The following is a 70,599-nucleotide window of genomic DNA, read 5'->3' as shown; positions in this document are numbered from 1 at the left end:
TTGAATATTTAGATTACTGGAATGGTTATGTCATGGTTCTGAGCAAGAAGCTATGCATTTTCTTTATGTTTTTATGACCTAAGCAGTTTCTCGTCAACACACGGGTCTCATCATTGTAGGGTTCATGGACTTAACCAGTCATGTTCTGGTTTGAGACTTATTGAAAATAGAAGCTTATAATCTTATTTTAGGAGGACCTAATTCAGTGGATGGCAACTGGAACACTGGTTGTAAGGCCAGTGAAGTTTTCACCCAACTGGAATTTAAAAGAAAGAACGTTTGTGAGTATTTAAGAAGCCATGGGCATTGCAGAACCCCCTCTGTGGGCAGTATGCACTCGGCTGAAATAGTCAAGATATAAACTAAGAAATTTTAATGCAAATACAGACATTCCTGAAAGACAGAGAATTAAGTAACTTTTTTTTTAATGATGACAGTGGGTCCCAGAACTTAGAAGAGTCGCAGGGATTTCTAAACTCAGACAGATTCGCAAACGCTGTGCGTTTGTCAGGCCACCAGACCAGGGTCAACCAATCAGAAGGCAACTTACTGTATAAATTATGCAGAGTTATTTTCCTATATCTCACAGTATTGAAGTAAATAATTAAAAAATTAAAAAGAATAAATAAACGAGTTGACCTCGGTCACAAATGCAATTTTACTATCAGATCAGTCGTTGTTATTTTTTTAAATGTAATTTGTACATCTTTTGTCAATCTGTACATTTGGGCTGTTTGTACGTTTTTATAGCTGGTTTTTAAAAAGCATAATGTGACTATTGCTGAAAAGAAAACAGGGCGTTTAAGTCACTGACTTACGAGAAAGAGAAGCACTGGTACAGTTATTTAACAGGCGTGCATAAGCAAGGAAAGGCAAACCATTTAAATCTTCAATGCTTTGGAAATGTTTGTAAATAAAAGTACTGCAATAATCATAACTCTGAAAAGAAAAGAACCAAACTTTCCCTTGTGGAGATGAGGGATTTTCCTGCTCTATATATGCAATATATTTTTTAGACATTAAAATATATATAATTTTGCAGGTAATCGTTGACTTTTTTAACTATATGAAGTGTTAAGCTGACAACTGTCAATGAAGACTATGTTGTAAAATAATTTGACTAAATAAATTGTGCCTTCTTCTCTTAGAACTGAGGACGTTTCTTATTTACCCCGCGTTAAGTCAAAGGATTTTCCCAGGGGAAGTTTTCTATTTATCTCTTGCACCATCAAGAAGTTTTCAAATGTACATACTGCAGCACAGCGGAAGGTACAAAATCAATGTGGTTTTTCATTGTTGTTGACGATGTTTGCAGTGATTTTTTTAATGTTATTTAAACCTTCCTCCAGCCTAAAAGGGTTTTATAAAATGACAGCCAAGGCCACAATCTCTGTCCAAGGATCACAACAAAACAAACGGTCCATCCAGACTTGGCCACGAGACTTAACCCTGGTGCCTCCCCCAAGCACTTCAGACCTAGGTGGCCGACCTTCTGATACTCCGACAGAGAATGAGAGCCCTGCTGCCTTCGGGTCCCAGGCCAGGATTTTATGGCCCATGCAGACTTTAAGGTCTTTTTTTCTTCCCAAGGAAGAAACTTGCCTCAAATTGCTTCACTGTTAGGTAGCTTGTTTTCATTTCCTCTATTTTACAATGAAAAAGAATGAGACCTGGGAAGTCCTTGATGTTTGTTGCAAGGAATTAGACTCACAGCGCTGCTAACCCTATAACCTTCCCAGGGTAACACTAAGGACCTTTAGACAACATGTCTACCTAAATAAAATGAGATGTGTTCCAGAACATTGGTCTCCAATTTTTTTTGATCTTACACCCTACCATTAAAAAAATGTGTTAAGCACATATTCTCGATATATGCACATTGATTTATAAATCGTATACACAAACTGTTACATCATTATTTATATTATAAAACAAGCAAAAATAGGAAAATTTAAAGGGTGACATAAAACTAAACTGAAACTGAAATTTTAATGTTTTTTTTCTCCTATTTTCTTTATGTTGTATATCCCTTGCCATTAACACTCAAAACAAAACAGTTATTCTTTAGTAAAATAAGTGTGTGTATATATATCCATGTGTGGGTTTTCTAGTGACTTCTAAGAGAGGAGAAAATAAAAGCGTGGTATTAATGGACCAAGCATAGAAGGAGGAATGAGGAAGGCCAGGAGTGTTTAAGAGCAGTCCAGCTGGTTTCCAGCTAGCTGCAAGTCTCTGTCTCAGCCACGCACTTCTCACATCGGTTCCGAGATCCGCGGAGCACTCGCAGGGAAAACGGGGGCGCACCTTCCTGACGGCTGCGGGGGCTCAGCCACCGGCGCTCGCGCTCTGAGAGGTTTCCTGTACGTGTCACATTCAAACCCTGGCCTAGGTTCTTCACCTCTACCGTCTCAGGACTTCAGCCAAACATGCCCCAGAATGTGTTCCCCACGATTTATTCTGGTCTCAGAAGCTGGTCCGCTCGCCAACAGGGCCGGGACCCCATTTCCTCCTCAGCAGCATTTGCACGAGGGGAGGACCGGCATTTAGGCCCCTGCGATGCCCAGATTGAAAGTGGACTCGCTGGCCCAAGGGCACCGGCTGACGAGCCGCAGAGGACAAACCAGGTCTTCCCCCAGCTGGCTGCTAGCCCAGCGCCCCCCTCGCCCACCCGGGCCTGCGCCGCAAGTTCGCGCCGTCTAGCAGGCAGCGCAGGCCCGGGAGCAACTCGGACGGAAACCGCTCCTGGGAAGACCGGGTGGCTGATAAAAACAAATTCATTTCTCACGGTTCTGGATGCTGGAAGTCCAAGATCAGGATGCCAGCAGATCTGGTGTCTGGTAAGGGCCGGCTTCCTGGTTGACAGATGGCGCCTTTCCACTGTGTCCTCACATGGTGAAAGGAGCCAGGCGTTCTCCGGGTCTCCCGCGTAAAAGCAGCGATCCCATTCAAGAGGGCCCTGCCCGTGTGACTAATGGCATCCCAAAGGCCCCACCTCAAACGCCCTCCATTGGAGGTGAGGTTTCAACGTATGTGCTTCTGGGAGGGGGACAGACACAAACGTTCAGTCTGTGGCAGAGGTCACCTTTTCTTCAGTGTCAAAAATACTGTTGAGTCCTACATGAAGGAAGTCACGCTTTCAGTATCTGTTGTTTTGAAACATTTTTAATGGCCAAAACAATCACTAGAAATTTAATAACACTTAAAATGATTATTATTTTACTTAACCAACAATATCTGCATGCAAGTGAACAATGAATGTGCACAATGTTTATTTAGTCCCTGGGTAATACATGAAGTGTGAGTCCTCAGATGGGGTATAGTAGTGTAGGTCAAATGAGATCAGGAGATTGCAGAACACCACAGAGGAAAGGAGCATCTCTGTCCACTCCAAGCCAAGGTGCTGCCAGGCCACGGCAACGGCTAGTGAGGAAATAAAAAACAAAATAAAGCGCAGTGCTTTCTGTAAGAGGTCTGTGAGCTTGGTTTCTCATCCTATTTACTCTTATACTCATTAACGACCACCATATAAATATGTTGCCTTAAAAACTATTGAAAAAGGTGGGACTGCAAATTATTATAACTTCTATGGAAAACAGTATGGAGATTCCTCAAAGAACAAAAATTAGACCTCCCGTTTGATCCAGCAATCCCACTACTGGGTATCTACCCAAAGGAAAAGAAGTCTTTTTATCAAAAAGACACCTGGGCCGGGTGCGGTGGCTCACGCCTGTAATCCTAGCGTTCTGGGAGGCCGAGGCGGGTGGATTATTTGAGCTCAAGAGTTCAAGACCAGCCTGAGCAAGAGCGAGACCCCGTCTCTACTAAAAATAGAAAGAAATTAATCGGACAACTAAAAATATATAGAAAAAATTAGCCGGGCGTGGTGGTGCATGCCTGTAGTCCCAGCTACTTGGGAGGCTGAGGCAGAAGGATTGCTTGAGCCCAGGAGTCTGAGGTTGCTGTGAGCTAGGCTGACGCCACAGCACTCTAGCCCGGGCAACACAGTGAGACTCTGTCTCAAAAAAAAAAAAAAAGGCACCTGCACTCTAATGTTTATTGCAGCACAATTCACAATTGTAAAGATGTGGAATCAGCCCAAGTGCCCATCGATTCATGGCTGAATTAATAAGATGTGGTATATGTATACCATGGAGTACTATTCAGCCATAAAAAAGGATGAATTAATGCCTTTTGCAACAATTTGGATGGAACCGGATGGAGACCATTCTCTTAAGTGAAGTATCTCAAGAATGGACAAACAAATGCCACATGTACTCACTATTAAATTGGAACTAAGCGATGAGCACACATGTGCACCGAGGGAAGTAAAACTCAGTGGAAATGAAGCAGGGAGGAGGGGGGAGTAGGGGAGGGGGAAAACCTACCTAATGGGTACAATGAACACTATTTGGGTGATGAGCACACTTATAGCCATGACTTGAGCATTACAAAAGTGTTCCATATAACCAAAAACATTTGTACACCCTTAATATTTTGAAATAAAAAACATGTTAAAAAACACTATTGAAAAGGTACCCTTTGGGGAAGCAGTCCTTGAGCCTGGCGTTTGTCCCACGCCTCGCTGGGGGTCTGCCTCTCAGAGGTTCCTGCGCCATCAACAGCTCTGCTGGGCTTATGCCCAGAACACACGCAGGAGGCGGCCGTTGAGACGATGCTTGTGTCCAGGGAACCGGGGGAGGAGAGGCAGTGAGGAACGAACGGGTGGGGACTAGGTTGTGGCGAGCATGCACAGGCTTTACTCTTATCCAGGAAGGAACGTGTGTTCTGCAAAAGCACACAGGGCATTTCATCACGTAGACAGCTACCGAAATTGACACTGCGCGCCTTCAGCCAGGGAGTCCCGCGAAGGGATTATGAAAGGCCGGCTGATTTCAGGACTACAAATCCCAGCCTCCCTCGGGGGACAGACACTTCTGAGAGGAAGTGGGTTAGCCAGGCGAACCTCTAGGGTTTCAGCCAGTTGAGAAAGGATGTGGAGGGAAGCTTTTAAAAGGAATGTCGGCCCGCAAGCCCGGGGTCTGTCTCCCTCTCTCACTGTTACTTGGCCTCCTGTCTAATTGTTTCAGTCTGTCTGAGCTGGTAAATTCCTGAGCACATAGTCAATTTACACTTAGCTTAAAAGCTCTAGGGGGAAACAGAAAAATTTCCAGTGAGACCACTCACGTACCTACAATTGCTAGATTAACCTTCTGGATTTTAACTGAGTTAACTCATATGTTTTCTTAGTGGAGGAGAAAGGCAATTTGAGTAGATAAATGAGAATGAATAACGCCAGCCACAGAGCCTGGGTTCAAATTCTGGCCCTTCCGCCTACTGGGCAACTTGTCCGCACCTATTCCCCAGCAGCTGAGAAATATCTCCTGCAGACTTCCTGTGAGGTGTTAGATGACAATGAGGAAAACCCATGTAGAGTGCGGTATAGGAAGTGTCTATATAATCAGTGATCTGCTGGTATTCGCTAGGTTTTTCCAAGAAGTCCTCAGCAATTGGTGAGCACTCTGTCCGGGGAGTTCAGTGCAGTGTAGTTTGTGTTTTGTGGTCAGAAGGACATTTTCCAAATGGGTGAAAAGTGGAGTAAATTGGATTTTCCAGAGAGCATTTGCATTTTCCCCGTGCACGGTCCTCGGGTGCCCCAGTTGGGCTTTGGCCCTTCCCTGGCTCCGTGTGTGAACCTAAAGCCAGTGGAGCATGCAGCCAAGCTGCAGGATGCTGCACATAAAATGAGATTGTTACAAAGGAATGCTAAAAATGCACTTTGACAGAATTGTTGCATGGGATTTTTCAATTGGCTAAGAAATAGAGGTTGGGAGCTGGGATTTTATGCCTAGCAAACCTGGATTCAGACTTTTCGCAGACCTAAAGCCATCTGTACCCTCCATGGGAGAAGGCACTATGTCTACCTTGTGTGCCACGGTGGCAGCAGCATTCACTAATTGGTCAGAAAATGTATAAAAAGTGAATACATAAAGAACAGGACTAGAGTCAGAAAGACCTGGTTTTGAAGCCTAGCGTCTCCATGGCTTGAATTGTAACTCATTGTCTCTGAGCTTGGTTTTCCCATCTGTAAAATGAGGATGAAGGTAATAGTCACCCGAGGTTGTCACAGGAGTTAGGTAAGATGACGTAGGTAAAAATGTTTCGTGTGTTGAGAAGAACTACAGAAATGCGAGACATTACTGTCTAGGTTGGTAGGCAGCTCCTCTGCATCCTCCAAAACTCTGCACTGATCCCAGCTCCTCTCTGATATGAGACAGAGTTAAACCATACTACTTTATTCCATTGCATGCTATGAATATATATTTTAAATTTAAAAATACTGTAAAAGCTTGAAACAGTCATAAAACTTAGAGAAACGTTGGAACAGTACAAAGAGCATTTTCTAGTGAATCATTTGAGAGAAAGTGTCCAACCATGGTCCATCACCCCCAAACGCCTGAGTGTGTGGATTGCCTTCAAACGACAAGATCCCCCTACGTACTCCAGGACAGTCTGAGAATCGAAGAATTAAAGCAAACAGATGACGACCAGGTGATCCTCACGCACCATTCACTCTTGGCTCACTGTCCCCACTATTGTCCTCTGTAGCAAAAGGGTCCCATTCAGAATCACAGATTGCATTTAGGTGTCACGTACTGTCAGTCCGGAACACTCCCTCAGTCTTTCTTTGACCTTTAGGACTTTGGCAATTTTGAATATTATAGGTCAGTTATTCTGTGGAATGTTACTCAGTTTGGGGTTGTCTTGCATCTCTTCATGATTAGACTCAGCCTAGGCTTCTCCGAGGGACGAGCACGGACACCGTGCTGCATGCGTCTCCTTGCACCCTGCCGGGTGGCACGTAATTTCAATTTATCCCCTTGTTGATGGAGTTCCCTCTGCTGATTTATTTAAGGTGGTAGCTCCTGGGCTTCCCCTTTGAAAAGTTATTCTTTTACTCTTTGTAACTAGTAAGTATTTTGTGTGGGTATGGTTTGAAATTATGTAAGTATCCCAATCACCATCATATTTCAATGTATTCATTCATTTATTTATATCTCTGAAGACTCACGGTTTCTTATTTTATTGACTGGATATGATTGCTCTTACCATTATTAATTTCATGATCACACTGTCTCGGTGGGAGGCCACCCAAGCTGGCTCTGTCTTCTTTGACATGTTCCCATCAATCTTTGAGCACTTCCTTACTTTCTCCTACAACAACATATTTTGAACTCTATACCCCAGCCCTGGACTCAGTCATTTCTCCATGGATTCCTGGTTCTCTTTAGTGGAAAATGCTATTTAGAAGCCAATATCTGGGTGCTAGGGGTGCTAATTGCTAATGTGATCCCTGCTCCGAGGTCCACTCAGTGGACAGAGGTCGGCAGTATATGTAATACATACATACGCATCATATATGTGCGTGCCTACATACGCTCACGTATACACACACATACACACACATTTTTATATATATACAGTCATAAGTCACTTAATGATGGGGATACATTCTGAGAAATGCGTTATTATGTGATTTCATGGTTGTGTGAAGTACACGAAGTGTAGTTCACAAACCTAGACGGTACGGCCTGCTACACGCCTAGGCTATGTGGTGTAGCCCGCTGTTCCTAGGCTACAGACCTGCACAGCGTGTTCCTGTACTGAGTACTGTAGGCAACGAGAACACGGTGGTAAATATTTGTGTATCTAAACATATCTAAACATAAAAAAGTTACAGTAAAAATACTATATAAAAGATTTAAAAAATGGTACATTTGTATAGAGCACTTACCATGAACGGAACTTGCGGGATTGCAAATGACTCTGGGTGAGCCGGTGAGTGACTGTGAAGGTTTAGGACGTTACTGGACACTACCATAGACTTTATAAACGCTACACTAAATTTATTTTTAAAATTTTTCTTTTTTCAATGGTAAATTAACCTTAGCTTACTCAACTTTTTTATTTTATAAACTTTTCCACTTTTTAACTTTTTGACTCTTTTGTAATAATAATTTAAAACAAAATACATTGTACAGCTGTACAGAAATATTTTCTTTCTTCATATCTTTATTCTATAAGCTTTTTCTTTTTTAAAGTTTTTATTTATTTTTGCTTTTTCAACCCTTTTGTTAAAAACGAAGACGCAAACGCACACATTAGCCCAGGCCGACACAGGGTCAGGATCATCGATACCACTGTCTCCCACCTCCACGTCTTGTCCCACTGGAAGGTGTTCAGAGACAACAACACACGTCTCCTAGGGTAGCAATGACTTCTGGAACACCTCCTGCAGGACCTGCCTGGGGCTATTCTACAGTTAATTTTTATTTTATAAGTGGAAGGAGCATACTCTAAAATAATGATACAAAATATAGTGTGGTAAATACATAAAGCAGTAACATAGCCATGTATTATCATTATCAAGTATCATGTGCCGTACACAGCAGTGCACGCCAGACTTTCATACAGCTGGCGGTGCGGCAGGAGGTTTGCACGCACCAGCGTCACCACAAGCACGCTGGTACTGCGTTTTGCTGCAACATTGGCGCAGCTGCCACGTCATTGGGCGATAGGAAGTTTCCAGCTCCGTTATGATCTTGTGGCACCGCTGTCCTATGTGTGGTCTGTTGTGGACTGAAACATGGTTAGGCGGCACGACTCTACGTGCATATGCATTTATATCTGTGTTTATTTCTATATCTATCTATATTGAAAACCCTGAGTTTACTCAGAAGCATTTATTTCTAATCCAACTCCACAGGGTTCACCCTAGTTGTAATTCCCTTATTTGACAATAGGAAACAGGTTTCCATTAAGCATGTTATATGCACTTCCTTATCAATTCTTCCACATGTGACCAGTCTTCTACCTCTGCTGCACTCCAGCCGCCATGCAACGTTTTCCTCTCCCTGCTTTGACCCTAAATTCCCATCCTGGTTGCCCTATGGCGTGGGTATTCTCCTCATCCCACCCCGGGCAGTGTCTCCCTACAGATGTCATTCTCACCCCAAGCCAGGCGGCCCCTCCACAGGGACACCCTCCTCAACCTGCTCCAGCCATGACTCCCATGACAGGCTGCACGGGCCCCACCTCCCCGATGCTCTCTTCACTCTCCCCCCCAGGGAGGTTTGGCTAATTCTGGGAGGGATAACATGAGCATTTGTAGAGGCTCCAAAAAACTCCAAAGCACCATAAAATCACATTTGCATAGATCATGCATTTAAGTTACTTTTCAAGAAATATCTTCAAGGGAGCAGTTATTCAGTTTGTTGAGAGTTAATTACAAATGGTCCCCTGTCTTTGCACAGGCAACTGGCCAAAAGGCAACGGAGGAGGACACTGGAGGTGAGACCACTGCAGTCTGTCCCTGGAGGGAGCCTGCTCCAACTCCAGCATTCTGGTAATCAGAGCAGATGGACAGGTGTCCTATGCCTGAGGCCTGCTGGTGTTCCTGGGAGGAAATACGACAAAAGATGGGGCAGGGGGGGAATGATACTGGGTTTCCGGAACATCACTTTAATGATCTTAATGCAAAAATGTAGTTTACTCAGAGTCACAGCTTCTCTAGAAAGTGAAAACCATCCCTCACTAAATCCTCAACCATCTTGATCTGAGAAAAATGGGAAGACTGGCCTAACCATGGAATTTCCTGGTCTTGGTGGATTTACGACTGAAGATCCAGCGGGTGACCCGAGTCGTAACTGCTGGCTGCACAGCAAATTCAATTATCCCAAATTCCAACACACCACCCTGCTTCCTGCCCCTCCCCTCTTTCTTATCATTATCTTCCCTGGGCCATCAACCCCCTCTGGGTTGTCTGAGCCCAAGTTTAATCTCTCGGCAAGCTCAGAGCTAAGAGTCGATGCTGAGGACATCTCATCAGAGGGAGAAAGCCACATTCTTGATGAAGAGCAGTGACATAAATTCATCTCCAGCCTGGCCTAACCAGCACAAAAAGTACATCAGTCCTGTCCCTTCCTTCCAGCCATCAAGGACAAAGAACACAGCATTAGGACATGAGAAGTTGCTTTTCTAGCAGCGTGGAGGCCCTTACTAACTGACAAAGAAGGGACACTTGCAACAGTTTTATCTGCTGGGGTTTTAACCGCCATTGTGCGTGCTACATACCTGTCATTGGTCTCCCCTCCCACCTGGCCACAGGTGGTTAAAGAACATATCTTCGTTATTTAGACAGACTTCCTAAAGGTGGGTTCTCTGCGTTGTAGAGGACAGGCATTCGCCTACGCTCCGGGCTTCCTGGACTACTAGGAATTTACTGTGAAACGCCCACAGCAATGAGGGAGACGGGAACCTCCAGACAACCGGAACTCTTAGAGGGACAGCCTGCTGGAGCCTGAACGAGAAAGCCACCAGAGCCCAGGGGACTAAGGAGGGGCTCCCACCTTTCCATGACTGAGACCCCTTGTCACATCTTCCCACTGGCCATTCAGCCCCCTACCTTCTGCCTCGGTCTCTCCATATTTACCAGTTCAAATGTTTGAGAGAGAAGGTCTGGTTTCCTAGACAATTCCTGTTAGTCAGGCACCCCGACTGGCCAGCCTAGGCCGCCCCTGCTGCCAAAGGCAGGACAGCAGCATGTGCGAAACGACCCAGGGCAGTGTCTCTAATGAGTGGCATCCCAAACCTCCGTTTCTAGGACTTGTTTGGTCTCCATGCTTCACGCAGAAATCTTCAGTTTCGTCATGGAGAGTCTCTATGTGCCATGTTACAAGGGATGCTGTATCACCGCCGGCCTAGACTGGCAGGTGGCATTTAGGGAGAAAGGAACTAACATTGAGTGCTGACGTTTTCATTAGTAACCCTCGCCACAGCCCAGTGAGGTGGGCGTTCCTGATCCCAGTTCACAGCCGGCGTTCTGAGGCTCTGAAGTCACATTAGTAGGTGGACTTGGGCTCCGGCCGCGGCTCCACCAGCCGAAATGTCTGGAGCCAGCAGCGCCTTCTGCCTCTTCTCGGCTTTTCCACGGGCTCCACAGCAGACACACTGCCCCGGGGGGAGGGCTGTTTGCACCTCAGAGCTGAAACACAAAGCACTTCACAGTTTGGAAGCCTTCTTTTTTCCTGTAACCTGCATCACTGTTTACGTGCCCTGTCTCTTGTCCTCTGTCCCCGCTGGAGTGCAAGCTGCAAGAAGGCAGGGTTTGGTCTGTGTTCTTCCCCGCTGCGTCCCAGCAGCTAGAGCCTGGCCAGCCGGAGCAGGCGCTCACACACGTCCACTGGCCCGTGAGACAGGCACGTCTGACCCTCGGGCCAAGTGAGGGACCGGAGCCCGCTCCTCTCCTCCGAGGGACTCCAGTGCCAGGTGCGCTCCGCTCTGTGTCCTCCGCAACGCGGATGCGCTTTGGGAGGGAAGCGGCAGCCGCTTCGGGGTTCCTAGGAGTCTACCCCTGAAGCAACGTTTGGCCCTCCCAAGCAAGAGCTTTAATTTGTTTTACTTTGAGAAAGGTTCCTGGAAACCCCCGCCGCGCCCAGGGCGGAGACGTCCACCTGGCAGCCTGGGCCCGGCCGCCTGACCACCCGGGAACCCGGGCGCACCCCCGCCCCTGCGGCCGCGGTGAATCCGGCCCGTGTGAAGGTCCCTTTGAAAAGGCCTCTGTGTGGGTGAGTCTGCGGGCTCTGCCTGGAGAGCGGCGGATTATCTGAAAATAGGTGTCATTGATCGCGACCAGGTGGTCTTCGTGGAGCGGGGTCGCTTGAACCAAAGTAAATATTTGCCGGCGCAGAGAACAAGCGAGCCTTTGCGGGCGGGGCGGCGGGCGGCGGCCCGGATTGTGTTTCCCCCACTAGGGCCGGGCCGCGGGGGGCGCAGCGCCCACAAAGGCCGCTCCCGCGCCAAGGGCTCGGGGCCTGCCTGGGGCTGGGACTGTGTTTTCTTTGGCCTTCTGGCGCGCTCCTTATTATTTATTTCTTTTCCCTCTGTTTTATTTTTATTTTCAAGTTGCCGGCCGGGCTGGATGCCGTCCATTCACCCCGCTGCCTTGGAGCGCGGCGCAGACAGCCGGAGCCGCCGGGCTCAGTCCCGCAGCCGCCCGGCCGCCGCCGGCGCCCCGTGGGGGGAGCGAGGGCCGGGCGGGCGCGTGGGGGACGCGGGGGCGCAGCAGAGGGCGCGGGGAGCGGGGAGGGGACGCAGGGCCACCTCGAGTGGGCTGGCGCGCGGGGAGCGGGGAGGGGACGCAGGGCCGTGTCCTTGCCTGGCTGGGGTGGCAGGAGTCCAGCTAACCAGTGGGTCCCTCTGCAGGGAGGCTGGGACCCGGCGGTAGTAATGTGGTTTTCTGGAAAACATGATGGTGACTGGGGGTAAGATCTGTGGGTCAGTTCAGGAGGAAGCTGGAACTTTGGCCCTGGCTGGGGTCCCCTTTCGTCCATCCCACTGTGCTCTCCCTGCCACCGGCCCAGAGTGAGCCCACGCAGCCGGCTCAGGGGCCCTCCCCGAGTTTCCACTTCCCGCCAGGCTCTGAGCAGCCCCCTGGTGCCTCTGGAGATCCCAGCCTCCCCTGTCAAGAGTGGGCTGTGGGTGGGTGGGAGGGAGACCTACAGAGAGAAAGGAGGGGTCCCCTTCTCTGTTAGTGTGGGATGCCAGAGGCCTTGGGGAGCCACCCCCACCCCCAGCCCCCAGCCAGAGGGGACTGTCCCACGCCAAGCGGGGGAGAGAGCTAAAGGCCGAGGTGTAGGGGCAGGAAAGCCTAACTGGAAGTGATTCTGGAGGGTAGTTAGGAAAAGCTGGGGTCAGACAGAAGAGAGACAAGGAAACGAAAGAAAGAAAGACGAGTAAACCATTCTTCTGTCGAGCGAGATCACAGCCCAGCAGGGCGGCTGGGCTGATGCAGGCAGAAGAGAGATGGAGAAAGATTTCCGCAGCTACTAAGACCTTGTAGGACAGACCGGGCTTCTCCTGTTCACCCCCACATCACAAACCCCTCCCTGCCTCGGCTTCCCCTCTGTGGCTGGAGAAGGCCTTCCCGGTGTCTGCGCTGACCCCTTTGCTGGCAGCATGCTGAGTGTTGTCAAGTAGATTTCAGGACAATGACGCCTGCTACAAACCCTCTCCTCTCCTCTCCAGATCACGGCAAGATCTGCTGTGTCTGATGTGGCCCCTCAGCGTCATGCCCCGGGCCAGCGCCTGTAGAGCCAAGTGACTTTCCGACGGCCAGAAGGGAACCCAAGCCCTGGGAAGACACCCGTAGGCTCCTGGCACAGGTGCTCTTCAGCTTTCCCCTGGGAAGTCACCTCTGAAAGGAAAACTTGGCCACTTTGCCTCTGTTTCCTCCGAGCCACGGCACCACTCGCGAGCAATGGCTGGTGCCGGCGCCCTCCCATCCCAGGAAGAGGGTGATTAAGACTCGAGGAAGCAGGAAGTATCCTGTCCAGGTGGAAGCATGTCAGTGGATTTGCAAGGAAGAGATGGCTTAGTAGTAGATGACTGCTGTTTGCACAGTTACGGCAGTCCCTGTACCAACCTGTGAACGTATTGGGTGGCAACCCAGAACAGATATATTTAGATCCAGAAAAGACCTTTAAGGACACATAATCTATTGGTTCCACTAACTCACTAGAAAATGAGTGGCCGGGTGCAGGATTTTGGAATTCCCTAGGGCACCTGAAAATCTGATTCCAGAGGTGTGCAGAGGGGCCCAGGGATTCCGTATCTACAACTAGTGCTCTCGGGACTGCAGACACCGCCGGGCCTAACACAGACTGGCAGATGTCAACAACTGGCTCCTGGGGGGGGAAGAGTGGGGGCTGAGTGATGACAGTTACTGATGTCCAGGGTGTAAATATCCCACCACGGCCAACTTCAGGCTACCAACGTGCCTCTGCAGGTAGCACTGGGAGAAGGTGCGCACGGTCTGCCCCTGCGCGCTGCTCTGCCCTCGTCAGAGGCCACAGAACCGAAGCGGCGTGGTTCCTTCCGGACAGGGCTGGGAGAGGAGGCTGGATTCAGAGTTCTGCCCACCGCACTGCACGGCTTCCTGGTCAGTCTCTGTCCTCTTATTTAGCAGAAATCGATGACCAAGTAGTCGGGGGATGGCGCTGCCTTAGACCAGGGCTGGAACGAAGTCAGGAGGCAGAACCAGTAACAAAAACATAGTGGGTCTGTCCTTCCTCTCCATGTGCAAGCGAGGCCTTGAGAACCGGGGCAGGCGGAGGAGCGAGCGTGCCCAACTGCCGGGGTTCGTGGTCTTTGAGGGGAAAGCGGAAGAGGCAAGAGAATGATTTTGGGAAATGGAGGTAGAATCTTGGCAAAAGTAGGAGGCCAAATATACAGCATCCTTGCCAGCAGGCCTTGGACGATTCTACACGGGCCTCAGAGACTACGGCAGTGTTGTGCCGGGCACAGGGACCCGGGGGGTCACAAAGAGAGAAATGGGACAAGGAGAAGGTTGTGGCTCACCTTTTTGTGTTTCAGTCAGAACCTTCATAAAAAAATAGCAGAAATTGAGTTCTCATGAAAACTAGTTTAAAAACAAAAGATTAGATCCTGCAAAACTCTGAAGTTTATAGATGTCTGTTATTTGGAGACCTCCCTTGCATGGAATTAGGTTGCTAATTGTTCAAGCAGCTCCAAGTCATAGAATCACAGAATTACAGAGTTCATTTTAGAGATGAGAGAAACCGAGACCCAGAGAGACAACGTAATCTACCCAAGATTGCACGGCTATTTATTGGAATTCAAATTTACTACACCTAATCCAGGCCCAGATCTTAATCTAGATCCCTAGATGCTACAATGTACAGTTTCTCAATCATTTTTTGTTAAAAATTGTTATAAACCGAATGTATGGCCATGATAGAAAATCTGTAAAATTCAGATTAAAAACTGGACCAAAACAGACCATTGTGCCACCACCCCGAGTCGATTGGATAATCACTGTGAGTCCTGTCAGTTGCTTCCACCTGGGCTGATGGTTCTCAAGCTCCTTGTAGGTTAGAGTTACCAGGAGAGCTTCTGAACGTTCCTGTGGCATTGCTACGCCCAGGTTGTGCCCTAAACAATTGAATCTGGGGTTAAGGGCAGCAAGAATCAGCATTGTTTTGAAGCTCCCAGATGATGCCAGTGTGTGTCCAAAGTTGAGGGCCACCGGCCTAGAACATTCTCCTCCCCTATCGCGTGGCTGCTCCTTCCCCTCGCCTGGTTCTCAGTGTCAGCTCCTCAGAGAGGCCTCCCCTCACCACTGGATAGGAGACAGCGCCCTTCTGTTGAGTCATTCTCTGGCTCACACCCTTTTAAAGTTTTCTTTATGGCCTGTGTCACTATTCGAAATGATCTGAAATGTGGGCATGCGTTTGCCTACTTTCTGTCTCACCCTCTGATCCTTGCCTCCGCACCCCCGTCCTCTGACTGACTCTTCCTATTGTCGTCTCCCATGACGCTGGGGCGCAGACTGTCTTCTTCAGCGCTGTATCCCGCTGGCCTTAGTAGGCCCCAAAATGGTAGGCACCCAAAACACATTTGATGAATGAATGAATGAATAAATGAATGAATGCATTTGTGGTGACTTCTGAGTCTTTTTTGTACACATATGTACACATACATAGGCAACATAATTTATACGTTCACACTTAAATTTTTTTTAATTAAAAAGTATTTATAATTTTTGGCTCACAACTCTTTCATTTGATGTTTTGAGGACCTTGTTTTTAACATACGGTTTGTGATGTGCTGTGGTCAGAGCCTGGACTTCGGGCACTTGTTTCCTCTTCCTGGAGCACCCCCTCTTGATCCTGGCCTCCTCACCTGACCCCCATCATCTGATCGACTCTTCCTTTGGCTTCAGGTTTCACCCTGGCATCTTGTCTTAGGGAGGCGCTTCCTCCTTGGTGCCCCAGACGAGGTGAGGATGGCTTGTGCTGTCTCTCCCCTTTGACAACTGTATTCCCTGTCACCTGCCCCTAGGATAGGAACTCCATGGAGTGTCTAGTGTATTTTGTTTCCTAATGTGTTTCCAGAACTTTGCTCAGTGCCCACGTATTTGTTCAAAATAGCATAGCATTTCCCCCTGCATTTTGGTCCACACTGCATAGCTCATTTCCCTATTGCGGTACACTTAGGTTTTTTCACCACTGCAAATAATCCTGTAACAAACATCCTTACGTATGTCTTTATGTGAATTAAGCTATTAGGTGTCTGCAATAAAAATAATCCCTTAACATAGAACTTGCTTTATAATTAACACTGTGTTTGCACATGTGTTTTCCCAGTTGATCTTCTCAACAACTGTATGTGGTTGGTTTCATTATCATCATCTCACAGATGAGAAAGCTACAACTCAGAGAGTTTAAGTGACTTGCCACATTGATATGAAAACAACGGGAAAAGTCAGGATTTGAACTCAGGTCTCTAGGAGACAGGAACTGCCCTATTATTGGGGAAGCCCATGAATTTTGAACCAGCCTGACCCATGCTTGCACCAGTGGGTTGTTCTGCCTCCTACAGCTGTTATGAGGATTACATGAGTAAATATTTGTAAAGCATTTAAAACAACATCTGCCCATAATAAATTCTCTGCAAGTGTTTAATGTGTAGATACATACCTGCTCTGCCCTGACTAGCCACGTATGGGCTGTGGGCAAGTATCTCAACCGCTCTGGGACTCAGTCTTTTCGTCTGTAAGATGGGGATAATAATATTATTTCAGCTTTATGTAGAGAAAATGTAAAGTATGTGGAATCTCAGACATTTACCATATGGTAATAACTTTCTCTTCGGGCCACGCCAATCTCTCTAGAGAGATTCTACATTTATATCACAGTTTAGTTTTTCAGTCTTTCACAGACAGTTTGTCAGCCCAGCAATGATCGGATGGCCCAAGACTTTATGTCTCTCTGTTAGGTATTCTGAACATCATCATGGCTACCGAGGAGCTTTCCGGTTGTGGCCAAGCCCTCTCGGGGACTAAACCCCTTTCCTGCCAGGTCCGAGTCGGGCCCTGATCCGGCAGCGCACGGCGCCACCTGCCGGCCAAGAGCGCGCCTCACGCCCAAGGGCGGCTGGTTTAGGGTCACCCGCCGCTCCGCGGGCCCCTCGCCCAGCCTCCCCTGGGGAGTTCAGCCGCATCACCCTGTCTGCCCTCCTAGACACCTGGGCGCGTCCGAGCACGGAGGCGTGAGCGCTCGGCGCTTTCCGAAGCCCGGTGAGGCACAGTGCTCGTCCGGCCCCGGCCGCGCCTGCTGGGCCTTGGTCATCCCGTGCCAAGGACAGGATGACCCGGCAGGGCGCGCTGTGTGCGCCCCCCGCTGAGCTCCGGGGACTCCGGGCACCTGCAGGGCAAGCGGAAGCGGTGATGGCAGGACGGCGAGCTAGGCTGTCGCAGGTGAAGACCAAGGCTGGGGTGGAAAGCGAGGCGAGGAGGCTGGGCGGGCAAGGGGAGGCTCGGGCAGGGGACAGGGCGCCGCGCGGGACGCACCTCATCAGTTGGGCCACACCCGGTCTCCAAAACCCTCATCATTTTCATTAGGTGTCGTTTGACACCGCCGCCCTCGCAGCCCTTTGAGGCAGGCAGTATTGTTATGCGCTGCTGGAAACAAATCTTCAGGACCTCAGAACCGCCAAGAACTTGCTGGAGATACGACGGCCAGCAGACAGGAAAGCTGGGGTTGACCAAGTCCATCTGTCTGCAAAGCCCTTGAACTTCGCGCTGTATGTCCTGCCTTCATCTCTCCTCCTCTCTCGCCCATGTCTCTTTCTTGCTTGCTTCATCAGGATGTGTTTTCAGGCACCATCACAGGTTCGGGTTATATCTGGCCGTGGCCATTGGTGTGGGGCGCTGAGACAGCCCTGTGGTCATTACGGTCTCTAACCGCCACTTTCAGTCCCACCGAAACCAACTTTGCTGGTGGCCTCCACAGTCGGCTAGTCAGCGAATCGCCTCCTCTCACTCGGTTGGTATCTCTGCGACCTCGTCCCCTGTGAGGGCTTCCCGGGCTCCTGGGATGCCAAGTGCAAAGGTAGATTTCCCCAAGGAAGCAGTGCCAGGGCGTGGTGACTTCTCCGATCCCAGACGCACCTGCCCCTCGGCCCCGGCTGCCACCTTCCAGGTGAGTGCTCCCTCAGGAACAGGGACCCCGAGGCACAAAGTTTGCGGACAGCCCCAGGCAGGGGAGAGGTGCAGAAAAGAGCCCTGAGCTAACTAGCAGGCAGCTCCCTGGGCTCCGCCCGCCTCCCCACTTCACAGCTGCGTGACCTGAGCAAGTCCTACGGCTTCTGAGACTCCGCTTCCCCTCCTGAAAAATGAAAATGGCAACACTTTCTCTTCCTCCCTAGAAAGCTAGTTTCTGCCTCTAACTTCTTCTCCATTCCGTCCTTCGCGCCAACACCAGAGATTCCTGCAATACTCATTTCATCCTGTCGTTGCCCTCTCAAAGCCTCTAGTTTGTTGATTGAGCCCGGACTCAAACTCAGGTCTGTCTGGCACCAAACCTCCGACTCTTGACCATGTGACAAAGCCGTACATCGTACCATGTGCCCGTGCTGTGGCCATGCAAACCTGCACATCACTTCCAGAACCTCCGTGCCCATCTACACTCCTGTCGCTCTGTCTGGACATGTGCCCACCTGGCTGTCCACCTCTCTACCCCTCACCTTTCCCTATTTCAAATCTTACCCACCCTTCAAGCCCAGATCAGCTACCACCTCCTCCAAGAAGCCTTCCCCACCTCTAACTCCCTCAGCACTTTTTTCATACTTCATTTGTAGGCTTTATCCATTTTATTATCTGAATTATTTTTGGTTTTGTATCTGTGCACAAAATTTTGCATGTAATGGTGGGCTCCATGACCCCCAACCTCCAAAGGGTCCACGGACCCTAATCAAAAGGTGGTCATCCAGAATGCCCTCTCTGCAGCCAAGCTCCAGACCATGTACTGGAGTGGGATGCTTCTCTGGAGGACGCCTCTGCTGGCTTTCTAACCAGCCAAAATTCCAGGAGGGTTTGATCCTTGAAGAGCCATTAGTCCTGGGCAGATTGTCTCCCACTGGGAGCCCTGGTTCTGAGAGCCCAGCTCATCCCCAGGCTGGGTAGGCACGGCAAGCCCTGCAGGCACCCTGCAGAGGGAGGCAGGCTTTTAGGAATGCAAAACAGCCCACAATCTCTCAGACTCCAGACAGCAGGGCAGGGGCCTCTGGAGCAAGATTCCAGCAACTACTGCAAAAGCACCAGGAAGGAGTGGGGAGGAGCCCACAGATGTTGGCATTATCAGCAATTATCCCTACACAGTGATCTGCGGGATATACTGTTAAGTGAAGAAAACGCTGTAGAACAGTGTTTCTAGAATGCTACCATTTTTGTAAGAATGGGGGGAATGTAAATATTATGTATTGCTTATGTTTTTCAGAAAGAAACAGCAGCAGGACAAAACAAATAAGAAGGGTTAGCCTTGCATAGGGGAAGGGAGTAGAGCATAGAGGAATGGAAGTAAGTTTTCTAAACCCTGTTCTATGGTTTTGAAATCATATAAATTCCTTGCATAATTAATAAAACAGAGAAATCAAAAAAAAGAAAAACAACAGACTCTAACCCTCGGATATAAACTGAAACAAATGAACCTAACTCTGTCAAGTTAGAGCATAATCACACCGGAAAGAACTACCTCAGGTGACTGTAAACTTTTGTTGTTGCGTATTCCTTCGTTAGAAAGAAAATAAAGGGTAGATTACAAAAAAAATTTTTAAGCCCAAATAATTTTAACACTATAATCAATAATCTTACTATTAGCAGTAGTTTTTTTTCAAAACTATTATAAGCATGTTGCATAAGACAAAAACGATGACTTTCTCCACAATCAGCAGTCCTCCAGTTTAGTTCCAGCCCACTGGACGGGCTGAAGCCCTGGATCTACTGCCGTGGGCAGGACACCGGCTTCCTCGTCTCTGCACGCCCGGCGCCCGGCTCACAGTGGCCCAAAGGAGCACCTGTCGGGTTGAACTGAAACCCAAGGCACCAGGATTCTACTCAAATTCCCCCAGCTCATAGCCTGTCCCATCGCTGCCGTCCCATCTCTGAAGGCTGTCCTCATTCCTCCTGGCCTCCCCAAGGGCTGTCAGCGCCTGCCCGGTGCTCCGCTTCCTCTGCCCGAGAAGCGTCAGGGTCTATGCTGGGGCCGGTGCCTGCCCCCTCGTTCCCCGCCTTCAGACCCGTTGCCCTACGCTGCGTCGCCGTACCCATGGCCATTTACTTCCTACAGAGGGATTTTTACATCTATTGTTTCACTGAGTCCTCTCCTCAGCCCTGTGTCAAAACTCCATTTTACAAATAAGGCCCCTTGGCAAATGCCTAGGGTGCAAATCCACTATTAGCCCTGTAGACCTTGACCAAGTCATTCATTCATTCATTCATTCACTCAAAAACCATTTATTCACTGTGTAAAGAACTATGTTGGTGCTAGAAACACAGAGGTGCGTAGAGGACACAGACGCCGTCCTCCAGGGAGGACTGAGGCTTCGTATCCCATCTATCAAAATGGAGACAACGTTTGTCTCTACCTTGAAGACCGAAATAGGAATATATATGTATTTATGTATATGCACACATGTATGTGGTTTTAAATTAGTATGTATATTTAGTGTATGTGTATATTTGGAGACATACACTATTATATATAGTACTATATAATACAAGGAGGAGCGTTTGCACCAACAGGCTACACAAGCCCTCAGGATGCCCGTGACACTTCCAGACACAGACCAGAGTGTGCAGAGCCCGTAGAAAAACACTGCCTCTTCCTAGGACCTGTACGTCCGGAGGTGTTTGTCAGGCCCTGGCCCAGGGCTCTGTGCTGCGCTGAGCAGTGAGTGGTTTCTCCCAGAGCGCAGGGCAGGGCAAGAGCCGGCGCCAGGCATCCGTGGGTTCTGGCTGCCCCGGGAGCCCTCCTGGGGGGGATCCCTCTTAGCACGGACACCTGAGCAACTTGAAACTCCCCGGCTTTCAGGACACGCCAACCTGGGTTTGCATTCCAGCCCTGCCATTCACCAGCGGGTGACTCTGGACAAGTTCTTTACCCCAGATGCCTTGAGTGAAAAAAGGTGTAACAATAGTACTGACCTTGTAGTATTGCTGGGAAAATTAAATGAACGAATATGTATAAAACGCTCAAAACAGAACCTGAGACACAGTAAAAACTTAGCAAATAGCCCCTGTACCAAGCTTTCTCTATCACAGCACAAACTTGGGGCTGCTCGCTGGCCTGAAGACACTTCTGTCTTCTAGAACGCCCCCTCTGTCAAGGATGTCACCGGACAGAGACAGTGCAGTCCCCAGCCCCTGCGCGGGTCGTGCGCAGCTCCCTCTCCACGGGGCTCAGCTCCAAGGAGTCCAGCTGGGTGCATCTGGCTGGGGAGATTAAATTATTTTTGAATTCCTAACTGAATGTTCTTTTAATGGAAACTTAATGACAGCATTGAAATAGATTTCCTCCGCACCCGCCTCCCGCCGCCCTCACGGCCGCTCTGTGTCGCGCAGTTCCCGATAACCTTTATTCCCTACCCCTGGACTTTTATCTCCCCAGTGACACGCAGCCCTTGCAGGACAGAAAGAGGAAATTCCACTCATTGTTCTCCAACTTGTGGCTTCCAAAATAAAATGCTCTATCTGCCCTGTCAAGCTTTGATTGACACAGGCTTCCTGCCATGCAGCGGGGTGGGGCGGGCGGGCTTATTTGCGTTCTGTCCCTCCCAGGGTGTCCTAACCTCACTCTGGCCGGAAGATCCCCGAGCCATTCACAGGAGCCTTGTGCTGAGGGCCCATCTTCCGTTTTATGGAGAGTCTCCAAGGAAGACGCCCCTCAGCCGTCCACCTGGGAGGCGCCTCTCTGCGCCCTGGCTGCGCCCCTGTCGGCAGGACACGGACCTTCTGACCGTCTCGCTTCTCGCATTTGGCGACTGAGAGAGCCTCTTTCCTCCCGCCCTTTCTCACTTAAGGAATAAGTGATTTTTAGACATTTAGCCCTTTCCATTAAAGACAGCCTCCCAATTCTTAGCCGCAGACATGGGAACTGGAGACCGCCTGAGTCCAGGAAGGCCGCACCAGGCGCAGGCGCTCAAGTCAGACTCCCTGCGGCAACAGAGGAGAGTTGGGAAACGCGAGGGCAACCGACACCAAGGAAAATTCAAACGTGGGAAAGCGTCAGGGGATGCGGTTATTCTCAAGGAGAATAAGAAATGTTGAATTGCCTTTAAAATGGATAAATCAATAAATATGAAAACTTTCGTGCCTGTAGCAACAGCAGTGCTGATGTGATCAGATCCTACTGGGAAAACGTGTTACCATGTTGGAATAGAAAGACCACCTTTAGCATTGACCTTAACCTGTAGGCAATGCGGCCTTTGGGGTTTCTGTTTCCCACTTACTGTCTTGACTCCCTGAGCTCCTGTGCCCTTGTTAACCCCTCTCTCCAAATGCCAAGGGTTTTATGTCACCTTTGGGTTTCAGCCACCCCTTAGAACTATCCAAAGTTTCTTGTCCAGGGCCTCATTTCCAAAGGGTTCTAGTGGACGTAACTACATTGATGGTTGCAGAGTGCCTTGATCCTAATAAAGGAATATTTGGAAGCAGGCTCCACCGGATTACCCAGAAACAAACACCGATCAGAAAGACCCCAGTTGTTCAGCTCTCTAAACAATCAAAGAGAATGGACTGCTTATGACAATGTCACTTCCAGGGACCCCCAGCAGGCCACCAACAAGCAGGGGACGCACCAGAAGCAGTGTGTTCTGATGTGAATGGCCCCGTGTCAATACATTTTCCCTCCAGCTTATGAAGGGGCCACAGAGTCATAAAACCTCATGACAGCAGGGAGTTCCAGCTACCTCAAGATTGTGATACCTGATTTCTTTTAGCTTTGTCAGCAAGCTAAACTGTGGTGCCAAAGCACGCACAGGCACAGAGCAAGTTCCGTGTGGGCCAGTTGTGCTCCCTGCTATGGCCACTGGCAAGGCGTGAGAACCTTAACCCATCAGACGTCCCACTGGTCTTGGTCAGAAGGACCAGAGTATGCACATGGGTCTGTGCAAACTCAACCCTAGGCCTGGAAAGACAAAGCCATCCCTACCGACAACTGCTGGCAGCTGCCCCTCTATGTGCCAAGACTCACACTGGAGGGATTGGATGGAGCAGTACAGGAGGGGTGTGTCTGCAGCCAAGGTAACTTCCTCCTGGGGAGTCAAGACAACAAATGTGTCCTATGTGCCACCTCCCCACCTGTCCCACCCCTTCCAGGAGAAAGTTCACCCTCAGCAAGAGGATTTTCACTAGCTGGTCTGTCTCAATTAGTGCACAATGACTGACACTTCTGAGTAATGTATGCACAGCTTCAGAAATTTAATATATTAATTAACACACTGAAAACATTTTGATTTCCAAGCAGCTTTAAGTACCATTTTTTCCAAGACACGTTCAAAATAATGCAGGTGGGGAACTGAACAAGACATTCACAGTAAAACCTTCCCCTAAATCCTTCCCTTTTAGGAAGATGAGGTGTTGGCTGTCAGTGAAAGAAAGACTTAGCAATGTTCTACCTGTGGGGCCACATCCCATTTCTTTCTCTTTCCCCTTTTTGCTTTAGAAATAGCGTTTCAGTACAAACCCTAGGCACGGAAACACAAGAATTTTTTTCTTCTCGGAAGCATTAGCAGTATGTTTATTTTTAGACTGATTCTGCACCTTCAACTTCCTCATTGCCCTCTTGGAAAAGCAGGAAATACCCTTTTAACAGATTTGTAGCCCTTTAACCCATTCAATACAGGTGCAAAGAAATATCACCACCACTTTCAGCTCGAGCACTCTGTCTGGCTGGAAGGTGTTCATCAAGAATCTAGAGTGTGGATTCAGCCTCTACCTGTTCCACATGAGGTTAGAGACTCAAACTGTTCTTTGTGTAACAGCCTTTTCTTATTGTCATTGATAGGTTAGTTCATCTCCCCTAACTCAGGAGACAAATTTTCCATTGATAAAAGTCAGAATTAAAATAACAGTGGAATCTTTCTTATCAGTAGAATCAAAATGTTACTATCATTATTCCTTGATCCTATCTAAGGCTCATAATTTCTCTAAGGAGACTTTTAAAAACATCTTGTTTGGCTTGTCCATGAGACTTTTGATGACTTTGTCTGTTCCTACCAACATTGAGTGATCTCAAATAATCATATTTGAGATTCCAAGTGAGCTTCTTTGGCTTCCATTCTATAAATGCATTGCATGTCCCCATACAGCAGCCCTGTAGAGCTATGTGTCCTGTAGGATCACGGCGATGGGCTCAGGGGTCTTGGCGCTGGCAGACTTTGGAAGTTCTCACTCTACTTTCACACCTCCAGATCGTCAGTTGTTTCATAATGCTTCTAGTCACGAGGTGCCTCAGAGACTTTGCTTTACTTGGGATGAAAAGCCGCTGTTACATTTTGGTGTCATCTGTTTCATTGATTTCTGACAAGATGAAGCTGGGGTTGTCGTAGCCTCGCTTCATCCGGGCTCTGGCATCTTTCTCATTATAAAGGCACATGGCACAGTGTGGGGTCTCCACCTCCACTGTCTTGCTGAAGTTGTGGAAATCCACTCGGTATTTCCCTTCCTTGGTCTTGGATACTATGGGAGCAAAGCGGTAGCCCCAAAGCACCTCCTCTGGGACATAGGATGTCCGGACTTGGCAGGTAGCACTGGTTGATTCCACTGTGCCGTCTAAAAACACCACTAACTCAAAGTCCTGCTGGAGAAGGTTTTCTGCTGCCATGTGGAAGAAGGGGCTGTGGTGATCAATGACATGGTAAATTGTCAGTGGAGAGATGAAGAATAAATTTTCATTCCCAGCGTCAACCACAAAGTTGATATTGATCTGATCCAAAATAATGGTCTCTCCTTCAGGAGTGACTGTGGTCTTCAGAAGCTTCCCATATATGTGACTGCCAATAAGAAGGCTCTTCCTTAGATTAGCCACTCGGATCAGGAGACAAAGCTTCCCACCTCGCTTGCTGATCACCGCATTCTTGCTGAACGTAATGGTCTTGGCACGTTTTTTGGGCCTGGAGATCTTGGCTAAGATGGCGCCACACATGAAAGAGTTGATGATAACGCCAAGGATAGACTGGAAGATAAGTAGAAAAATGGCAGTGGCACACTGCTCTGTCACACACCTGAATCCATATCCGATGGTCACCTGAGTTTCCAGAGAAAACAGAAAAGCTGCGGTCAAGCCATTAATATTCTCCACACAGGGAGTGTGATTGGCAGAAGGATGGAACTCGGGGAGGTCTTTGTGAATGTAGGCTACCACGTACCACAGGAGACCGAAGAAAAACCAACTCCCCAGGAAAGCTGTGATGAAGATGGTCATTTTGTACCTCCATTTGAGGTCAAGCACAGCCGTCCAGATGTCCACAAAGAATATAAATCTTGACTGTGCCTCCACATTGCCGAACTCTATGTTGCACCTTCCATCTTTGGAGACTAGCCTCGCTCTTTGCCGAGAACGCCCCCAAAATCGAGTGACAAACCATTTCCGAAGATGTTTGAACATCCTTTCCGTCAAAACCCTGATCTGAAAACACATCAAAGAAAATCGAAAAAAGATTATGTTTATAGCAGTAATGAGTTAGGAGACTCACATGAAGACCTAACTACATGTAAAAAGATCATTCCAAACTATCTGGCTTACTGAGCATTGGGGCAGGCCGACAAGTTTATTCTGGACACCACAGTACTATTTCCAGTAGAAACTTTCCATGGAGGACCATATTACTCAAATGTAAAAAGGGAAAATCATTACAGAGAGACAGAAATGGAAGAAAACTAAGAGATCATATATTCATGGGTCTCCTGACCTCAATCAATCACATACAACCTTAAAAATGTCCATGATAACCAATTATGGTCTGTACTTTTATTTGATATTATTCTTTAAATTGCTTTCCCTTTTTTCTGTAATAAATTGAGCCTTATGCTAAGTAATAATTTCTGCGAAGTCACGAGCTTGAAGCACTGTGTTTTTTGAGATATATAAAAATAATAATATAATTTAAATACATTTAAATTTAAATAATATAAAACCAGTCATCGATATACTACCTAAATCATCTTGTCTGCTGCTGTTGGTACTCATATAGCTAGAGAAATCCTAATATGATTCAGTGCTCTCATTTACCAAATGAGGGAACTGAGACTCAGAAAATTTAAATGACTTGTCCAAAGTCCTGTACCTAACCAGTGGCAGGATGACAACTAGAACATGAGGCTCCTGCCTCCAGTCTAGGGGAACTTCTACCACACTGTGTGTCAGTTACCAAATTTTATATTCTAAAGTTAAATTTCCCTAAAATATTTTAAAACAAGCATGAGTCAAATTTATTTATGTTTTTAATGCTCAAAACTATTTGGACAGAGCTCACATCCTGCCGGATGATCTCAGAAGCTTTCTCAGCGGATCTACAAGCCTGTTCCTACTCTCTCTCTGCGGTTGGCCAAGATTCCCAAAAGGAATAGCATGAGGGTCTCCATCAACATCTCACACTTCCTTCCCTGCTCAAAGCTGAAGGCCTGGGGAGCACTGCCTTAAGCAATTCTCCATAAAGCAGAACCGTATTTCATTCACTCCTATATCCCAGCTGCTAGTGCAGTGTATGGGCGCTTACCATTTATTCAGTCAACATCAATGGAATAATTGAGTGAATGATTTAAGCTCTTCGAAATCCTGTCTGCTCAATGGTTCCTTATAGATGACACTATTGTGACTTCCATCTTACAGCAAAATAGAAAAGGGACTTTCCCCTAAACAGACAACAATGGTGACACCCAGGGGTCACAAACACCAGACCACCTCCTCCCCTATGCCCAAGAAAGTCAAGGTGTGCCCTCCACGGTTAGCAATGTCTTCGTGGTATTTTTCATTAAATGCAAATATGTTTTTAAAATAGATTTCAAAATCCCCCTGCAACAATATGTTTATTCATAAAAACTAGGAAGCGAAACCAACTTAGCGATAAACTTTAAACAAAAGTGATCTTCTACAGCATCTTGTTCATGGCCTTCCCCTTCGTGAAAACAAGCGAAGCAACATCAAGTGGAAGTGGTAAAGAGAGAACCACAGCTGTGGTGATTTGAAATGTTGAGGACAGGTTCTACAGATACAAAAAAAGAAAGTACTACCAAGAGAACAAACACACTCAGGAGGCCTTGCCCTCAACCCACCCAACCCTTGTTGACCTCAAGTCCCCAAAGAGGATGAGGGGATGGTCCCACACGAGGCACACTGAGGGGGAAGTGATTTTCCCCCCTCCACTCTGCTCCCCTTTTATGGCACACACCCTTCACCCTGGCCTACACCCATGGGACTGACCTCTCTCAGGTGCTGTTTACAGAGCTCTTCAGAGAGTGAGTATCACCTCAAATAATAAATTCTAAAACCAACATCCATCCATTGAATCCACATTCTATATGACACACACTGCAATTCCAGAGCTAGCTCCTAACACACGACGTCTGAGTTATTTTTCCCCACCACCCTTCTCCTCTAGCCTCCCTTGAATTCCTGCCCCTTTTGAAGGTAAAGAATACTTCTGCAGGGTGGAAAGTACCCCTGATTCAGCTCTTGGATACGTTTGGTTTCCATGACTGCATTAATGATAAAACACTATCTGCCTGGCCTAACACAGAGGGGAAGCAAAAGCAACCGGCCTGCGACACTTTTCCCAGTCTGCACTCACCAGCATCCTAGCCACGCTCTGACTGGAAGCACCCATGGCTGGAGAAAGCAAGGAAGTGGTATTGCGAGTTGGCCACTGTGTGCAGGCTGATTTCTTTTAGACTCAGCCTCATTTATTTCAGGCATCAGTCAGTGGACTGATGCTAATTTGATTTAGCTCGAAAACACTTAATGGTCGAGTCGTGTGGTTTAAACCAAGGCAATTGGTTGTTCTCAGACCAAGCCCCAAGCCGGGTATTTTTTTTTCCATCCTCACATGGCTTGAATACCGTCATGCTAAGACATGACGAACCGCCAGCTAAGGTCCCTGGGCAGCAGGCGTGGACCGGGTGCTGGCATTGCCCTGCCCTCCTTCGCCATGCTCCATTGCTCTCTTGCTGCTTCTCCTAAAAGCCGTGCCCCGTAACTTCTGGCTAGAAACAATGAGTTATCATCCACCTCCCGGCCTACTCTCTGAGACGCACTGAGACGCCGAGTTTTCCAAGTGTTCACAAAGGCTCCGGTGAATACACAGACGTGGACAAGTACATATTTGCAAGATGAAAGTAACACCACACCAGGAAGAAACAAGATACCATGTTAATCTCTCTATACAACAGTCACTGTTATATAAGAAACTGAGATTTAAAAGAAGCCTTTATTGTTGGATTTATTCTGGAAGAGCTAGCATTTACTGAAAGGTGCTTTTTACATGTACTGGGTTAGCCAATGCTGTTGATTTATTTGTTCAGAGTGAGAAGAATTATTCTTAGAGAATTCAAGGACACAAGACAAATTCATCCACTAACCAAACCCATCACTCACACCGCAGACCTATTATTGCACGAGTCCTGCTTTGCTTAGACAATGGCATTTACACTAACCACAAACAAAGGCAATATGTATTTTATGAACTATTAGGTGATTAGAGACTGTCCCCGTGTCTGGGTTATATAACATGCTGGATTTTAGGTTCCTTTCGACTGAAATCGGTAAATCTCAATAGCAAGCAAAGGGCTACACATCAGCTAATGTTTACCAAGTATTCTTAGTGCCTGGCAAAGCCAGTGCATGGCATTACCGTCCCCTTTTCTTTAGTGCTCCAAGTGGCATTCTTGTTCTGTAAAGAACCCATTCTCGGATAACAGACTTTTTGTACACTTCCCAGGCATTGATTTCCTGCTTATGCTGTGGATTTCAAAGGCAAACAGAACCCCTCCTGTTCTCAAGGGGCTCCCAGTCTAACGGGGCAGTGAGCTGAGGCATCCGCAATCACAACGCAAGCTGTGGTCTGCATGACACCCAAAGGAACAACTTTTTAAAAAGATCCCATTAGTGGGGATCCACCGTCTGCAAACACACTTCATCTGGCAGAAAACTCACTACATTTATGTATAAATTGACTTATTAATCTATCATTATTCAGTAATGACGTGTTGATAGCATTACGTGTGCCGGCCATTGTGCCGAACATCAGAGAAGCAATCGCTGGCCAAACAGACCAGCCCTTGCCATCGTGCAGCTCCAGCGGGGGGTGGAGTACAAACGAGGCAATAACGGTCAAGTGCAGAGCGATGCATGCCATGGGAGCACTCAGGGGAGCACCTATTTTGAGGGCCCAAGGCCTGAAAATGAGTTAGAGTCACACGTAGTAGGAACTCCATAAATATCTGTTGAAGAATGATACATTAATCAATGTGTATACGAAGGCAATGAGTTTGCTGCCACTTAGCTTGCTTAGTCGCCGGTGGCTCTCACTCTAATAGAGTCCTTTGGAAGAGGCGCTCCTGTGTGCAGTCGCGAACACACTGCAGCGTGACCGTGTGCGTGATTCAGGAGGGGCAAGAGAAGACAGCGAGCATGGGGGAGCCAAAAGAGGTTCCAGCTAAGCAGTAGCTGAGTGCAGAGAGCCGCAGCGAGACTCCGGGCTGGGAGGGCAGCAAGGGTCAAATCGCTCAGCGCCTGGTGCCCCTGGAGGTATTTTTGTTGTAGGCCCGAAGGAGAAACTGCTATAAACACCGTCACCTGGCTGTGCTTCAGAGACAACTCGTTATAATTCTAGACAAGTCCGAAGTCTCTTCCGCTTAACAGCCCTTCAACTTCCTGAAAACGAACACATTTTCCTCCTGGATCTCCTCTTCTCCATAAAAATGTATGCTCGTTTGCATGCAACGCCCACCTCACCCAACAGTTTGTGCTCATGCCGATATGTGAGGAACCCAAGTACGGGGACTGTTCTTTTGCAGGTACTTCGCAGGTTTCTCAAACCTGAGAACGGTCATCATGAATCGGGATTTCTTACAGCGCTGGGCACACGCCTCCTTCCCACCCGGCGAGCTCAGTGGCCAAACAGCCGCTGTGTGAGAGGGAGGGCGACAGGCAGTGCCGTCACTGCCTCTTACTCATAGCTTCTGCGCAGAGACCAACAGCAGTCTGCCTTTTAGCTGAACCTCTCACGGCTTACACACAACCTGTGTTAACTTCAGGACATTTCTGAGAGTCGAGATTTCATGTGAGAGGCAGAAACTCTGAGCAGAAATCAGATGATTTATTTTTCCCACTGTGGTAGGGAAGGAATTCACGTTTCTATGAAAATGTGCTGCTTTGTTTCAGACTAGCTGTCAATAGAATCAACGAGCATTTCTTGAGGACCTTCCATAGCGATGCTTCGAATGGAACTATGGGGCATAGCCTCTGCCTTCTTAATCAATATATTTGGACAAGCACTCTATTTATTGAACACCTATTATGTACCAGGTGCTGTGTTAGGAAACAAACAAGGTAACAGTCCCTGCTCTCAAGTTGTTCACAGGTAAATAATTCAAGAATTGTCAAGCAGCAGGTCTGTGCCCTGAAAGGACTGAGGACAGAGGGTTAAGGCAGCCGCCAGAGAGGAGACCCAACAGGCTGGGAGTCGGCTTAGACTCTTCAACACATCTTTGCTAAGGAGCTGAATCAAATGCATCTGACTGCTGCTGCAGAGGGCTTCCTGCTGTCCATGAACATGCTCACAAGCTGTTGGGGGACAGCCACCTAGCAAGATTTGCAAAAGTTCAGAGTCCGGAGAAGCATCCAGTCTTCTAGCTCCCCGGATTATTCCCATCAATCCAGAACCTCTGGCGGACAGGGGGTGGTAAAGCCTTTTGTTTGGTAAAGCCAGAGAGGTTGTCTCGGTCTTTAGTGCTACCAGGCAGCTCACGGGGGGTCCACACGGGCTCTTCTTAGACAGAACTTGGCACAGGTGGTGGAAACCATCTTTGCCGGCCTCGTGGGCATATAAAAGGGCGCCCGAGCCCAGGACTCTTCCAGGCTGGACCTGGGAATGCTCTTCAGGAATACCCTGCCTTTCCTCGGGGTGAGCCTACTCCCAGGTCCTCTCTGCTGTGAAGCCAGGAGTGTGCTCGTGTCCAGGGGCAAAGCAGCACAGGCCTTCCGGGGTTCCTTGCCCTTTCCAGAGACGAGAGCTTGGGAGCAAGCGCCGGGGAATCACGGGTCTGATAATGCTGGTGCTCTCGCAGGGCACACTGTGTTCCGCAGGCATCTCGGGGCCAGCTGGTCAGAGTAGCATTTTCTGAATAACTTGGTGTTATTTGTCCAATTTCTTTCCTCCATTGGGGTGTTGAGCATGGGGGATCAAGAAGAGACAGGAGATGTGGGCCAGGAATGTTCCCAGAACAGGTAACAGCCAGAGGCCCAGAGGCAGCGTGGCAGAGTGGAAGGAGCTCTAGCTTGGGTAAGCACAGACATGGATTTGAACCCCAGCTCTGCCACTCAACACTTAGGTGACCTGAGCAAACTACTTAGCCTTTCTGAGCCTCAGTTTCCTCACCTGTGAAATGGCTGCAATAATATACTTTCAAAGGTTGTTATATGATTTAAATGCAAGAGCATATATAAAGTTCCTAGAAAATAGCAATTATGCAATAAATAGTAGCGATTGTTATTGGTTCACAAATTTAAACTAGTGCAGCAGTTTAACCAGGCAGAGTCAGGTGGGCTGCGCTGGAGACTACAGCCAAGGAAGTCCACAGCCGAGGCTTCCAGCAGAGGGTGACAGAGGCTCCGACAGCACAGCTTGTCTGTGAGCTGCGCTGAGCAGAGCCCGTCCTCCCAACGTGGAACAGAAGACCTGGGAAATGTAAACAAACTTTATCAGCTTTGTCTATAATCAGGACAGAAGCCTTGTCTTGGAGAGATGGGAACACGACAGAGGGAGGGTATGGTCCTTGGCAAGGCTGAACAGAGGCGTGGTACCCACGCACGATGCCCCTTCTTTTACCATCGACAGTAGCGAGGATTGGACTAGAGGAAAGCAGGCCCTGGCACCCGGCAGCCGGCCCGGTACTATCGGCGAGGTCTTGGTGTTGCTGGGGGCTGTCCTGGTGCTTGCAACTGGGTCTTGCTGTTCTGTTGAGCACAGACAATGTCACAGAACGTCAACATCAGACAAGACCACGCTGATCATGATGGGTTGGAATAAAAACAAGCCCACTCTGCAACCGTGTCTGAATACCAGTAAAAACACGCCGGCCCGGCCGTTCTAGTGACTGCTGCTTCTTTCCCCGCCACAGCGCTAGGCTCACTGCAGTCTTCTCCCCTAGATAATAAGGTTTATCGACGTGTTCAGTCACAGAATTACCCACATTTCCTGACAGCACCTGATCCAGAGCAAAGCACTGCTTCCTTGAACCTTCCCCACACCACCCGAAACGCACCCAAATCCTATTCGAGTCTTTCCAACACCCTGTCGGTGAGACCCCGCGGCTGCTCCTGGTGCTTGTTCTCCCCAGCTGCAAAAAGCCCAGCTTGCCCAAATACAGGTGCGCTCCTCGTGCTTTTGGGCTGAAGGGCACTGATGCCACAAAAGGCCACGGAAGCTCACAGAATAAGAGGTGCGACTAAGAGGTGACAAAAGCCTCTTTACGAGCCACTTGGTGAAAACCAATTCCATCCTGTGGCTTCCAGAAGCCACACATGCATGTGTACACTTTGTGCGTACAATTGCCTTTGAATGAGGAAATGAAGAATCAAGGAAATAATCAAAATAAAAAAAAATTGCAAAAAGCCAGTAAAAGGAGTTAAAATTTTCAAGTTCAGGTTTTAAATTCTATCTAGCTAACTTGTTTCCTAGGGCCTAAGATAATTATACTCTCACCACAAGAGCCTGTGCCTCCTCCTGCCACCCCAACCGGGTCTCGGTGGGAAGCGCTGGGAGCACGATGTCCTGGCCGCCACCAGCGAAGCTGCCCCCCACCAGCGAAGCTGCCCCCAGGTCAGGTGTCCGCGGGTCTTACCAGTCTTTGGCGGCAGCGTGCATTTGCTGTGCAGTCAGAAACCCGCCCACGCTTTGGAAGCTCAACACTTACTCCTTCTCCCAATATTTCAATATTGTTTCCTATTGTTCTTTATAATTGTCTCCTGAGGTATTTTGGAGACACTGGTATGTCTCAGCTATGCAAAGAAGGGCCAAATGGGGGCACTTTGTCTCTGCCTTGTTCAGAGTTTCGAGAGAGCAGCACATCCCTGGGGGCCGTGAGGGATGGTGACAAGGGCATGAGAGAACCCTGGGGAACACCAGCACTCACGACCACACAGTGGGAGCTACTCGGCTCCTGTTCCAGAGATTTTTCTTTATTTTTTTTTTGAGACAGAGTCTCACTCTTTTGCCCGGGCTAGAATGCCATGGCGTCAGCCTAGCTCACAGCAACCTCAAACTCCTGGGCTCAAGCGATCCTCCTGCCTCAGCCTCCTGAGTAGCTGGGACTACAGGCATGCAGCCACCATGCCCGGCTGATTTTTTCTGTATATTTTTAGTTGGCCGATTAATTTCTTTCTAATTTTAGTAGAGACGGGGTCTCGCTCTTGCTCAGGCTGGTCTCGAACTCCTGAGCTCAAACAATCCGCCCACCTTGGCCTCCCAGAGTGCTAGGATTACAGGTGTGAGCCACCACGCCCGACCCAGAGATTTTTCTAAGACCGAGGGAAAGCTTTGCTTAACTGGGTGTAAGTGGACTGAGCCGAGTCAACAGGATAAACCAAGGTAAAAATGGAGGTGAAAGCAGAAAACGAATGAAGAGAAAGCGCAGGACCGAGAAGTCTTCAGACTGTGGAACGGCAGTCAAGGCGCCCCCGCCAGTTCCAGGAGACACGCGATGCGTTCTCAGCGCAGTGGAACACCTGCAACTTGCCCTCTGGGGTAGGACACTCTGGGCCCCCAAAACCTACGTACGGCTTTGGCCCACGCGCAGATGCAAAATCTCTCACACAGGCTATCATATTTAAATTCACAGTAACTCTAGCAGGCAGGGAACTGAAGCCCAGAGAAGTTAAGCAACTTGCCCAGGGTCACAAAGCAGAAAGCCAAAAGAGCAAAGATAAGAAGAATCTCATCTGTCAGACTTGAGAAATCTTTGCATTTAAGTCCTACGGCAAACTAAAAGCAGCTGCTAAACAATGCAGATGGAAAGTAAACATTTATTCAGCCCCTGATCACTCTGCCGGGAATGACGGCTTTCCACATAGCTCTTTGCTTCACGGAAGCAATCACACCAGAGGGGGAGAGCCAGCAAGGGTCTAAATCTTTTTAGACAGTGAGCCTAAAAGGATAGGGAGGGGACAGGTTCCCACAGACGAGGAAGAGCTTGCGCAAAAGCCCCAGAGAGGAGGAGAGGAGTCTGGGCGGGGCCGGGGGGCTCAGGGAAGGCCGGATCGTCATGCCAGGAGGGTTTGGAAGTGGCCGTGATGTCCACAGAATTAAGACGCAACTGTGGCCGCAGCTGAAGAGGAGCTGTGCGGCACCGTGCTTCCCCTGGACGCGTCTGCAGACTGTCCCGGCTCAGCAGATTGTGAGCAAGGGCCTGACGTTATGGCAGTGACGCCTTCCATCTGGGGACACCTGCTGATCTCTGGGGTGGGCGAGCACATGTTGCATCTCCTACAGCCAGAAGTTTGGTGCGGCGGCCGTGGTTCCTGCGGGGAGAGGGGTGCTGGCCCCACCCTGGCGGATGAGGCTAGCCAGCCCGGTGCACTTGCTGCTCTAGCGGAGGGCGGAGCACCTGGCCTTGGGGTCAGTGCCAAGGTCATACCCAGGCAGCCAACTGGGGATGCCAAGGCAAGAAGACACACGTTGGAGGACCCCTCCTCCTGCCAACCATGGGAGCGTGGGCAAGTCACTTAACCTCTTTAACCTCTCTGGGCCTCCGCCGAGCACTGTCTCCTCTGCAGGGAACACCTGGCATTCTGCTCTTCCCCACCCCACCCTGCCCCACCGCCCAGCTGACTTCTTGGCCTCAACTTACATGCCATTTCTCAGAAAAATATTTAAATGTCAGTTTTTCAGAGAAAGAAGAGTTTCCTGACTACTCCCCTCCCCATTTAAATCGGATTTCCTCTTTACCATATTTAATTGTGCTCTTTACTTTTTATTAGTGGTATGAACAGTAATTTCCATTTACACGTTCGCTTTTGTGCTGGCGTGAAGGCCGTGACCCCACTGTCTTCGCCACGGCTGTGTCCCCCGTGCAGGCAGACGGCGGGCTCAGTAAATAGTTGTCAAGGAAACAGGCAGATACAGGAAGGTGTGAACTACTGAAAGTGCCCGATTTTCAGACGGGGCTGTGGAGAGGGCGACACCAGCCCGACGCCCCGTCTCGTGGTGGGACTCTGTCCCCGAGCAGCCCACAAAGGGCAGACGGTGGGGTCACAGAGGGCTTGTGGCTCCTCCTACGCTGACCCTGACCCGGCTTTTCCGTAGCCCCGGCATGCAATGGCTGGCTTAGAAGACAAAGTGAAAATCAAGCCACTCACCTCTGCCTGGAGAGGTGCAGGAAGGGATTCTCAAAGCTTCGTGTATGGCTCAACCTTGTAGCGGCCAACAGGAGCTGCTGGCTTTGGACTCCCAGCTGCTGGGCTCGGAATCTGTCACGTTGTCTTTGTTAAGACCCAGGATAGGGATGAAGGCACCGGAGAAACACTAGGAAAACACAACAGACGTGATCGCTGTTTGCAGAGATAGGACAGGTCCCTGCAGAACCTGCGTGAAATTTCAATCAGTTTGGAGCAGGAACGGACAGGACCCTCCACATAGGGAAGGGGGGAGGGGTTAGTTCAGCCTCTGGCGGACTTGACTTTGACCGAAGTTCTCGGGCCTCTGCCATGCACTCAGTCCAGACCTTCCAGATGATCCCAACTAGGAAATTCCAGTTTCCAATGAATTTAGGATTAAAAATTAAATTACACGATGAATCAAAGGCTTTTCTAGTCTCATGGTCTTTTTATTCTCATTACTGTTAAAAAGAATGTCATCATGTTGAAAATATCATCATACATGTCTAGATACATAATCTCATACTGAAGCCAATACAGGTTCTCAAAAGATGTGTGTGAAGAGAAATCGTGTATTGTAGGTCATGCCACCTATGCATTAGGATGTTAGATATTTAAAGGAATCCTATGGTGGATTGTCTTATAAAGTGAAGAATAATTTTTGCAAACCAAATGATCATCCTTCCACTTGTTTATCTTGTAACAGTGTGTGAGTTGAGGGGGTGGTTGTTCTGAAAACTGGACACATCTCTAATGCACTCTTCTTAAATCTCACAGATTGGGCCACCCACCTCAAATGGCAACGGAGTTTAATGCAGGAATTTCCGTGTTTATAAAGTTGTGTGTATTATGTGTGCAGAGATCCTGGTATTAGTGTGACCCTTGCCGTTATCTGCGGTTTGGGTGGGTATTACATCAACTCAACCTTCCCAGCCCAGAAAGGAATGAATTCCATGTGGACGGGAGGCCTGAGCATACTTTCTCGAGTGTCTGCAACAAGAAACTGCACTTTGCTTTGAAGGAAACATATAGAAGTCCCAATCTCGACAATTTATAAAACAGGAAAATTCAGCTCAGGCCTTGAGTGCGGGTATTCGTGACGCCGCATTGGCAGGCAGAGCCGGCGTGGCCCCGCTCCGACAGGTGTGCACAGTGGAAGGCGCCGGCACCAGGCGCCTGGGCTGGAGGTTCTATTTGCGCTTTCCCTGTGTCAGCCCCGCCATGACCCGGCAGGACTTAGGAAGTGGGTTTGCGGGTTTGAATCTGAAGTCAGTCCCTTACTAGCTCCAACACCGGGTACTACGTGGCCTCTCAGTGTGCCAGTCTCCTCCTCTGAGAAATGGGGGCATTCACATCTGTCTTACAGATGGGGAGAAAGGGCTTAGATAACACCGGACTTAGAAGCGATGGAGCTATTTACACCTTCGGGACTGCTACCTGCAATTCTCACTGCTCTCTCGAGCTCCCGCCGCGCACTGAATCAAAGGATCCCATTGTGGCCTTGCTGTCGGGTTGTCAGTCCTGGGCTTGTCTACACCCGTGTGCAGCCTCAACAGCATCCTTAGAAAGGAGATGAGAGGGGCGAGGCTTCCGGGTGGAGGCTTGGCTGGAAAGCCAGCTTTCCTGTTGACTCCGTTGCTATGCCCCGGGGAGCTTGTGAGGGTCAATGATTACCAGTCTTGGCTGGGTTCTGCCAACCCACGGGAGCTACATTAATGGGGCGGCACGTCGTCACCCACGCTCCCATGCCCGGGTGCTTTCTGGGAAAGCCCTGCAGCCAGAAGGGAGCAGAGCCAGCAGCCTCGGTGACCCTTGGTTCCACACCATAGAGCCGCCCTTGGGCACAGGCTGGAGTCCCCTCTTCGGGGCTCCTCTTGCTGGCACTTAGCACACTCCCCTCCTTGCCACCAGGCAGAGCCCACCCAGGGAGCCCTCTCAGAACAGGGACACGTCCTCCCGGGGCTGACAGGCTGCTCCAGCAGGCGTCTTGAGCTGCTCTTGGCCCACTCCCATGTCCGCCCCTGAAACAAGAGGGCGAGCAGGAAGGGGGACATCCCCCAGAGCTGAGAGCCCCGCCAGGGCAGGGCCAGCGCAGGCCGTTACGGGGACCCGCCTCCCGAGAGGCCAAGGGAGCCCCCAGCGCGCTACTGACGCACTTGCTCATTCCTTTCCTCGTTTCTTCTTACTCAGTGGGGTGCATAACGACCTGGAAAAGGTGAAATTAAACTCTGCTTATTTCCTCTAGCTTGTCCTTCTATCGTAACCAAATCAGGTCGAAAGAAGCTTTCCAGCCTCACGGATGTTACTTACCCTCTTCGAGCTGCAGTTTTTCATAATAAACTGGTGACTATAGATGCCTTTGTTGTTAGGGGGATTAAATTAAAAGTACACATATCCACACGACAACTTGTATACACACATTTATGGCGGCATTGTTCATAATAAGCCAAAAAAAAACGGAAAAAACCCACACATCTACCAACTGATGAATCAATACATAAAATGTGGCATCTCCGTAGAGTGGAATATCACTCAGCTCTGAGAGCAGTGAAGTACTGACACGCTACAGCACGACGCGCCTCGAACACTTACGTGAGCGGAAGAGGCAGGTTCGCAGGGGGTGTTTCGAGTAGGCGGGTCTAGACAGGAGAGTCAGGCTGCCGGCTGCCGGGGGCTGCAGGAGGAGGCAGATGGGAAATCAGTGCCAGCGGTACCAGGTTCTTTGGGGGGTGACGAAAATGTTCTGATATTGTTGCAGGGGTGGTTTGCAACTCTGTGAAAAGCACTGACTGTGCACTTCCAACGGGCGGATCGCACGGGAATTATACCTCAATAAAGATGGGATGCAAAAATACACATATAAAGCACTTGTCACCAAATAGGGACTCAACAAACTCCCCCTGTACCACTCCATCCTTGTACCACTCCATCCTTGTACCACTTGCCTATTCCTTTCGGCCCTTGTGGGGACCTTGGCTGAACCTGGCACCTCCCTCCCCTAGCAAGTGGCTCTGGTGGTCCCAGAAGCACCACCATTGAAATTACTTTGTCACGAGAGCTTGGTGTACGAAAAGCCTCACTCCTAAACAGCAGCTCTGCTAGCCCTGGGAGGAGGTGGTGGTCCTCCAGCAGCAGAGGCAGGGCTGCGGGCCCCTGCCCCCTCCCGGGGCTCCAGGCCTGGGAACCCTGGGTGGTTGAGACCCAGGGCACAGCCCTCACCCCACCCAGTGCTGGAGAGCAGGTCTGCAGCTCCCGCCGTCAGCAGGCCCGAATGCTATCGAATGGGACTCAGGCGGGACTCGAGGGGACCCACAAGGCCTTCCCCAGCCGCACCGCAGTGGCACCACGCACGCGAGAGGCCTGTTCTCCCAGCCCTCCTGGGAGCTCGGTTTCATTCTCTCACTCTTTCTCCTTCCTTTGGTACATCTTTTATTTCTATTAATATGTTTTCTAGCATCTTGTTCCCTGCCCATGGCTCTCGTCATATCCTGAAGTCAGTAGCATTAACATTCCAATTCCCATTTAAGCCGGCCCCTCCGGACGGACGCTCACACGCCTCCCTGCAGACAAGCCGAACCCCTCCTTGCCCCGCAGTCCCCGGAGCCCGTCCCCATTCCCCAAGGAGAGAGAAGGACGGGGACGTGACTGGGCTTTGGGAACCCTGCTGCTTTCTTGGGCGACAGCTGGGCAGAGGCCGTGTGGAGGCCACATTCAGGGACTCTCGAGAGAATGACAGAAAACCGCCAGCCGGCATGTCCGGAGTTTGGGCCCTTGCTCGAAGGCAGGGCTGGGTATTCCTTGGCGCTTCCCGAACAAGGGCTGCGATCAAGAGCAAGAAAGAATGTGCCAGGCCCCCACCTCTCTGTGTGCAGTTTTCTACCTTGAAAAAACCCTCGCCTAAATCAATACACAGTGTAGTGACCTGTTTGGTGGCACGCCTTCAGAGCCAAACCTAGATCTTATTAAGCATCACGAGTACATGGTGGGTTTGGGGGAAGAGACTACAGTCAAGCCCGCGTGGACCGTGAGTCCTGAGTGCCATGAGCAGAAGGTGGCCGTCTCCGGGAGCAGGGAGCAGGGTGCGGGCTCCGGCAGAGCCCCCGGCCCGGGACACGGGCCCGGAGTCAGGCTTGAGTTCCAGCTCTGCTACTTACTGGCGCGTGGAGAGCAGCTGCCTGGGGTTTTACAGACCTAATTCCCAATGTGATCGATGAAGCCCGGAAAACTACAACCAAAAAAGGAACTGAAGGAGCAGTGAAGACCCTGGAGCTCGCCGAGTTAGTTGTGTGTGGGTTTTTCCTCTTTCTTTCTTTCTGACCTAACTTGCCTTCCCTCTGGCCGTGCTGCCATTTCCTCGTTCGCCTTTCTTGCTCCCCCACACTCGCAGTACCCGGGTGGGGAGTTCCCCGCAGCACTGAGTCCTGGCATGTGGGGTCTCGCCGAGGCTCCCCTGAGTTCATCGGGGCAGACGGACAAGAGGGGCCTAGCAGGAGGGGCTCCAGCAATTTTGAAGAGGCTGACGGCGGGCCCAGCACGAGCCAAAATGCTGCTCCCCGGCGCCTGCAGCGTGTGAGGCCCAGGCTCTGACCAGCATCCAGATGAGGCGTCGTTGCAAAAGGCCGCAAGTGGGGTTGGCAGAGCCAAGATGGGGTTCTCCAGGGGCCCGAAGGTAGTGAAGGGACAGGCTATAAAGGGGTGTAGACCTGGCTTAAAGTCCACCCCTTCCGCTGGTTAACAGGGTAGTTACTTGGCTTCCCTGAACCCGAGTGCTCTCCTCCGCGGAAACGGAGATGCGGATGCCTCCCTCACAGCCCCGGGTGGGATTCGGCGTCAGAACACCGCGGAGGACCCAGCTGGGCAAAGCCGCAGTCGATGTCAGGCTCCTTCCCTGTTTCGCGGGGCCGAGGAGCCCTGATGGGGACATGGGGACTGAAGGCAGCCGAAGACTGAGCTGGCGTTTGGGGAACTATTTGAAAACCCAGGCCTGGATTTAAGCAGGCAACGGGCCATCCCACCAGACCCAAGGATGACCTCGGCAGTGTCTACGTGAGCTGCGGAGAAGATGCAGGGAGGCGCGTGCAGCGCTGCTTGGGGACTTGCCAGGCCTTATACAGTCACCATCTCCAGCCCTCTCCCTGTCCTCCCGGCTCATAAAGAAGGTTCTATCAGAACTTCGGGGAGGGAGGAGACACTGGGCTCTGGGCTGCTTTAAAGGAACCTTTAAGAGTATCTTTGCATACGTGAAGCCCAGAGGGAAATGACTTTGTTTATCTGGCTGCTAGGGACAAATTAACAAACAGGGGGAAAGTTTGAGGATCAAGGAGAAAAGATTGCCCATAAAACGGTGAGATTAGATTAGACCAGGAAGAGGCGGTTGTGCCAGACCAGCTGAATTTCCTCTGAGGGTAGCATGGCCAGCCTTCCAGACCCAGAGGCAGCCGGATCCCAGGGCTCAGTGACTCACGCCTGGCACAGTCCTCTCTCTGAGAGCTCCTCACCAGTGCGGGTCCCGTGGCCGCCCTCGGGGTGCCAGGCACAGTGTGGACCGAGGAGAGGGCCTGGGAGCAGCAGCACGCGGGATGCACGAGGACGGCACGTCTGGGCACAGGCACCTGGGTTGCATTTCCTAAAAAAATTCTCCCAGCGCTCTCTTCTTTTCCTTCCCAGCGCCTAACACAGCCGACTCCGTGCCCATTTGCGTAGCTCGGCCCCTCCCCAGCTCTGCCTGTGGTACAGCGGCCACCGTGGAGCGCAGCCTTGATTCGCTCTCGATCGTCTCTCCCATCCCCACGTCGTCCCCCAGCAAATCTTTGCTGCTCTTAGACAAAATACATTCAGGACCCATCTGTCCTCTTCCCGTCTCCTTTGCCGCCACCTCTGCCCAGGCCCCGCAGTCCCCTGGCTGGTCTGCAGAAACCGCCCGCTCACCGATGCGGCCCCCGCGCCCTCTGCTCCCCGGGACACCTTGCCGCCGTCAGAGCGAGGGATGGATCCTGTGTGTCAGGTCACGTCGCTGCCTCGCTGCCGCCTCTCCCAGCGTCCCCTGCTCTCACGGCCACTAGGCCACGCACAACCGTGCAGCGGGGCCGTGCGGCACTCCCCAGCCCCACCCCAAACCATCCATGGCCTCCTCGTTGTGTTTCCACCAACTCTATTCTGTAAACGTGCCTCGCTGCTCCTGCCCTGGTCTTTGGCACTTGTCGTTTGCTCCTTCGGGACTGCCGTGCTCTGGGTCTTCCTGTGGCTGGCTGCCCCATGTCACTGGGGACTCAGCCCCGTGGTCACCTCCTTCAAGGGCCTTCAGCATCCAATCTAAGGTAGCACCCACGGCCCCGGGGCCAGCTCCATTCTGTCTTAGCTCCTGCCGTCTCTCACACTGACCGGCTGCCATCCTGGCTGTCTGCTCCCCTGTGGATGGTGTGTTCACTCACTGTCTGTCCCCCCGCACAGAATGTGGCCTCCAGGACAGCAGCCCATCTTGTTTTCCTCTGAGCCCTCAGCACCTGGACCTGCAGTGGAAACTCTACAAACATTTCGTGACCAAGTGCAGGGCAGTGTCCTCTGCGGGATGGAGAGTGCCACAAGTGCAGGGGCCCGTCTGCTGTGTCACCACTTTGTACCCCACACCCTGCTTTCGGGCTCTCCCAGTCGAGATGGCCAGGGAAGAGGAAGGAGCTATTTCTCTCCAAGCCGCAGCTGAGCTCTTTTGTACTTGCTCACGCAACCAGCGACCGAACAAACATCCAGGGATGGTCTGAAACCGCATGAGGCAGATCCGTGGATGCTGCTGCTCACAGGTGGCAGGGACATAGCGCCTGTTGCTGAGCCTTGGATGCGCTTGGGGCACTGTTCTCCTCATCTTTTTAAGTTAAGCTTAGATTTTCCACAATGTGTAGTGGCACATGTGTCGCATGCATTTGGAACTCAATATTGAGCCTGAAAACACATGTAAGAAATGTGTCACTGAGCATTCATTTACATCAGCAGTCCCCAAACTTTTTGGCACCAGGGACTGGTTTCATGGAAGAAAATTTTTCCACGGAGGAGGGTGGGGGTATGGTTTTGGGATGATTCGAACGCGTTACATTTATTGTGCGGTCAAACCTCTCTGCTAATGATAATCTGTATTTGCAACCACTCCCCAGTGCTGGCATCACGGCCTCAGCTCCACCCCAGATCATCGGGCTTTAGATTCTCATAAGGAGTGTGCAACCTAGATCCCTCGCATGCGTGGTCTACAGCAGGGTTCATGCTCCTATGAGAATCTAATGCCCCTGCTGATCTGGCGGGAGGCGGAGCTCCGGCAGTGATGCCAGTGATGGGGAGCGGCTGTAAATACAGGTGAAGCTTCGCTTGCTCACCTGCTGCTCACATCCTGCTCTGCAGCCTGGCTCCTAATGGACCACGGACCGGTACTGGTCCGCAACCCAGGGGCTGGGGACTGCAGATTTACATCATCAAAAAACTACCCATTTTTAGCATTTACTGACTTAGTCAAGTATTAAAAGTTTTTAAAAACTGCAACAGCATCCGAACCCCATGCAACAGCTCAGAGAAACTGAAGAAAACGTAGTTACAACACGGCAAATGGAATGCAGGAAGTTCCTTGGTGGCAATGGCTGGTGAGCAGGCAGAGAACATGGGGAGCGAGAGCAGCAGGAAATGGAGACCAGTAAGTCCACACTGTGGACCAAGCAGAGGTGCCCGGAGAAAGCCGCCACTGCTGGAGGAGGTGTGCAACACGGCAACCAGCCCTGCAACCAAAGGCAGGGAGAACAGCGGTTCAATGAGTCAACTCCACAGCACCATGTTTGGCTGACAATCAGCCACTGTTCAAATGGCACGTGTCTCCCTGGCGACACTCGGGGTTTGTTGAACGAGTGAAGGGATGAACAAATGAAAATGGGCTGGGGGGTACCTTTCAGAGTGGTTTGAAGGTAAAAGGGACAAGATGTGTGAAAGCAACTGGCCAATAATGAATGTTTCATCAAGTTTTCTTGAAGTTACTTCAGTCCGAGGGTAGCTTTTTCTCTAACCCAGGGATCAAAAATAACTAACACTTACAGACCTTACCATATCCCAGGCAGTCTCCATGGTAAACTCAGTAGTTACAACTACCCTACGACATAGACGAGACTATTATCCCCGATGTATAGAGGAGGAGACCAAAGACCAGAGAAGCTGAGTGATTGACCCAAGTCCACAGAGCTAGAAAGTTAGAATTTAGCCTGCAGTAGTGCTCAACTACAGGTAGGATTTTAAACCTTGGGTTTAATTATTGGAAGAAACTCATTAAAACACATCCCCTCCAATGAGACTTTCCTTGGCACAGATCTGAAGGCTGGTAGTGTCTTCTCTTCTAGACCCTCATGCCAGCCTGGCAGGTCGCCCGTCTTACGTGACCGAAGGCGCCCTGTGGGGGTTGATTTTACTCTACAGGACGGGGATGGAAGGGTTGACCTCTTCTTGGCGTGGAATTACTACAAGGGAAAAGGAAACGACACCGGTTAAATGTCTACCATGTACCGGAAACTCTGGCGGGGGTTGGTAGAAATCACTTCGTTCAGTCGTCACAGTGCCCCCAGGAAGTAGGTGTAACCGTCTCTGTTTTCCAAGGGAGGGAACCGAGGTGTAGAGGTTAAATAGCTCATAGGAAGCAGAGCTGGGATGGGAACCCAGGACTTAACCTGAGGGTCTCACCACAAGTTCCCTAAAGATTTGCCCCCTGAGGGGAGTGAATTCTGACCTCCAAATTAGGGGAGGAAGGACAGGAAGGCCTAGAAGAAAGATGGGCCCTCCGTCCTGTTTCCCTTCTGACTTTCCTTTTTTTCGCTTACCCTTCCTGTTTGTCTCTTCCTTCTTTCCTTCTGTCAATAAATCTTTATTGGGAGCCCGTCACGTGCCGGCACTGTGCTGGGAGCTGGGGGCACAGTGTGAGCGAGACTGACATTCAGGGAGGGGACAGCTGGACAGGTAATAAAATGGAGCGAATAAGCATCGAATAAGCTTGGTAATCACAGATTGTGTAAGGACTAAGAAAGAAACAGCACCCAGAGGTGGCCTTGCGGAGTATCGGTGAGCGGAAGGACTGGGTGCTGCAGGGGTGGGTGGCGACACAGAGCAGAGAGAGGACGGGCATCAGGGCATCGGCGCTCAGGCCGGTCCCAGCTCCGCCCCCTCCTGCTGGCTCCCGCCCAGGCCGCTGCTCAGAGACGCAGCGTTGCAGGCGGCCAGGGACCTGGCGAGCTCTGCAAGGACCCCACCTCTGCCCGAGAGTGGGCACGAGTCGAGCCTCCAACTTCTCCTCTGTCAAATGACAATAGCATCCACCTCCCGGCGCCGCGGCACAGAGTAAACCATACCATGTCTGGGAGAGCTCAGGTGGCTGCGTGATATATTAATACTGTATGAAAGGGAGTTGGCTTTGTAGTAAGACGGAGTTCAGTTAGACATAAGGAAGAACTTTTGACTGAAAGGGCGACAGGAGGCTATAGCGGGTTTCCAGTGAAGACTCTTACCCACATGACCACATAAAAGAGAGGCGACAGCTATCTGTTCGGCTAAGTGTCTGACACTTCATGGGTTTCACAGCGTAAAATGAATACATGAATTAGTGTAGAAATGAATGATTTTCTTAAACACAGAAGTTACTTGAGGGAAGAGTGACGTAGGGAACTCGGGAAGTCTCCTTTCTGTTACCAGGTCATCCAGAAGATCCTCCCGGAAGAAAGTCACCGACTGGATTATTGAAAATCAGCCCCCTGCCACGTCAGGGTGGGTCTTTGCGCCCACGACGCTGGACCAAGCCCCAAAGCGGGGGCGGGATGTACAGAGAGAAGGAAGAAGAGGACTTGGACAGGAGCTGCCCAGAAAAGCCAGGGCAAGGGTGGCTCAGAGACACAGGCATGGCACGGAGGAAAGCGCCCGGAGCCCACCCCCAGGGGCCACCATTCCCGTCTGGGAGACGCGGACCACGTTGCCGGGCTGCCGAGAATCTGCACAGCGCAGGGGATTGTTTTTATTGACCCCGGGACGGGGAAAGCCCGCAGCACAGAGGCAGGACCAGCGTCCCTCTGCCGGGTGTCGGGCCTTCTCCTCCTCCTCAGGCACAGCAAGGCCCGGAAATGGCTGGGCATCTGGTCCCCAGGCACTAGGGAAGCATGCACGGCATCCACCCCGTCTGCACTGGGAAATTAGCCTGTCTGCGCTCTAGCTGCTAGTGCCCCGGCCCCGCACCCACATGGCTGCGCAGAGACAGGAACTGCGGTGCTGCCGGCTTCTGCCCACGGCGCTTCCCCGCAGGGCGCTGGCTGCAGCAGGGCTGCTCGCTGGCACCGAGGTGGACATGGGGGACCCTGGTAGGGCTGGCGTCAGTGAGGACGGTACTGTGTAGAGACGCAAGTTGGCGGCGGGGACGCGTCCCTGGGGCCTCAGACAGAGAGGGAGCTACGAAGGAATTTGTACCCAGTAGTCTCAGGCTCATCGGGCAGCCCAGGCGGCCTGAGGAAAGGCATCATCGGGGAGACGGCCAGCACGCCGGTGCCCGCCCAAGCTCAAACCGTGTCGTCAGAGCCACATCTCGCCCGAGAGAGTGAGATGGCCGGGCCCCACCTCCACGGTGCAAAAACACAAGACCAGGAGCGAGGGGCTGGTGATAAGACTTCCCGAAGCAGCGACTCACGCCCTGCCTGTCGGCAAGTGGCCACTGAAACCCCGTCCCGGAAGGACAGATGCAGACTCCCCGTCTGTGGAAGTTCACTTCCATTGCCCTGCGAATTGCGCTCCTGCCTGGCACAGCCCTGCAGACCCAGCTGCTTCCGATCCCTGACCCACATCCTCCCGGCTGAGCTTCGAGCTCCGTGGCACCTTGTCTTCAGCGGGTATGAGAGAAGCAGCCCCTTGTGCGTTAGAAGCAGTCTTGGCCCCGGGCCCCAGGCCAAGCTTCTCCAGTGACAGCCCATTTCCAGCTCCACGTCCGTGGCTGTGGTCGGCCTCGTGGGACTTGCCCACCCTGTGCTCCGAGTGCCTGGATCAATGATTCGCACGGCTGCGGGGCCAGCCTGGACAGGGCCCACCTCCCACTGTCTCCCTGCCGGCATCCTCACTGCCGCGGAGACTGTTCAAACACCACATAGGCTGCGAGACACCCGCCGAGGCGCACGCGTTACTCGGGTGGGTGAGGACCACGCGCAGGGCGTGTTTCTCTGCGCTTCCCGGCAGCCGCTCCTGGCAGCCTTCACCCTCTCGGTCTGAACGGGGGCAAGCGCCGCCCTGTCGGGGAGGGTTGCCTCCATGCTCTGAAACTGAAGTCCCAACCCTGCACCACGGTACCAGTCCGTGGCCCATTAGGAACTGGGCCGTGCGTCACTGCCCCCCACCCTCCCTGTCCTCCATGAAACTTAGCAGGGGCAGGGCACTGCACGGCAGGAGGTGAGTGGCGGGGAGCAACGGGGAGCAAAGACTCCTCTGCACTGACAGCCCCTCCACTCCTGTTGCTGCCATCACGGCCTGAGCTCCACCTCCCCCCACCCTGTCCATGAACAATTGTCTTCCATGAAACCCGTCCCTGGTGCCAAAAAGGTTGGGGACCGCTGCCCTAAAGGGCTCCCGGGGCCTGGTCCAGCCGGGCCCGCATTCTGAGTTAGGATCACTCCTGACTTCCCTTCTCCTCCCCACCTCACCCCTCGAAGCAGACTGAATCTGGAGACCGGTCAGTCAGAGTGTGCTCAGCCGGTGCCCTGTTAAGCCTCACGGCCACACTCGTGCCTGTCTCCACACCCGCCTCCCAGTGGACTGGAACTTCTGCGGCGGAAGGCCTGCGTCTTCACACTGTACAAAAGCCGGGGCAGTGGGCTTCCCAGAGGTCCTTTAAGGTGACCCTACGCCCAGGCCTGTGACTTTTCTCTGAACGCCTCACTCCCCACACCTACGCATAATGCCCCGGCAGGCCAGCCCCCAACTGCACCCAGATACCCCGGTCCTGAAATGGTCCAATGCACCTTCAAACGCAAGACTCGGATTACTCTTATCTTTGAACATCGCATCACTGGACTGGGACTCCAAGGGGCCACATTTTATGGAGTCCTTTCCTGTGAGAAGCTAACAGCAGTTACTCATAGTGACCCAGTTCTGTGGAGCTCCTCAAGGACAAATGGCAGATCTGGATAGAGCCAGAAAACTCCTGAGAATTTAATCAAGGGCAACGAACCATGAGACCTCCCCCAGGGGCAGTCACCTGAGAGACCTATGGTCGTTCTAACTCTGCAAAGACAGTATTAACCTGTTGCTTTCAACTGTGCTGTGCTGCGTATTCAGATCTGCTCCCCGGGGCAATGGTGGCATATTGACATACTCCAGCAAATACGATTCCTCAATCTGAGCCGAGAAACATAGGTGTGTGTGCCGCGGGAGGAGATGGAGCAGCGTGGACATGGGGAAATTCTAAATGAATGGAAAGTTTGGCCTGTATTTCACAGAGAGTTCAAAAAGAATCTTCTCTTAGAAGCACAGGGAGTCACATGCATCCAACTAGAACGCGAAGTTCGTAGCGTCGTAACTGCGCAGAATCGGGCTCTGTTGCATTCTGGGGAACTGATTTTGCAAAACAACAGGCTTTTCGGAGTGAGGAAATTATTGATCCAAAATGACGCTGGGAGAATTCAGATTTGCATTTTTCCTGGGGCCTTTGAGCAAGTCGCTGCCCTTCTCCAGGACTTAGCTTCTGTGCGGCGGGTGAGCCGGGCCTGTTCACAACGGGTGTCTCAGTGCTCTGCTTTTTCACGGATGAAATGGGGTTGGGTTTTGTATTTGACAGCGAGAAACCTTAATAAGAGTTTCTGAGAAGCAACTCCTTGGGGCAGAACATCTTTGGATTCTCAGTAGCTGTGAAGTGACATTTCTCTGTGCCCTTCTTGGATTTTTTCTGCTATTTCTTTTAAAAGAATCCGGGAGTCTGTGTGTAAGGGCATGCCTGCTTTTCCCGTCCTGACGGGGCAACGGCAGGCCCGGCCAGTGTCCTCTGTGGCGAGCTCGGCTTGGGCTCAGGAGGGCCCCACCTGAGGCGGGGAGTGGGCTTCTCTGACCCTGCGGTCTCAGGGTTAGTTTTGCTTATTGCTACGTGTCTCTGCACTCATTTTTCCTTCATCCTTTTTAAAAAAGATGTTTGTTGGTTCTTGTTCTGTTTTGTTTTTCCAAAACAGAGTCATACACATTTCACAAGTCATACACATTTCAGAGGACAGAGCACACTGGGGAGGTCCAGGCCCTTTTCTCTCTCTCCTTTTTTTTTCCTTTTGATTTAGAGATGGGGTCTCACTGTATGGCCCAGGCTGGGGTGTAGTGGTGGGATCACAGCTCACTGCAGCCCTGAACTCCTGGGCTCAAGACATCCTCCTGCCTCAGCCTCCAGGGTTGCTGTGGGTATAGGTGTGAGCCACCGCGCCCGGCTCGGCCCTTTTCTCCTTACTTTTGGCGTTAGCCTATGTCATCCCGGTCTTAAACTTTCTTTCCCAGTCTATCAAAAGGGAATGTTCTCCTTCACAGAGACTTCCCCAGGCCTTGAAATGAAGGCAGAGGGTCTCTTTCCGCCTTCTCTCAACCCACCCACCACCCTGACCATCACCTCCACCTCCAACGATGCTCAGCTGCTGTGGGGAAGAGAGAAGGTGGTCAGTGTCCAAAGCAGGAGCCTTTAAAACAAGTTGCCATACCCAATTACCCCCGGTTAGCTACTGGGCAAACCCTTTGATCTCTGGGCTAGTAAGTTCGTTCAGTGGTGACTTGAGCAAGCGGCACAATACGTATTCTGGCCTATTCTTCCTCTGCGCCCCTCCGGTAGTTTATGAAAACTAAACTGGAATCTCTCTATGCCTCCATCAGGACCTCACGAGTTACTTCGGCTCCAGGGAGAAAAGTCCTGGGGTTGCCTTACAGTGACCAGACTGAAGTAGGTCAGGAATTAAACTCCAAAGTGCTGACTTTCCAGGCACTCTGGCGCTCTGACCTCACCTGGTATTTCGAGGCCTGTCACCCCGGCTGCAAAGGGAGGGGAGAAGGGATGTACGTGTGGTGGGCGCCAGCGTCAGACAGACGGGGTCTGAATCTCAGCTCTGCCACCTGCCACGTGTGCAACTCAGCCAGAGCTTCTCCAAGTACAACGAAGGGTGTCCCGTCCTGAGACACTGATCCCCTGGGCTCCGAGGTTGGGGGGTGCCCAGAGTGACAGGGCCTGAGACAGTATCCCCAGCCGCAGAAGCCTCTAACTTTCGGCAATTCTATTGTTTTTCCTGATATTGTCTCAACCTTAAGCTTCCACGGTAAGGGGTGACACGCTTTCTGCCCTGCCTCCTATGGGGCGGCGGTGGGGTTTAGCAGAGACTCGTACACAAAGCCGGCTACAGACCCAGGCAGTGCCTCATTTAAGACTGAGCACCCGTGGGAAAGATCCCACTTTGGCGTCTGACTCTGCCGAAGCCTGTCCTTCTCCCCGACGTGCGTGCTCGCCAACGGCGCAGAGACGCCAGTGGCCAGGGGCCTCGTTTCTGAGGAAGAGGCATCTGAAAAGCCGGTTCCCTGCCCTGCACAGGCCTGACGCCCGTGACCTCTGGGGCCGAGAGGCCGGGGGGTGTGTGACATGTGAAGAAAACACTCTTTGCCATTCAAAGCGTGCTCCTCGTTGGACTTTGGGGAGGCTCCCGAGTCTCGGGCTCCTGTCCCAGAGAGCACTGCTTCGTACTGCCCGAGATCCTAGCGTCTCATGTGGGGGCCTCGTCGCGCACTCTGCGGCTCCCCCTTTCTTGTCTTTCTCCCCCCTGCCCCGGCCACCAGCCGCGTGTTCTTTGTATACCCCATGCTCCCTCTCTTGCCTGTGTATTTTCGTAAATGCCATCTCTTGGTTCTAGAATGTTCTTCCTCCTGCCCCCACCAGGCCCCATCCTGCCTACCCCGGGTGTTTAGGATCATGATTCTGCGAGGTCTTCAGCAGGCAAAGGACAACGTACTTCCCTGTGCATGCAGTGATTGTACCGTGACAGCATTTTGCGAAGCAGCCCCTACTCATCACGGTCCCTCCCCACGAGCCTGTCATAGTCTATTCCCGTGCACACACCCCCGGACGGTAAGTGCCAGCTCTCCAGAGCGAAGCACACTGGTAATTACGAGCATTTCCCAGGCCACTCAGCGTGTCCCAGGACCTAGCACAGTTCCCAGAACACAGTGGATGCTCATTATAAGCCTGTTGAAAGGCAAATGAAGAAAAAGCCTGTGCGTGTAATAACAATATTAATGAGAAGGACAAGAATGAAGAGAAGGAAGACAATAGTCATCACTAGCATCTTAAACTGTGAAGCCACAGAGAGGGAAAGTGGGGGAAACTCAGGGCAGGACTTCTGAGACGTACAGTGTTCTAGCAAGGGCTCTCCGAGAAGGATTAGGAAGGCTTCAATCCACGGAAGCCTCGGGCAAGGAAAAGGCAAAGCATGTGAGTCGCAGATGAATTCCTGGATAACCACTGACCTGTGGTCAGGGCAGATTTGTAACCTAGCACAGAAACGTGCAGTGCCAAGAAAAGGACAAGGACATGCATGGGGAAGTTTGAGTCTCAGCTCTCCAGAGCAAAGCATGCTTGGCAAATATAAGCATCTTATATATTTTTGCACAAGTAATCGGAGCAAACGAAAAGCCACTAGGATCCAATGAGCCACTAGGATCCAAGAGCCACTCACAAGCAGCCCACACACTCCACATCTTTGCGACTTCAGTCGTGCCCCCAGCACCAGCACTGACTTGGAGTTACTTCCTTACGCAGAAGAAAACCCACCTTCATGACTTGGGTATCAACAACAAAGAAGCAGTTTCTTGATGGTCTGTGCTTCCCCAGATACCCCTAGCCCACTGTGCTTTTAAAAGCTGAAGTCAACTTAGCGAGAACACATTTACACGAAGCAGTGAGGAGTGAGACAACACAAGCCAAGCCAAGGCTGGAGGGAACCTGCAGGGGGCTGGGCAGCTCCTCCAGCAGAGGGATGTCTGGCAAGCTCTTGTCTAACCACAATCACTATGTTTTGCCCATTTTGTATGCTCAACTAAAGGTGGGGGGAAAAAAACAACCATTTTTGCTAAAGCTTGCCAATTGCAAAAGACCAACTTCTTTGGAGCAACTGTGCAGAGAATCTATAAGATAGAGGTATTGGAGAAGAGGCTCCCTGCCTGTCCAGAGCGGAGCAAACAGTTGGCGCTCACTGGGAAAGAGCACTTGTCATTCGAGTATTTAGGGAGCTGCGCAAATGTTGAGAAATGCAAATGCACTCAGAATCGTGCAAAACTCCATAAAGTGCTACGCCAGGAAATGAAGTAAAGGCATTTTGGCGAAAGTAAGTGAAATGTCTTGCTAACACTTGCCATTTCCAGAAAAGCCTTTTCTGTAATAGACGCCACTAGAATCTTTATCCTCTACGTTAAAGATGGAAGAGTTCTGAGAGATGTTCTGCTGCTAGACAAAACCCTGCAGCAATAGAAAGGGTGCCATGGGAGACAGAAGCCTTGCGCTCGTTTCTGATGCCAAGAGGGGAAGACTTTGGAAGCAAGAACGATGCAACCAAGGATTTTGACTACTTTTTAGCTCCAGGGCTGTGGGATGGCCCTAGGAAGTCAGGATGCAGCTCACAGCCAGTAATCCCCGTGTAACCCGCAGATCAAGAGCATCAGGTGAGAGAGTTACAACTGTGCTTTTATCCCCTGGGAGTGGATGAACAAGTCTGTCTAGATTTGAGGTAGGAAAAAGAGGTCCAATTTTCAAGAGAATTAACTTCTTTTTTCTACAAAGAGACAATGAGGTGTTTCTCCCCTTACCTCCTGGATTGCCAGAGTAAATGTGGAGACAAAAACTCATTTTCTTGGTCCCCAAGAAAGCAGTTGGATTCTTGATGTGATCAAGTCCTTGCACCTTTGATCCAAGAGTTTGGGTGTCCCAAGTGAGGGTACCTGAGGCCCTGTTGGTTTTTATGAGTCTGTGGGTCAGCTCAGACCGGCTGCTGACTCATCTGTATGCAACAGCTCTCAAAGAACATAGTTTACTTTATAACCGGATCCAACAAGAGTAGGCGTGGCAGTTAAACAGGCTCAATACACCAAAGGTGTTGAGCTGCCCAGGCTAATTAAGAAAGATTTGTTTATGGAGCCACGGCTGGGAACCAGAAGGCCGGTGTGCTCACGCTGACGGCGTCCAGAGTCACATGCAGGAGGCTGCACACACATGCACACAGGCTGGATGCTCCAAGGCGGGGAATTGGAGGTCCCCAAAGAGCCCCTCCAAAGTCTCTCCCAGTGACTCACTTGGTGGCCCTAGAAGGTCAGGCTGACCCTGCCTTAGCCCTTCCTCGGTCACCCTGATCCCAGAACAATGCAGAGCTTTATAGCACAGACTTTGCTGTGGGCAGATGGGGTTGACACCCTGCTCCACCAACTGCATTACTGGGGCCAGTTACCAGCTTCTAGCTCTCACTCCTGGAGGTCTGTGGTGGGGAATGAGTGAGAAAACACATGTAACGCACTTGTCATTGGGTAAACACTGTTGAAAGGCAGCGCGCTCTAAGCCTGAGCTTTCTCTCCTCCTGCCCAACGCACCCCAGGGTCATACCGTGGGGAGGGGATCTTAGTTCACGTCCCTCCCGAGTTGCAGTCTTCCCACTGCTCCTCATGCCTCCCAGCAGGATGTCATCCAAGGCATGGCTTTGTTTGCGTGGAGCAGCAGCAGGTGACATCCCTTCACTGTCTGTCCCCTTCTCCATTGAACACCACACAAGATGACCTGAGTCATCAGCCTCCACTCAAGAGTCGAAGCCATGAAAAGGACAAGAGCAACATCAGAGCGACGCCACGGCTTGGAGATGGCGCGCTAGGTGGTCTCACACGCTTGCGTGGTGTGGGACAGCTGAGGCATCACGGTGCTCACAGAGGGGATGAAATAAATGGAAACTGGTGCAAAATTCCATGGGAAAAGGAAATTATGTTTTCAAACACTTACAACCAGTTGTTACAGAGGAGAAAGAATGTAGTATGTTGCTATGACCTGAATGTGTCCCCAAAATTTCTATGTTGAAACTTAATTGCCATGTGATAGTTTTAAGAGGTGGGGGATTTTAGGAGATTATTGGGGGATTAGGGCCTTTATACAAGGGCTCGAGGGAGGGGGTTCATTCTCTCCTGCTACGAGGACACAGACCTTCGGCCTTCCACGATGGTTCAAGGTGCCATGTTGGAAGCATAGACCAGGCCCTCACCAGACACCAAACATGCTGGTGCCTTGATCTTGGCCTTCCCAGCCTCCGGAATGGTGAAAAATAAATTTCTGTTGTTTATAAATTACCCAGTCTCAGGTATTTTGTGATAGCAGCAGAAACGGACTAAGACATGGGTGTAAGTAAAACTGCTCGTGGCAGCATCCCCCATGTGAAGGCCGGCTGGGGGCGACCCACACCCGGAAGCAGCAACACAGTGAGGCAACAGCAGCAGGAGAGATCCCTGCTAGACCCGGCCCTCCCCTCCGCACGCGCCTTCCTGCGGGCACGCGAGTCCTCACCGCCGCTCACCTGACCCTAGTCCCCAAACCCGGGCTCACCCCACCCCACCTTTAAGTGAGTCTGGGTGTGGGGCCCTGGAGAACATGTCCTGCGACCTCCGGACACAGGGCGAGCAGTGCCCAGGGCCCCGGGGGCTGCAGTCTGAAGCGACCCGATGGAGACCACTCCCCGGGGCAGATGGGCTCCTCCGAGGGTGACTTTGGTGGGAGCCCTCCTCCACAGTGGGCAGGCAGGACGCCTCCTCCCAACCTGCCCGCCCTCTCGCCCCCAGCCAGGGTCAGCCTGCCAGGTCAGTCTGGCAGCTCCCCCGGCTCCCTCCTGATTTTCTGTCACCTGGCACTTCCTCTAATAGAATCTTTACACTTTTAATCCCATCCTGGTGTCTGCTTCTCAGAGCGCCCGGCCTGGCACAGGAGCTGCTCAGGCTGGGAACTGTCAGTGCTTGGCAGGCGAGACTCCGGCGCCCCACAGAACAGCTGGGAAAGGGCCTTTCGCGATGTCCGCAGCAGAGGCCCCCAAGGTGGCCGTCTGAGTCCCCCAGCAGTGTGGCCCAGGGCACGCCTCTCCTTCCTCCCGGGACCCAGCAGAGGGCTGCGGAAACACAAGGTGCGCCTCTTGCAGGAAGGCCTCAGTTCTGAGACAGTACAGAAGAAACCCCAGACGAGGAAAACAAATGCTTCCTTAACTGCCTCACTCATGTGTAAGGCGGGTGCCTCCTGCACAGCTTCACCAGACCCTCTAATGGCCGTGCGAGCGGGTGGTTGCCTCACCCCTGTCCCGCTCCTGGCCCCACTCCTGGCCCCTCCAGCCCTGCTGAGAGGGGGAAAGAGGCCTGTTGCTAAGCAACCGGGAGGGCGGGGCAGGCGCATCTCCTGAACCACAGCCCGGGTCACAGTGCAGGTCACAATGCGCAGCCAGGGGTCCGCCCTGGTGGAATCCTGTATCTGCGTAAAACCAGCCAGCTGGCTTCTCGCCTTCTCGGTCCTTCCTCCTACCCTGGGTCTTCACCAAGGAATCCCAAGAAACTCCGCGACTGAGGGCCCCTGTCTGCTGCCTCTGCACCTCGCGAGCGAGCGGGGATGTGTGGCGGAGTGAGGAGAGCCGCTCTCTCCTGTCCCTGTCCCTGCCCCTGTGTGCTGTCCCTGCGCTCCTGACTGGGAGGGAGTTCACACTCGGCCTGGAGCCTCCTGCCTCTACCCGCGTAAGGACCACACCAACCCACTGCTTTTCCTTCTCTTTTTCTTAAGGAAATTTGGAACTTTGCATGGATTTTATCCTGTTCGTGACTAACACTCCAACAGGGGACATTTGGATAAACAAAAAGCTTTTGGAGGTGGCTGCGTGGTTCAGGGGAAGAGGAGACATTCCCGTTCACAGCACAAAGGGAGGCCGCGGAGCAGGGGCCCGCAGGGAAAGCGGGCAGGACCGTGCAGAGCGAGCCAGACTCTGGGTGGCAGGAGCGGGCGGCACTGATGACAATCCAGGTGACAGCAGCGAATCCGTAAAGCTGCCAAAGCAAGCTCTTCCCGGTCTGAGAGCGAAAGGAAGGAAATTCACAAGGCAACAGCTCCCGCCCTGCGCTGTGAGCTTTGTACCATTCGTTGAGGTTCATCCTAACAACCTTTGGAAAAGCTTCGTTTTAACCAATGGACAGAGATTTAAAAAAAAACCGAACACTTGTCTCTGGGAACACATTCAGTATGTAACCAAGCGGGAGTTCTGATTCAGGCCTACCTGTATGGAAGCGCTTCCCAACCATTGCCTGGCGGAGACGACTGTCTACAGGTAGACAGAATTTCCCTGTGTGAGCGGAAGTTTGGGCCTCTGCCCTGCTTCTGCTCTGGTTGGTTAGCAAGCAGTGTTAACTGTACACTTTGTGACATCACATATATTCTATGCAAAGCTCTGAACTCATTTTTTTGGGGAATCAGGAATTAAAAAGAATTTTAAGATGAAAATATGGTGGATTAAACAAATGTTTATTTTTGCCTCTCGACAAAAATGGGAGTAAAGGAACCAAAAAGGTAAAATCCACAAAGACAAAGAGATAGGAAGAGAGACAACAGCCATCAAGAGATTTTTACAAAATTTAGGAAGCTAGAGAGCAAATGAACAGCGCAGAGTAGCAAGAGCTGCGCCCAGGGCATATGGAGGGAGAAGACAGCAAGAAGCAAGTCGCACGTTCTCAGCCGCCGAGGGGCAGCACAGGCCAGGCACCTCCGAAAACTGCCCCATTCGGGGCCCGTGTGTGGGGCTGGATATAGGAAAATGTGTTGAAAGCCTCTGTAGGAAACAGATTCCCAGCCTAGGTTTTAATGTTTACTCTGGAGAAAACCAGAAAGGGTGTGAATTTGGGTTCCTCATAGCTAGGTGCTGTCTTGGAGACAGAAGGGGTTGTGTGAGTGACTCATGACCTTCTTCCTCTGCTCAGCACCAGGTGCCTAAACATGGCCATGCCGTGGCAGGCTCTCTAGGAAAGCTCAAAGGGCTGAGAGGGAAGACCTCCTCGTGCTGACAGCCGAGAGTCCCTCCACCTGGCAGGATGAAACGCAGCCGTCTTCCTCACGGCTCCCAGTGAGCTTCTTAGTGCAGTTCTCTTACGTGACAGGCAGCCAAGGGTCGTCAGACATTCGAGGACAGGCTCTGACACGCAGCAAAAAGATCAAAACAAACACACGAAGGGAACCTGGAGTAAACAAAGTAGGGAGCAGAATAGATTTCTAAGAGCCACAATTATCTCCAGAGAGAAGAGAGGATGTATAGACATGAAACAAGAACAGGAAGCTAGAAAAAAAGAGTCCAAGAACAAGAAAGAATACTTGGAAATTTAAATTCTTAGAGCAGGGAAAATAATTGGAAAACAACTCTGAGTAAACCTCCCAGGATTCTTAAGGAGCAAGGCTAGGAGAGAAAAGATAAGGAAAGCGTAGAATCAGTGCAGGAGATTTAGCATCCACGTGACAATAGGCTGCGGCAGCTGTGAGAATGAACCGCCAGCCTCCAGCTGCACCTGCTGAAACCCCCGCAGCCTCTGTTCCAAGGCCATAGTCCTGTGGGCTGTTCCCAGCCACCGACAGAGTGAGGCAGCGGCACCAAGACAGGCCAGTTCCTGCAAGAGGCAGAACTCTCTGACAGGGGGCTTTTGCTCCAGGATAGTGGTCACCCAGGAGGTGTCCCTCCAACCTTCCCTCCCTCTCTCCTTCACAGGGGTCAGACTTACTGCCCCAGCCCCCCTCAGCTCCCCACATTCTCTCACAGCCATCTCCCTGCAAAAAATTCTTTCATGTTTCATCCTGTCCTGGCATCTACTTCTTGGAGGATCCAGACTGGTAGGTGTGAGTTCCAGAAAGAAAGAACTGAAAAAATATAGGAGAGAAATTATGAAAAAATTATATATATATATATATGTATATATTTAACTTCTCACAATTGAAGACCATTAGTTTTCAAATTGGATGAGCCTACTAAGACCCCAAAATAAAAAAATTTTAAATACCGACGTCAAGGCAATTTTATGATATTTTAAAACATTGGCAATAAAGCAAGAGAAATATATTGCACAAAAATGATTATAAACAATTGTGAACCACAAAAGGGCACCTAAACCCCAAAAGCAACACAGGATGCTACAAAAAACAGTGGAGCACTTCCACATTGAAATTGTGAGGGAAAATGATTTGGTACCTAGTCTAACCCTCGACGGAATGTGCAGATGGAATAAAGACAATTGCAGCTATGCAAGAGTCAAATGTTGCTTCTCCAGACCATTCCCTAGGAAATTTCTAGAAGACGCATCCACCAAAAGAGAAAAGAAACTCAGAGAGTGGGATGTAAGAAATCGCAGACAGGGGCTCCCGCACAAGCAAGGGAAGAGGCTCGCCTGGGTGAAGTGGAGGGGCCAGCTCGGGGACGCCTCCCAGCTGGCCCGAGAACAGCAAGGAGGGGTGGCTGCCTCTCAGGGAAAACAGGAAGGCCGAGTTGCCACTGTGTGTGAAGAGGTTTATGGTTCTGAAGGAGATTTCCAGGTTGAATCAGTGACAGACATATATAGAGAACTAGGTCAAGAAAACAAGAAAGTTGTTAACTCCACTAAAGGCAAACATTTATAAAGGAGAGAAAATGTGTTTGTGATACGCTAAGTTGACTTAGCTGTGAACAATATTTAAAGAGTCATAAGAATGTAAACACTGAGTCTTGATCTAACAAAGTTTTGGATCTAGCTATATGGGGAGGATAAAGAGAAGGGAAGCATAGAGAGGACAGTGAGAACAAGAGCCTTTTTTAAACTTTATATGTACATTATTTTAATAAGAATAAATTTAAAAGGCACAGTCCCTTTTTAGCTCTGAAGAATTCACAATGCAATATGAAGTCAGGCAAGACAGAGCAAACGCACCAATGGTGGGTCTCTGTGCTATTCAGAAGGCGCCTTCGACCCGCCTTGAGCCAGGGTCGAAGTTCACGCACCCCAACCTGTGCGTAGCGGCCGCCGTCCAGGTGAGAGCGGTGCGGTAACTGACGGGGACTGGTCAGGGGTGTTTTCACCCAGCGTTCACCTGGGGGTGGAAGAACAGGTGGATGGCTCCCCCATTCACTGCTGTCATCGTCACCTGCACTTGGGCGTCTCACCCCGTTGTCCCCCGCAGGCCCTCGACATTTGGCTGGGAGCAGGGACCTTTTTCAGAAACACAGCTCCAAAGCTAATGCCATCAGGATTTGGACCATATGGCTGTGATTTTTCTCTGGTGGATAATATTTTCCTCTCCTTGACTCTGACGCTGAGAGAAGGGGTCTTGTTTGGCAATGTGGAAAACATCCTTGGCAGCTCGCGAGAGGCAGACGGGACGAGGCACGCGGCGTCGGCCGGCGAGAGTTACTGATGGATGTATGACTCCATCCCCACAGTCTCACGCGGTTTGCAAAACAAGCTCGTTGACATGCTATTCAAACAGACTGACTTGAAATCTTTGCTTCACCTGGGCACAGATCTGCAAGCTGTCTCCCATCTGCACGTAAGGAGCCCCCGGCCACCGCCCTCTACAGACGGTGACCCCCGTGAGCGCCTTTCGACAAGCAAAACACATCACCCGCTTCCGGCCCAGCTCCTACACGCCGCAGGACGGGGACTCTGCCCGGATGGGTTCTCTTGTCTGTGAGGCTTGATTTTCTTGAGAGCCAGTGTCTGCTGAGAGTGGTGGTGAAGTCTGAATGTTTTTGCCACGGAGAAGAACTAGATGATCCACCCAGACGATGAGAAAGAAAGAGCGTTGTCACACGTTTCACAACTGAAGGGTCTGAGAAAGCCACATGCAGGAAATGAAAACGCTCCCCCGGAACATTGCCTGCCCCTGAAGATGGAAGCATAGCCCTCGCTAAGAACTCCAGGTCAAGGGACTTTTTTAAAAAAAAGGAACAGAATTGAATGAAGGGAGGATTTTGATGATTCCATTTAATTCATCTAAAGCTTTCTGAGGATCTCACTAAGGAAAAGGCGTTACGCTAGGCACTTTGGCAGTTGCAAAGATGAATAAAACACGGCCCTTGCCCTTCAAGAGTTGGACATTGCAGAGGGGAGAGGACAGTCACAAACACAAAAGCTATAAACACAATGGACAGGTCCTGAGTACATAGAAGTGGTTACTTCTGGCTGGAAAAATTGGGGAAGCTTCGCAGAGATGGCGCTGTCTGCACTGGGCGCTTTGGGAAGATCCGAATTACAGCAGGTGGTCACGGGAGGTGGGGAGTGGACGAAGCATAGTTGGAGGCAGGGCGCAAAGGTGGGCTACCCAAGTGAGCACGCTGGCTCGAGAGAAGACGCGAGGGTCGGCTTCATCCTCCTCCTCCTCAGCCTGCCAAGACCCCTCGGCACAGCGCTGTTGCCGCCCGCGGGGGCAGCGACGCACTTGGGATGCAAACGTGGGGCTCTCGTCGTCAGACGATGCTTACGGTTCTTTTTTATTTTCTATCTGGGGGAGTTTTAAAGATTTTACCCAGAATTTCATATTTACATATATTGTTCATATTTTCACATCTCTGGGAGGTTTTTGACAGACCGAAAATTGTTTCTTCTCTAGGACACCGTGGGGACACATCGCACAGCCCAAATCTCACACGGAGGGACGCGCGCCTGTTACGCAGGGGACCCTGCCACGCCACCTGTCGAATGGCGGTAAACAAAAGTGAGCAGGCGCCAGGAGGCTGCAGACTGGGCCTCATTCCACCCTCCGCCAGGCTTTCCAGAAAAACACGCGTCCTTCGGACGTGGCCTGAGGCCTTCTTGCCTCTCGGAAACTCTCCGGAGACTAAATCAATTTTAGTCGGTTCCCCTGAAGCAAGTGCTACATCAGTTCTAAGCAGCAACGGTATTTTTCCATGTCCCTACCCTTTGAAATGATTCCCTGCGGGCAGACCGCGCGCAGCGCCGTGATGGGGGGACAGGCCTCTCCTGGGAGCACTCTTAACCCCGCAGCTTCCCAGACGCGGCCGTCAGAAGAGAAGCATCGCGCAGGAGCTCACACGAGACTGCTATCGTCTCCTGGGCTCCGCATCTTGTCCCCCGCCGCGTCCTCGGCAGCTGCCCCGTCACAGCACAGCAGCACAGGGAGGAGACTCGGCGGTGAGAGACGCCGGCGAAGATGAAAATCCATCTTCCGCCGCAGTTCCCGGGCTCTTCCACGTTCTCTCTTGTCTGTAAAGGAGGCAGAGAGGTATTTTTTTAAATCCTCATTTTAGAGACAAGGGGACAGAACCCTAGCAAGATCTGTTCCTGGAGGGCCTTGAACGCCCTTCCAAAGGGATCCTGGTTTCGGCAGTTAGACCAGCGGCTGCGGCCAAGCCCAGACACTAACTCTGTGAACTTGGCTGTTCCAGTATTTTCCACAGCTAGATGCCAAACCAGCCATCTGAAAAGCTTTGCACCCACATCTCTCCAGGCTGCTGCTTCTCGGAATAGAAAGAGAGGCTCACACATTCCCTGAATCAAAGAAGGGAATTTAGAAGTCCCCTCTGGCCTGCCCACGTTTTCTGTGCTTTCTCCCCAACGGCATCCACCCAGACGCTCGGGCCTGCCAATCATCTCCGTAAACACTGGTACCCTGGGCCAGCACGCCGGAGGTGCGCTCACACCAGCCCAAGCGGAATAGGACATCACCGCCTGCGTTCTTTTTTTTTGAGACAGAGTCTCACTCTCTTGCTCAGGCTAGAGTGCCATGGCATCAGCCTAGCTCACAGCAACCTCCAACTCCTGGGCTCAAGCGATCCTCCTGCCTCAGCCTCCCGAGTAGCTGGGACTACAGGCATGTGCCACCATGCCCGGCTAATTTTTTCTATTTTTAGTTGTTTGGCTAATTTCTTTCTATTTTTAGTAGAGATGGGGTCTCACTCTTGCTCAGGCTGGTTTCGAACTCCTGAGCTCAAACAATCCACCCGCCTCGGCCTCCCAGAGTGCCAGGATTACAGGCGTGAGCCACCGTGCCCGACCACCTCCTTCATTCTGGATACAGTGCTCCCGTTAATGTCCCTTGGAACTCACTGGGTGATTTACATTGAGCTAGAGGTGACTTCTGTTTGGTTACAAATGCAGAAGAACCCAGACACCCCCCGGCCTGCACTTGCGTGGCTCGTCGGCAGCGACGTGCACAAGACCACACACATGGAAAGCGGGGCTCCACGTCAGCGGTCACCTCTTTCTCTCTCCTGACTTTTGCGGAGCTTTGTTGGCGCATCTCTCTCTGCTTCCACCCACGGGCGCGGCTTCCTCGCGAGCTGGCTCCAGGCACCCCGGGGAAGGGCACCTCCTGCAAGTCCCTGCTGTATCTTCCAAAGTTCCCTGCGCTCCAAAGCTACAAAGGGCGATGCCTTGTCCAGAGAACGAGTGAAGGAATGACTAAAATTACGTGTTTTCTTTTCTTTGCCTGGCACGACCTGCTAATGCAGGTGCCTGCTCCCCTGCAAAGTGCCACCACCCTCCCAGAAATGTTTTCCTGAGAGTCGCCAGCCCGTGTCTCACACGTGCTCAAGGTCAAGGCGCAAGTTGCTCAGGTTGCCATATGCCCACAGAGCACACCGCGCCTCCCATGGGGACCACCAGGACACGCGGGGGCCCTGCACCGTGCCATCTCTGTACTTTTCATTCGGGGCTTTCTATTTGCCGGAGAGTCACCAAGACCCACGTGCATGGGGCGCGGGGCTAAGGGCACAGCCGAGTGGCCTCCCCACTTCGTGCTCGTAACCGAGCCTTCTCTCTGAAAACCGAGGCTGCTCACTGGTTGTGACAGCCGGGCTGACGGTCCTGCCGTAGGGCTGCGCTCCCCCTGGCAGGCCGCTGACGCCGGGAGGACCAGCCCACCGCTTCCCCAGCCGTGCCCAGGCTGTCAGAGTCCCGCAGAGCAGAGAAGCAGCAGATGGCAGAGGGCCCTGCTCCTCACACTCCTCTGTGTAGGAGGAGGTCTGGGCGGGGCAGGGAGTGAGGTCAGAGCGCCACGCTGGGGACCGCTGGCCAGCCAGTGGGAGAGGCGCAAGGGAGGTCCCTCGCCCTCCACTGCAGTGAACGCTGGCCTGTGGGCCTCCGTGGCTTTTCACTGCAGCCTCTGAGACACTTTGTTCCAGATTCTCAGCTGCCTCACACGTGTCCCCATAAAATCAGAAGTCAAGACAGCTAAGTTCACACGTTCACAGCGGGTCACCCGTGTGCTCATGAATGCTCCAGGGAAGTGGGGAGGGTGGCCAGGCGCAGATCCCACATAGTTATGACCACAACGCAACGTCCCGAGCACGCAGACCCTGCTCTGGAAATTGCCACCTTCTGCAATGACACAGCACAAACACTCTGACCAGTCCAATGACCTTGAAATTGACCTTCTCAGCCACATTATCGGATATGAACAGTCTTTTCCTCCCCGGGTGGCCTGCCCCACACCTCACCACGTTGCTCAAAGATCTACCCGCAAATAATGCCACGGGGCGGTCTTTTTGGGAGCCACACTGCCTACAGGACATGCTATAAACCCAAAGAGGGGGTCCCACTGGCCTTTCAGCCAGGGTCCCTGCTGTTTTTCTGGACCTGCCGTGTCATGAGAATTTCATCCAGGGGAAGAAAACATGCTTTAGAATAAGGGCCCTGTATTTCAGGGTGACAGCCTCAGGGAGCTTGGGTAGCAGGGAAAACACTGAACTAGGAGCGGGAGAATCTGGCTTTGAGGTCTGCCTTTGCCACTTTGTAGCAGCACGACCTTGGGGTGGTTGCATAACCCCTCTGAGTATCACCTTCGAATCTGCAAAAGGGACAAATCGTACGTGCCTCACACAACACTGTGTGAACATGCCTTGCAACTGCGCCGTACTCTATTAACGTCACTTGCTACGATCGCTGTTACTGCGTGTGATACTAAAACCAAATGTAACCAGGGACGAGGAAGTTAGTTGGTTAGTTCTGGCCTGGTCAGTTCTGAGTCCTCTACCAAAGCAGAGCCGGGGCCACGCCAGGCCTTGCGCAGCTGCAAAGTGGGGTCGAGACAGTTGTCTCCAGTGGACCCGGGGGCCGCAGGGCTCTGAAAATGGAGGCATTGGGGGCGGGGATGCCCTTTGGAAATCGAAAAGCACATGTAAGGCCGCCTGAGGCCTGGGCACTAGGACACAGAGCTGTACCCACCCTCAAGCAAGAATCCCAGCGGGGAACTCTGCTCTTTCCAGAGCTCTTGGCGTCGCTTTGTCCTCCGGCCCTTTACACGGCACCTCGGGGAGCGTCACTCTACGTGACCACTGGCCAAGGGACAGCAGCCAGAGAAGGGTGAAGGCTCATGGCTCTTGGTCGGGTTAATAATCGCGTCCTGTTACCCCTGTTGCCCGGGTGCCTTGGAGCAGAAGCGACCTGGGGTGTGTCCCGTTCCCGTTCCCCACCCCCACCTGTGCAACCCTGGCCTCACCTTGCCCTGCCTGGCTCGGTAAGCAGAAGCCACAAGCTCCCGTCCCCGTGTCCCCTCAGAGCTCGCCCTGTAAATCCTCCATCCTGGCCCCTCTTTCACCAACAGCTTTGGGGCTTGGTCTCTCCCTTTAGAGACGGCACTGGGGCTAGTGACTGCCAGGCTGTCTGGGAGGCGACTTCCTGGGAACAAGTGAATGTTCCGTGTTTTCTGACGTGACCGAAAAGGGAGCAGGGTGGTCTTTTTCTGCGGCCATCTAGAGCTCATCAGACCCTCACGTGATTCTTCAACCCCCTGGAGGGGACGTCCACCATCAGGCAGATGTGAGGGTCCCACTCAGAGCCTCCCACCTGGCAAGTGACAGTGTCCCCTCGCCCAGTAAATCTCCCTTTGCCAGAGCACGTGTGGGGTCTGTTGAGCAGTTTCGGAGGGAGTCTGACCCTCTGGTCTTCACTCCGAGAGCGGCCTGATGTATCTGAAGGAAACTAAGGCTCCAGATCCGCTGTGACTGGGGCGCTTTCCGGGAAGGAGCGAGCCTCATGCGGCAGACTTCAGCATTTCGGTCCCATGAACTTCTTGTTCAACAGCCTTGACCAGCAGCCACCCAGTCATCACGCTTCACACCCTCGTCGGATTCCAGGCTCGCCCAGCAACGCTCCGGTCACGACTCGACTGCCCGTCCAGCTCTCTCCCTGTAGGAGAGACCAGCTGGTCAAGCCGTCACGTGTGTGCTAGCTCCCGGCACAGTCCTAGAGCTCACCGTAAATTAACTGATGAATTAGCATTGCCATCTCCGTCCGTGGAGACGGGTGTTCTCGGGAGATGGCTCTGCTGGAAATCGGGTGTCCGAACTTGCAAGGGACGTGACAAATGCTCTACATACACCATGTTACCTTCTGGGATCCCTCGGAAGACAGACAACCTGACCTCCGTGGAAACACCAAGCCGTCACCATCAGCCGTGCCTTCTCCCTATACGAGCACATACAGCTGTCCATTTACCTGCTGGCACCCAAGGGAAGCATCGTCGCGGGGCAGGGGACACAGCCTAGTCATCACCGTGCCTCCAGGATCCAGCACAGAGCCTGCTGCAGAGTAACCAATCAACAGACGTTTGTAGAACAGATGATTTAAAAATGAATGAATGACTTCAGCGTACAGACGGTAAGTTAAAGAAATGCTTCTACTTTTTCTCTCATCCAAAATCCCACTAAAACAACAATTTTTGAAAAAGCATAAACCCTCAAAGGTTAGAAGAACTGGAGAGGAAACAGTCACAGCAGCGTTCTTGAGACCCGGAAAGCAGAAGCATTCTACACTTGCGCAGGACGGCCAGGAGCCGGCACTGCTGGCGCATCAGAACCCCCAAATGCCTGGATGTCAGCGGCACTGCCGACCTCTGGAAGTGGGGGGACCGTGAACGAGCAACCAGAAAGGGAGCGTGGGTTGCGAGCGGGTCAGGAAGTGCCGCACTTAGACCTCCAGATCCCCTCCCTGACTCAGCCCAGGCAAGGAACTTCTCCCGGCCCTTCCTGGCAGAAGACTGGAGATTTGTTCTCTGGAGAGGGGAAAACAAAGGCCTCTCTCGACTGAGGGACACATAGCACCGGTAAGGATGGGCTTACCACACCCGGAGAAAAGGAGAGCTAAGTGAACATATCCACACTGCAGTCAAGACCCGACTCTTTCCTCCAACTCGATTCCAGAAGACCCGACCCTCTGGGCAGGAGACTGAAGAATTGTTCCGGAGGAATCTGACCATCCCGAAAGGAAAATCTGATATCGAGTATTCCTGCAATGAAATGGCCCAGCCAGAGCATCCTCCTGGGAAGGCCCAGAGCCTCCTCTTACCAGGTAACCAGGTCTCTGAGGAGCAAAACTCACAGATGAAAAAGCATCTTGGTGGAAACAGAGACCATGCAGGGAGAAGAAAACTGCAAATAGAAAGAAAGCTACAAAAAAAATCTTTTGGAGAATATATAAAAAGGGGGCTCTTGGAAACTAAAATATGAAAGCAAAAAACAAAAATCTCAATGGAAGAGTTGAAAGAAAAAAGTTGAGGAAATCTACCAGGACATAGGGCAAAAATACAAAGAGATGAATGTAGGAGAAAAGAGACAAGAGGTTTCCAGTCTGACATTTAAGTGACACGATTGCAGGATGCGAGAATGGAGAAAATAGGAAGGAGGAAATCGTCAAAGAAACATTGCAAGAAACCTGCCCAGAAGGGAAGGCAGTGATGAAAAGTCTGCCCGACACCCAGCACAAGGGACGAAAATAGTCCTGCTCACGTCACGTCATTGTGAAATCTCACACCACTACTGACGGAGGGAAGACCCACTAGTCTTCAGAAAGGAAAAAGAGGACCCGTAAAAGGATCAGGAATGAAACTGGCTTTAGACTTCTCAACAATATCATAGAGAAAGGTGAAAGAAAATAAGAAATCCCTCTAACATGCTGAAGGCAAATGATTTCCAGTTTAGAATTCTATACCTGGCCAACTTGTCAATCAAATAGAATAGAGATAGTTTCAGATATGCAGACTCTCAAAATGTTACCTTTCATGCTCTCTTTCTCAGGAGGCAAATGTAAGATGTGTTCCTTCCAAGAAAGAAAAATTCATGGGATTCGGGAAACAGGGGATGCAATATGGGAGAGAGGCAAAGGGAAAGGAGACCCCAGGAGCCAGCTGTGCACCAGGCACAAGGCGCCAGGCACTAGTCCAGACCAAAGGGACAGAGGTGCCGGGGAGACTTCTCCAGGAGACGGAGTTGACAGGGCATCGATCCATCTGCACATCTCGAGAGGCGACTGGAAGTGCAGGTGGAAATTTTTCATCAAAATTGGTGATGAGAGCAAAGAAAACCAAGCAAACAAAATTAAGACAGTTACTCCAGAGAAGACAAAAAGTTGTTCAGGAAAGACAAAGCAATCTGGCTTGCTGCATGGATCTCTGCGGATAGAATGTTGTAGACAAATAGTATTCAAACTGAGCATTTATGCAAGCGAAATTGTGACTTAACTCCCTTGCCAAAAGAGAAGTGGGAAGGACGTGAGAGTGTGGTAGGAACAGAGGGGGAAAGAGTTTCCATCTAAGTTTCCATCTTCAATGGAGGAAAGTTAATAGATAGACTCTAAAAGAGAAACATCTAGAAGTATTTCTATAAGCGTGTCATTTAGAGACATGCAGCAAAGCCAAAGGGAAAAAATAGCCAAAAGAAATGGAAATGGTGGCCTTAAGATTGGGAGATGGGTGAAGCGGAGGCCCAACTGTTTTTGTTTCAGACTATTTTGAACAATGTGATGCTTCAAACATATGCATGTATTACTTTAGTGGAACAGAAACTAAAGATCAGAACGAATGAACAAGTAAATAGCAATACAGGGGTTGGACCCGCTGTGAAATCTCTTTCAGCCACTAGGTGGTGCTATTGGGCCTCGCAGAAACGATGCCAGGGAAGGGCCGGGCCTTACTGGTGCCATTTCTAGGGAGTTTTCCACAAAACAGAATGGAGATTTTTATCAATAAAGTTAGGAAGGAATTAAAGTTGTTTATTTTCTTTCCTCTTTAAATATTCTCCTTCGCGAAGTGGGACGAAAAACCGTTGTCCCTCGTGGTGCAGCAGCCGGAAGCTCAGCCCTGGCGGCGCAGCCCAGTCCTCCAGGAACGCAGACTCCGTTCCACAGTCACCTGAGCGGCCAGGTGTGGCAGGTGTCTCTGTCTCGCACCTGGGCCTGGACTCGTGAATGAGAGGAAATTCAGGAATGGGGAGTTCGTTTTAGGGAAGCCAAAGCTACCATGGGTGCTATGTACTGTCCAAATTCCGTGACATTCAATGCACAGTGAATGTGGGATCATCAGGTGACAGGTGAGAAGCTTATCTTCTGGGAGAAGCCGAGGCGTGCACGCGGATGTCAGGCTACTTTCCCAGGGAGCATGTTTGCTTTTCTTTTTGAGATGAATGTGGTACCTATTTAGCAAGTCCTGCAGAGTGACCAGTGACATCTCGACAGCCTGATCAGCAGTTGGCTCTTCCCCCCTCGGTCCCATTTTCCGTGACTTTTCTGGGTCTGTGGTTACATCTTCCTGACCCCTGCCGTGCCGAACACAGGCTTCGGGAGACAGGTGCTACTGAACGAATGTTCCATTAATGGACGTGTCTAGGCCACCGACCGGCGCTCATCCTCCCCTGAGGGGCCCCACCCTGGCCAACCCGCCCCGGACCCTCTCTCACTCCCTTGCCCCAGGCGTGAGCACGGCCTCTTCCCCTGCCCTTTCCACCTCCTCCAGATACCTGCGCCATTTCTCAGGATTTAGTCTTCTCTCTGTAGATGGCGTTCCCAAATCCCCACCCGATCCCTGACCCCTCCTCTTCTCCAGACACCTGTTCCCGCGTCTTCCCAGACAGGCTGCAGGGAGCATGCGGCTGTCTGGGCTCAAACTCTGCGGCTCTCCCTCGCCAGCCACCTGCAGCTCCCGACTTCCCTGTCCTGCTGCCAGGCCTGCACACACTCAGCGAACAGTCGCCAAGTGAAAGGCTTGACGCCAGACACTGGGAACTCGGTGGTTTTAAAAAATAAGGTCCGCACCTTCAGGGAACTTGCCGATTGCAGGTAGAGGAGAGAGGCGGACCGCAGCACTCTCAGCACCCGCGGTCAGAGAGCTAGGGGAGGGACGCGGAGGGGCGAGATGTCCCGGCAGGAGGCCTCCGTGTCCCTGGAGAGTCAAGAGACTTCAGCCAGCTTCGCGCCAAGCCAGCCAGTCGCATTCCTCCTCCTTCGGGCCCCAGTGCTATCAGGCGCTTGGTTCTGTCCACCCTTTCTCAGCGTGTCTGCTACATGGTGCTCTTCCAAACCCCAGTGGGCATATTTGTCACCGGGGCATCTTGTTAAAACGAAGATGCTCTTCAAGCAGGTGGAGCGTGGAGCCTGAGGGCCTGCACTTCTCACATGGCGCCGGGTGGGGGGGGCGGCGCACTGAGTCCCAGGGTTCTTCCTCCCACTGCCCTTGCAGCACCCCTGTGTGCAGGGGGCACTGGGGAGCCCACGTCCCCAAGGCTCTCCCTGCCTCTAATCCTAGACTGTGCAAAATGGGAGCCACCAGCCACAGTGCCTACTTAAAATTATTCAAAATTTAAAACTCCATTTCTTCTTTATAGCACCATATTTCACACGTTCGATGGCCACATGTGCCACATTATACAGAAAAGATATCAAACATTTCCTTCATTGCAAAAGTTGTGTTGAACGGCACTGCTTATAATAATCGTCTCTGCCCTGCCTAAACCGTCACATACTGACTGCCTTCCTCAGCAGACTGCAAGCTCCCTGAAGGCAAGCTCTGTTCCTCTTGTCATTTTGTCTATCCCCAGAACCTTCCGCATATCCTTTCTTTCATTTGAAAATATTTACTGATCATCGTCTACGCCGCAAGCAGCACCGGGAGCAAGTGGTGCTCGGAGGTGAACCAGACAAGCACGGCCCCTGTAATCGGGAGGTCACAAAACAGGCGCTCCATAGTTCTTCACTGAAACGAACAAATGAATAGCACACAAAACACCCCAGGAAAATCTTCACAATGACGTTCGCAATTCTCCACAACTCAGAGATTTTCAGTCATTACTCCCAATCTGCAGAAAAGTCCAAATCCCATAGCTTGGGACCAAGGCCCCTCCGAGAGGCAGAGAGGCACTGTGGTTGGCCTGTCCTTTTCTAGGGCTGCCGTGACAACATGCCACAGCCTGGGTGGCTTCAACAACAGAAATGCGTCTCTCACAGTCCTGGAGGTTAGAAGTCCAAGGGCAAGGGTGTGAGCGGGGCTGGTTTCTCCTGAGGCCCCTCTCCTGGGCTTGCAGACACCGTCCTCTCTGTCCTCTCAGGATCTTTGCTCTGCACCTGCGCACCCCTGCCGTCTCCCGTGTGTCCAAACTTCCTCTGCCTATAAGGACAGCAGTCAGACTGGATTAGGACCCGCTCTAACGGCCTCGTTTTAATTTAATCGCCCCTTTAAAGGCTCCATCTCCACATACAGTGACATTCTGGGGTACTGGGATTAGGGCTTCCACATACAAATCTGGCGGAGACACAGCTGAGCCCGTAACAGTTAGAAATACGGTTTGGGAATCTGACAAGACCAGGTTCCCACGGCAGCTCCGAAATCCACTGTTGGTAGCCGTGCCGGCGGGAGGCACTTGACCTGTCTGGCCGTTTCCTCATCTGAGAGGCGGGACCGTGCTCCCTCCCTGCCGCGAGGCCGGGAAAGCACAGGCAGTTGCTGATGTGGAGCCCCCAGCAGAGCGGCGCACACAGCAGGCCCCCGATTAACCACAGCCACTGCCGTCGCCACCGTGTCCCCCGACCCCGGTAGCCATTCTTGCCTTCCTGCTGGTCCCTGAGCACAGAGCCTGCCTGTCCTGGACTCGCACGTTCAAACCCTGGTCTTCCTCCCGGCTTGCTCGCTTGGAGGCCCTTCTCTCCGGCCTGGCTCAGCCCCTCGTCCCCAGGCTTTGTCAGCATTTCTGGCAGTTCCACCACCGTCCAATTAGCGCCTGTGAATTAAAATCGTAGGTGTTAATTTGTCTGCTAACTTCTCCTG

General features: G+C 51.2%; 2 protein-coding genes across 7 annotated transcripts in view; one reads left to right on the top strand and one right to left on the bottom strand.

The window, feature by feature from the left end:
* The window catches only part of FLI1 (Fli-1 proto-oncogene, ETS transcription factor), a 117,706-nt gene extending 115,718 nt beyond the window's left edge, over positions 1-1,988 (top strand). For 3 of the 4 annotated variants that reach the window (XM_012651673.1, XM_012651671.1, XM_012651672.1), the window contains one exon: positions 1-1,988. This exon is cut by the window's left edge and continues 781 nt beyond it. The gene's annotated coding sequence lies outside the window, so the exon portion shown is untranslated. The other variant, XM_012651670.1, reaches the window with a different exon arrangement.
* A 21,338-nt stretch (positions 1,989-23,326) lies between these two features.
* Positions 23,327-52,557, bottom strand: KCNJ1 (potassium channel, inwardly rectifying subfamily J, member 1). Of its 3 annotated transcripts, XM_012651652.1 has the most exons (3): positions 52,356-52,557; positions 51,714-51,840; positions 23,327-25,544 (listed from the first exon to the last, which is right to left on the bottom strand). In XM_012651652.1, the coding sequence occupies exon 3, from the start codon at positions 25,521-25,523 to the stop codon at positions 24,405-24,407; it is 1,119 nt and encodes a 372-aa protein (XP_012507106.1). In that variant the 5' UTR covers positions 25,524-25,544; positions 51,714-51,840; positions 52,356-52,557; the 3' UTR covers positions 23,327-24,404. The 3 variants fall into 3 exon arrangements, with proteins under 3 accessions (XP_012507106.1, XP_012507107.1, XP_012507105.1); XM_012651653.1 differs by lacking the exon at positions 51,714-51,840; XM_012651651.1 differs by lacking the exons at positions 51,714-51,840; positions 52,356-52,557 and adding an exon at positions 27,706-27,741 and having other exon boundaries at positions 24,346-25,544.
* Positions 52,558-70,599: the final 18,042 nt, after the last annotated feature.

Source organism: Propithecus coquereli, unplaced genomic scaffold (genome assembly GCF_000956105.1).
Source record: "Propithecus coquereli isolate 6110/MARCELLA unplaced genomic scaffold, Pcoq_1.0 Scaffold36, whole genome shotgun sequence".
Taxonomy (NCBI): Eukaryota; Metazoa; Chordata; class Mammalia; order Primates; family Indriidae; genus Propithecus; species Propithecus coquereli.
This window is presented reverse-complemented; position numbering and strand designations above follow the sequence as displayed.

Excerpts from the sequence above, each read along its gene's own strand:
- KCNJ1 (XM_012651651.1), bottom strand. The coding sequence starts at position 27,741 with ATGGGTGCTTCCAGTCAGAGCGTGGCTAGGATGCTG. Across the intron at positions 25,545-27,705 it reads AGAGCGTGGCTAGGATGCTG|ATCAGGGTTTTGACGGAAAG; the intron begins GTGAGTGCAGAC and ends ATGTGTTTTCAG.